The sequence below is a fragment of the Nelumbo lutea genome, chromosome 5 (assembly GCF_056320005.1).
Source record: "Nelumbo lutea isolate HS-2025 chromosome 5, American lotus-T2T, whole genome shotgun sequence".
Taxonomy (NCBI): Eukaryota; Viridiplantae; Streptophyta; class Magnoliopsida; order Proteales; family Nelumbonaceae; genus Nelumbo; species Nelumbo lutea.
The window spans coordinates 51,938,601-52,008,216 of NC_142688.1; the positions used below are offsets into that span (position 1 = coordinate 51,938,601).

The following is a 69,616-nucleotide window of genomic DNA, read 5'->3' on the forward strand; positions in this document are numbered from 1 at the left end:
TCCATCTTTGAATGTGCAATAGCTAATGGACTATTGATGGAGGTAAGGGAGGTTATAGGCTGATGTGGTATATTGTTATGGCTTTGGCATCAACCACATTTTTGGATGAGACAAACTACATTCTCCTTTATAGTAGACTAGAAATAATCCTAAGAGTCTTGTGGGTTAGGGACTTACCTCACAAATGATTGTCATAGAGGCCTATGTATTTTTTTTTGAGGATATAGTCTCCTTATTGGGTCTCAAGCATTTCACATATGACAAGGTGGAAGATCTTCTATATATCTTGTCTTCCAACAATGAATATCGACCTAACTAATGTATAACCTTTTGATCTTCAAAAAGTGGTTGTGGTATATGTACGTTAAGATTAGATCCATCTAGCTCGATCTAGACTAGATAAGATAAACTGACTTATTTATTTCTTCAAAACTAGGATGGAGTAGCTCTTTTATGAGTACCAACCTACTAGGATCTGATTTGATTAAGTTTTCTAACTTCCATAAGGCATCAAATTGGATTTTTTCGAATTGTAAGATCCATTAGAGATTGAAGTTTTGAAAATGTGAAACTAGTTCTGGGACCTTGTTGAAGTATTTAGACATTGTTGGTTTCTTATCACCATACTCCTCATTCTAGTAATTGACAACGAATTGTGAGTCATTGAAGGCTTTGACTCATTTTACCCCAACTCTTTAGCTAAGGAGAGACTGGTTAGTAAGGCCTCGTATTTGACTTCATTGTTAGAGGTTGGGAAGCTAAACCAAAATGTGTATTCCATGGTATTGGTGTCTAGGCTTAGGAGGATGAGGCCGATTCCATTCCCTTTTAAATTTGAGGACCTACCTACATGCAAAATCTAGGTAAGTCAAAGTTCTTCTAGTACTAGTGTTGTTGCTACTAAAGGTACACTCAATGGTGAAGCTTGCTAGTGCTTGAGCTGTAATGGCAAACCTTGACCTATATGTTATATCATTCTCCAAGCTCAACGACATACTTTATCAACCAACTTGAGGTCATGGGCTTTTACAAGATCTGCTTTAAGGGTTGGTTGGTCAAGACAACTTTAGTATGAGCTTAGAAGTAAGTCTCAACTTTAGGGCAAAGATCACTAATGCAAATGCTATATTCTCCGCATTAGTATACTTGGTTTTAGCATCATGGAGGACATTATTGGTATTATACATTGACTTCTGCCCCCCATGCATCTTTTTTTACCGGAATTGAGTTGACTGCTTTGCCACTTGCTGATAAGCATAGGTACATCACCTAGATTTAGTTTACTCAGCAACGGTGGGGAGGCCAAATATGTCTTCAACTCTTTGAAGGCCTTCTGATACTCTTCTATCCACTATAAATCCTTTAGCTTCTTAATTGCTCAAAAGAAAGGCAAGCATCGATTGACTGACTAAGACATGAATTTGCTAAGGGTTGCAATTTGGATCTTCTCAGGGTTTGTCTTAATGTCTCGTTGCATCACCATGAAGCCAATGAACTTACCCCATGTCACACCAAAGGTACATTTGGTTGGATTCAACTTCATTTGATACTTTTGTAGGATGCCAAAGACGTCGTCGAGCTTGGTCATGTGCTAGTCGGCTTGGAGGGTTTTCATGAGCATGTCATCAACATATAATTCGGCATTGTGATTGATTTGATCCTTGAAAATCTTGGACCAATTTTTGGTAAGTGGCTTCAACATTTTTCAACTCAAAAGTTATCACCTTGTACCAATACGTATCGGTCTCAGTGATGAAGGCGGTCTTCTCCTTATCATATAGGTGCATCTTGTCTAATTACAATTGGAGAATGCACCCAAAATGCTAAGGATTTTATACTCCAATGTGGCATCGACAAGGCAATCAATTCTTAGAAAGAGAAAGTTGTCTTTAGGGTAGCTTACCATAACCACATTAACTAGCTTATCAAGATCATATACATCATTAATGAAATGAACTTTAAGTAATTTGTCCACTTTCTCACTAGTCATTTCCCACTGCTCTAGTGTAAAGTTTTTCTTCTTATATCAAACTGGCTTAAAGCTTGGGTCCACACTTGGCCTGTGAGTCATAGTTGAGGGGCCAACTCTTGGTATGTCAATGACAAATCAAGCAAATACATTGGTGTTTGTCTAAGGGAACTTACTAGTTCGAAGCATGTATCCTCTAGAAGAAGGAACCCATTCAATATAGTTCTTTTAGGCTCGGCCTCATCTAATGGTACTATGACAATGTCCTCTACAAGTTGACCACGATCGGTCTATAATTCATCTTTGAGGTCAAGCCTTTCCATTGGAATTGCTTCTTTTACCTTTCCTTTGAGTGTTGCTACATAGCATTACCTAGATAGTTGTTGGTTACCCCTCATCACTCTAATGTCGTGGTCGATTGGAAATTTCATTACTATTAGACCTGTTCATAGGCCGGGTAGCTCGATGGCCCGACCCGCACCCCAATCGGGCTTGGTCATGTAATTTGGCCCAAGGGCCTGACCTCGGGCCTAACACAGTAAGCCCGACTATGTTTCAGGCTGAGCTCGGGATTTGTCAAAAAAGCCTGGCCTGAGTCTGGCCTGGCCTGGCCTGACTCAGCATTATATATTTTACAAAATATATAATATGTATTTTATATATTATTTTCTTTATAATTTTTCTCTCTCTCTCTCTTTCTATTCATCTGCTTCATCAGTAATAATAGTAACAGTATGGGCTAAATTTCGGTCTCGAGCCCAGGCCCAGGCTTCGGGCTTTTTGAGGGCCAAGCTCGGGCCCAAGTGGTGGGCCCGATGGTCGGGCCGAGCTCAAGCTCAGGCCTTAGAAAAGTGTTAATACAGAGTGAAATCCCAGCCCAAACCCGAGCCCAACCCAACCCGGCCCATGAACAGGTCTAATTAGTATATTAGTATGTGATATGAAGATACTATTCACCTTATATGGAGTGTAGTGTAGTGTAGGTATCACGTATAAGGCAAGCCAAACTTAACAACCAAGAACTTAATCATGAGGGTGGATTGTTGGAACTCTATTCCTATCATGACAGGTAGGGTGGTCTTTCCTTTAGGCTTGATGGTTGCCTTCAAGAAATAGATTAAACGGATGTCGATGGGTTGAAGTCAATTTGGGATCAGGTTTATCCTCTTGAATCCATCATAAAAAATGATGTCGACTGAAGAACCATTATCAACAAGTATTCTTTTGACATCACAATTGGCAATCGTGAAAGAGACCACCAACACATCACCATGGAGGGTGATAACCCTTGTAAGTCTTCATTAGAGAAAGTGATAACTTCCTTCGGTTTGACTTTTTTTATGGGCCCTATGTTTGATCTACAATTATTGGGGCATATACCTTCTTGGTGGACAAACTATCTTCACTTATTGCTTGGTTTCCTAAAAGAACGTCGATGACCATAAATAGGGTTTTGTTGGATCCAAGGCTGACCCAAATGATTAATTCTTTTGGTCAAAGTCTTTCAAATACCCTTTTCTTATAAGATTTTATGTCTTATTCTTCAATTCTTGGCATCCGTGATGTCGTGATAGCATTTGCAGTACTTGTCTCGATTACCTTTCTTGGCATTTTTCTTCTTTTTTGTCGGCTAGTGCTTGTACTCCTACTTCGCGACCTACACGAGAATGTGGGTTTGGGAGGCGTTGAGGGGAGTGCAGATGTCATATGATGGAAGAACCTATTTGGACAACTTGTCGTTCTTACTTTGTGATCTTTTAGGCCTTGTTTCATCTCTGTTCTTTCTCTTCCTATTAGCCCATTCATCTGTAAATGTGCACTTGCTAGCTTTAGATTCCTTTGCATTTATGTACTTATTGGTTTGTGATATAAATTCTATCATGTTCCAAGGCAGTTTCTTTGCAAGGAAGAAATTAAAGGTTGATGATGTCAAGCCATTGGTGGTAGCCATGAAAGCAATATCTTGGTCGAGGTCTTTGACCTCCAAGGCAGCAGCATTGAAGCTTTGGATATAGTCCTAGAGAGGCTCATCCTATTTCTATATGATCACTAATAGAGTAGTAGAGGTCTTATAGCAATGTTTGTTGCTCATAAAATGGGAGAGGAAGAGGTCTGCAAATTGGCCCCATGAGGTAATGGATCGAGAAGTGAGACTTAAGAACCACCACTAGGCAACTTTCTTGAGTGTGTCTAGGAAGGTTTGGCACATTAGGGCATCAGACAATCTATTGAATAGCATGATTGCATGAAACTCTTGATATGGTCCTTTGGGTTAGTGGTACCATCATAAGTCTACAAGTTGAGAGCCTTTAAGTTTGGGGTGAGAGGATCTAAAATGATCTCGTTGGTGAAGCCTTCCATCCTACTTGTTGAGTTGTAGTGACTAGAGAAGGCGTCTACCTTACCCTCTTTTACTTCCTTGACCTTAGCTCGACTAGCATCAAATTGTGCTACTAAGTCATCGATCCTTTTATCATGATACCCTAGGGGGACTTTGGCCATGGGTGTCTCCCTAACCCATGAAAGATCAAAGTCATTATGGGAGTATCCTGATGATGTAGAGTTGTGTCCTCTTTGTGCGTGATGGTTGTGAAGTGCTTACACATGTCCAACACCAAGATGGACGGGGTTGGATGACGACTAACACTTCTCTATTTTCTCATGGCCTGATGACCGATATGAAGACCAATGTACATGTTGCTTTCAGCCACTGAGTTGAATTGATCCTTGGTGTGGCTCAAAGGTAGAGAAGGTTGGCTGGCCTCCTATAGAAGTGGTCATTGACATCAAAGGGTCAGCCATTATGATGTTGGCCACCCGCCAATTGTCGCAAGTGGCATACGTCATTGTCAAGGAGAACTATTTTCTCCATTAGTTGCCAGAGAACTTTTCTTAGGTGGCATGAACTTGCAGTGCAAGAGGGGAACTGTGCCTTAAGGGGGTGAGCGATTTTCCGTTCTTGAATTGTCTTCTTGATGGGCCATGATTCATATGTCAGTTGTTCCACAGATGGCACCAGTTGATGCTACTGAAAATTGTAGTAGGAGTAATTTGGGAACTTTTGAGGTGATGTGGACAAGGTGTTGAGGTGAGATGAGAGCAAGAGCGAAAGAGGGTAAGAGAGTTACTTGTGGTTCTGGCCCTTATTTATAAGCGAGGTCCCATTATTAGCTATGTTATGGGCTCCTTGTAATGGCTTAACACATTGAAGTGTAATGAAGGCCAAGGCCATTAAGATGGTGACCACATGGCTGAGTGTTACTTTAGCATAAATGAACTTGAGAACTCAACAAAGGTCATAATGTCCCTAAAAGTAAATCACCATTAAGGCCAAGGAAGAAATACCAAGGATGGGGCCTTCAGAGTGATGGACAAAATGGAAGGGTCCATCTGGATCAATGTGACAGAAATGTGGATTTTAAGATGGGTGAGTGGAAAACTAGACAGAATATGATTAGGGATGAAGTGCGTAGAAACCTAGTAATAGCTCCAACAGGTGATAAAATTAGAGAAAACAGACTATAATGGTTTGGTCACATGTTTAGAAGACTACCAACTATGCCAGTTAGAAGAAATGATTTGTTACACATTAAAGAGTTTAGAAGAGCTTAGGATAGACAAAAAAGTACATGGGTAGAAGTAGTAAGAAATGATTTAAGCACAATTGGTATGGATTTAAATAGAACGGATTGGCATTGGCAAAACAGGATCCATATGGATGATTCCATGTTGGGATAAGGCACGGAAGATGATTTTATTTGATTAATTATTTATCCATTTGATTTGGACAATATGATTCTATAAGGATAAGTTTCATTCATAAGAACAAAAAAAGCATATAAAGGTACATTTTTTTATTTTTATTCTTGACTTAAAATATTAAAGTACCAAAATATGCTATTTAGGACTTATTGGATATAACTTTAATTTGGGAAATTTAATTTAGTTCCAACACTATCCTTGGTTGGCATAGAGAACTAAGGGTCCATTTGGTTTATGAAAATAGGGGTTTGGAATTGGAATCCTATTCCCATTTGGTATTTTCTCATTTGAGAGAATGGCCATTCACAAGCTTCAGCGTTTTCCATTTATATATATAAAGCTACTACTTTACCACAAGAATATGTTTACCTGAGTGCTTGCCGGCCGGGCAATCACAGAATTGCATTCTAAAGAAATGCCACCGCGCCACCGCCCTTCAGAACAACCAAAATGAATAGTTTGACGAATGGTTGATCATTTGATCTTCGTAACGCATCTGTGTGTTTAAACACAGTCGAGGGTAGAGTCTCTTCCTCCTCACCAGTCACCAGCGTCGTCGACAATTTCCTCTCTCCATGCCGCCTCTCCACCACCTTCGACGTCGAGCAATTAAAAATGCTAAAGCTTTACCGATAGAGAGGATCCATGGCCTGCCTCTCTCTTTCTTTCACGCATATAGATATAATGTTCCTCGTTATATGACTTAGCTTTGTAGGTCTTCTCCAAGTCAACGTTGTGGGATTTCATTAATTATCTATACGAAACAACCAGGCTACTTCGCCTCTTCAGTTTTCACCAGAAGACCCTATATCCATATCCATAGTTAATACTCCTCGGCAGTCCAATCCCCACGCTTACCTTGTCATGGGCTTCTATCGCTCCATGTATTTACCAAATTCTCCTAGCTAGTCTCAGTTTGTATGCACCTGTGTAAAGTGTAAATTGTGATTTACTTTGTTTCAAATTTGACTGTCTTATTTCTTTGTGGGAAGTAAAATGTAGTACCACTTTATATGCAAGTAGAATAGAGGCAGAATGAGTGTGTTATATATGTTTTTGACATTGAGGTAGGAAGCAATCAAAATGGCATGGTTGGCACTTTATGTATGAAAGATAAAGTATGAAAATGGTGGTACAATTTTGCATCAGTTTTCGAGATACAATTTTGCACTGCCAGGGAGTATAAATAAGAGTACAAATTTTATATCAGGAAAGAGTGCAAATCATATATGATTTCAAACAAACGAATGCAAAACTCAATTGGGTGCAAAATTTGTATCTAGTTCAGATTTTCACTACAAACATACAGAGCCTAAAGTATTCTCTATCAGTTGAATATGTCTTGCCAATTACATAGATTTATTGACCTTGTCAAGGGAAAAGAAAAAAAAACATAGAACAGACTTCATACATGGCTTACATTTCGAATTTCCAATCTGAGTTTTTCTATGGTTTGGGTTTAAATTTTTTGAGATTTGTGTTCGGCCTGCACATGAGAAGTGTAGCAAAATATTGGCCCAAACTTATCTTATAAAAAAAAAAAATATTGGACCAAACTTGGGTTAAGGCTACAGGTAGCCAAACTCGATTTAAGCATAGCCTGGTGTAGACTTTAGTTACCCAAATGCGGCTTGACTTCAATTTGATATCTAAACCTTATACATATAACTTTTAAACCATTTGAACAGTCCAATTCATTTTCAAAGACATAAAAGTAATCATATTTGAAGGCCAATAAACTCGCCCAAACAAGCTCAGTTAGACACAAACTTGAAAGTGTTTTGCATGGTTTAGGTCAGATTAGGCTTGGAACTATAAAGTCAGGTTTGACTTGAGCCAGGCCCAGGATCGGACTCAAGTTTTCACTTTAGAATTGGGTCTGGTGTGGCTCCAAGCCTAGCTTCCAAATTGCAGCCTTAGTATCTAATCCACCTTGTCCAAGAACTTAGATATTAATCTGAGACTAGCAGCTTAAACAGTCTAAGAATCTTACTCAAGGAAACCCAGTCATCAATTAGATACAAAAATAGTGTAGATAAAAATCCAGAAAAGATAATATTATTTGTCACGGCTGTTCTTCCTTTCTTTTCTTATTGCACCAATTAATAATAAAGATTAGATCTATCTGTCTGTGTGTGCGGTTGTGGGTTTTATTAATTTAGAGGGCATTATTGGCATACAATTTTTTTTGGTAAAAATAAGTCATCCATATTGCTATCTATTTGTAAATCTACCATGACTCAATGTTCAAGGTACACAATCTTGGTATATACAAAGACAGGTTACCTGGCTTTGTCAGTACCATGTTTGAGGAGGATTCAATTTCCCTTTTTTTTTTCCTTTATTTCTGCCCCTTACCCCAGCTTCCCCTTTCACTCTCTATACTTTTGACCATGAATGCTGAATCAAAGTGTTATCCTTCTCCTCTCTGTCATTTAATCCAAACCAAGGGACAATGAGCATTTTCACAATACAAGGAGCTAAAAACTGTCACCCAAGTAACTGTCATGCAAACAGAAATCTGAATCTGATCCAGGTCTGCATGATCTAAACCTAATCAGATATCCCTATATCTGATTGGATTCGAATTTCAATTTATGTGGTTGGATCCAATCTGAATCTGACTCGACTGCAGCCATAGACCCAAGTATAAGTCCAGGAAGAATAAACTGAAAAAGCTGAAAATTGTCATGCTGAAAACTAAAAAAACTGTCATGCTACTGAAAAAGCTCCCCACCATGCCACCTAAGAGATCCATATTTCATCTTTCTTATTTGATATGTAAACAAGCTATCCAAAACAGAATTTTCTTATTTAACCAAAATAGCCTACTTCTATATTTTTGAAGTCCTAGAGGTCATTTTACTCAAATGACCTCTATTTCCATGGCTGCCATACTACTGAAGATGATGATGATACAATGTATAACCAAATGGCTGCCATGCTCTGCCCGTAGGCTATACTAATTATAACAACTACACAGAAGAAGATACCTTCAAAGTAGACCTTTCACGGGCTGGGTTTTGGGCTCTACTTTACATGGTTTCAGGCTTGGGCTTGGAGTTGGGTCCTTTAAAATTTTGGCAAAAGTTAAGCCCAAGCCTGGCCCAGAAAAAGGTCTACTTCAGAGCATAAATGAAATATGATCAGTGTCAGTAAGATACCTTGAAAGAGAATTGTATTCATCCATCAATTAGTATTTCGAATCCATCATCACTTACAAATGAAGTACCTGATGAAGTAATAACAAAAGGAATTGTAGGAATTGGTAACACTGGAGATTTTGCTCGTGTAATAAATTTCTGACCTGAAAGAAGTAAAACAGAATTTGGAAAAATTGCAGTTGATCCAACTAATCTAATCTCCATAATTTTATGACTTCTATAAACTTCAAATGTAGTTTCTAATATAACATTAGACCATATAGAACCAAATTGCATACAGTTGACCTGATGTTTTAAAAATTACAAGTGCGAGGGGTTCCTAGAGCTTGAATTGCAAGATGAGGTGCATGATTGAATAAAGATGTCACCTTTGAAAAAAAGAAATTTAATATACAAGAATACATAAATCTAAATTCTGTAAGAAATAAAATATTTCAGAAAGTCTATTATCACAAATAGTTATAGTACTAACCTGAAAGTAGAGTTTTGATTTATGGAAACTAAAGCCAGTTAAAACTAATAGAGTCATTAAAAGTGCCTTTTCATTCAGATCTATAGTGACAGGTGAATAAAAACATAGATCTGCATGGAGGCAGAGATGCCATTGGATTGAGAGGCTTCCCTACATGCATAGGTTTTGAGACTTGAATAGGATTTATGTGTTCTGTTTTCCAATAAAGGTACAGAAATCAATGCTTTTTCTTACTTGATATGTAAACAAGCTGTCCAAAACAGAATTTTCTTGATTTGTAGCAGTCTACATTCAAGACAAAGTTTTGCTTCATTGCCTTATTGGTGTGCCATGAGTTATGCATATTTGATATGTTTTAATCTAAAGATCACCTGCATCTAGATCTGATACAACAGTTGGTTGAGATAGTTAATTTATTATTTACTTTTTTTTTCAGAAATTAGGCTATTCTAGAACCTCACCCAAATAATTTTAAGTTTCAGCACAAAGGTGGTACTTAATGGAATTTCTATTTAAGCTAGCATGCTTCTGTGGTATGTTTGACTCTTTTATGAAAATCATTTGGATATAACATTATTTAGAGAACCATATTTTTATGAGTAGTTAATCCATTGCCCAAATACCTCCATTCTAGGTTTGTGGTGGAACAACATAAGGTGATGTCTATAAAAGTGATGGTATATTAGAGACCGTGTCTCTCATATGATTAATGTTCTCTCTACAATTGGTGAGATAAGAATTCCAGGAGTTTTGATTGACACGTTCTCTTTTTGATAAGTTCAAGATGCCTTATTGTGGATCATGCAGCCTGATATATGCAAACCATATTTTACAAGGGTTAGGGTGCTCCAGAACCAAGGTCCATGAAACTAGAAGGAAACCAGCAAATGGATGAGTGCATATCCTTCTGGAGTAATATGGACATAGCTTGCTTAGGGATAGAGCGATAATGTATTAACCATGAAATGACTCCCCAAGATCTCGAAAGGTGGTTCACCTGTTATATTGAGTATTAATTGGATAACCAAGGAAGCATTCCCCTCTAGCTAGCAGATATCTGTAATTCCATATGAGAAAAGCCTTCAGCAGGTAGGGCTGTAAACATGAAAGTAACATGTACCCATTAGATATGTGTGTGGACTGTAGATAGATATGGATACATGAAAATAATATGTATCCATTAGCAAAGTTAGGTTTACTAAAGAGTCATAGGTTCAAATATCATAGAAGTTATTTTCAAGTCATTGTATACCTCATATACAATATCAAAATCCTTCTGAATTCATTTTATTAATAATATATAATATTCTGCTTATTTTTAATTTAACTTATCAATGATATTCAATATCCAAATCTGATCCAAACTCAATTTGAACTGACAAATAAATTTGATTTGAATTTCAATATTAACAGATGATGTTTGGATCTGGGTATATCCAATTTAATCCAATCTGTCTGCAATCTTACACGACTTCTTCTATAAGGCTATCAGAGATCTGAAGATTAAAAGAAAAGCATTCAAGGGTCCACCATATTGACCAGAAGTGGTCTGAAAGACATACCTATGTGCCTGTAGAGTTCCATCCAAGTTGAATTTGATCCATGTATAGGAAAAGATGTATCCAAGAGAATAATGGAGTGGTTTTGGGGGACAAAGGGAAAGGTTAGATGGAGAAATGGCAGTCTCAGTAAAATGATATTTGAACTCAACTCTCCAATGGCAGCATATGAATATGAAATAACAAAGGACATTAATTGGAATGCACTAGAATAGGGGAATCTCATATTTAATTTTGATGGATGCACCCTAGGGAATCCGGAAGCTTCAGGGATTAGGGGAATCTCAAATTCAATTTTTCTGACCCCATTGATGTTGAAATTCTCTAAGGCTGAATTACATGCCTTGATTCAGGGGTTAAATTTGATGAGCATGAAATGGTGGTGGAATGTGGAGTTGAGGAAGACTGCAAAACTATAATTCGTTCGATGAGGAAAGAAGATACGATTTCTTGGAGACAGTCATAGTCCTTAGGTACCTTATTGAATGGCCCATTCAACAAGTTCTGCTATGTATATTGCCCAATCCTTGTCTGAATTTCAATCAACCACCTCAACTCCTAGGATGAAATTATTGCCCCCCTCCTCTAATTGAGGAGCATTATATGGTGAATGGTGAAAGTATAATATCTAATTTAAGTAAGTGCCCTGATGAAGCGTATTTTGGCAGCACCCCGCTTGCTGGCTACTCAGATGCTGACTGGTGATGTGCGATCTGACTGCTCTCTGGTCATTTGGCTACTTCCTGATGGCTGATGATTCAGAAGTCGAGCTGTATGATTTCTGCTAGATGAAGGCTTGAATGCCGAGTTGACTTGGCAGACTAGGGGGTTTGATCGAGTACCGAGCTAGATTGATTGTCGAGCTGTGTAGCTTTTTCAGAGAAACCTGCAAGCAATCAATGTTAGAGGACACCAAACAATGTCGACGAGCACATCTCACAGGTCGCCACCTTCCGAGATTTCCGGGAGGTCATGCCTAACTGGTCCGAAATCCTCAAAGGTAACTGCCACGCACGTTGACCATTCTTTGGAACACTCGGTACGTGGGCCAACTTTCGAGAAACCTGGGAGTGTCGGGATATGCATACCGAATTTGTCGACGAGCACATCTCACAGGTCGCCACCTAGACCTTAGTTAGGCCGACAAACCCTTGAGGGAGGTCGCTCCTCGCGCCGAGGTCACTTCAGCAAGTGACGAGGTGCTACAGGTTGGCCCTGGATGAGGTGCTCCTAACCGACCTAAGTTGTGGCCGAGGTCAACAAGTCAGAGCGAAGACGAACCACGATCTGGGACTCCAAATCATCGCTTAAGTGGTGTCTATGTGTCATCCAACAATTCCAAGATGCCATGTGTCACGATGTTACTGGAGGGCCAAATTTTCCCTCATCAATTGCCCCCCACTCTTGAGCTGAGAGCAACTCGGCAAAGGGAGAGATTGCTCCTTTTGGCCCAGAATGATTGTTTGATGAGCTCATAGTTATTGGCGTCGACCCAATTTGCTTCTCAGGTCGGAAGAGTCCAAGTGTTTGTAGCCTTACGCAGGACCTCTCCGTCTTGATTTTCAGGGCACGAGAGCGAACTCATCCGCTCGAGGAGAGGTGAAAGAGGTACCCCAAGGACATCTACCTTATTAGGGATGCAACCATCAAGGGGTTCTGCAATCCGACCTATTACCTCAAGAGCGAAGCTCATCATGTCGCCCTCTCAAAAGAGTAGCTAGTGATTTCGACATGGAGCCTGAAACCAAGGTGAAGAGATCGGCCAAGTTTGCATCTGTCATGATGCTGAGAGTGAACTAGATTTTCCTTTGTTCTCTTTCTCGTGCTGAATGCGAACTGCTTTTTATTTCTCCCATGCTGAAGAGGCGATTGGGTCTTATTCGTGTTTAACGCCGAGGTCACTTTTCGTTTGGTGTCGTAGCCCTTGGCTCTAGGAGTGACTTGTGGTCCACTCTCCTTATCCTTGATCTTACCCATGCCAAAGGGGCGATTGGGTCTTATGTAGTGCCGAGGTCTTTTATTAGCTCGGCACCTTAGCCCTTAGGCTCTGGGAGCGACTCATAGTCCACTCTCCATTTATTTAGCTGATGTGCAGCCTGACCTGTTCGCTTAAGCAGGTGGTCATTCTGTTGTAAATTTAAATGTGGCAACTCCTACATCGTCACTTGAGATTGGCTTATTAGGGAAGGTGCTTGCAAGATCATGGCGTATTGCTCTTAGAACTGTTGACCGCCTGCTCCTATTGGAGTCATGGGAGGCTCACCCTGAGGGGTTAGCTCTGTTGTCTGCGGATCGCCTACTTTCACGAGAACCATAAGGGGCTCGACCTATGAGGGTGGTTCCACTTTCAGCTCGCTTCCAACTCTCAGGGGGGCCATAAAAGCTCGATCTATAGTGAGGCTTCGCAGTTCAGGTTGGAGGTAGTTTGGGTCAGATCGTTGAGCTCATTTGGGCTGGTTATTCATTTTTGTTCAGTTTGTAGGTTTTGTCATTACTTTCGACGTTAGATGATAAGTTGATGCTACGGTTGCACTGCATCAGCCCTCGGAGACACTGGTCATCAACTCCTACGAGAAGCCACAGGGAGCTCGACTTGCAGGGGCAACTCAAATTAGCTGTAGGTCGCCAACTTGAGCGGGAGACTTGAAAGGCTCGACCAGCAAGGGCGTCCGCACAGTCCGTAGGCCGCTAACTCCCACGGAAGCCACGAAGGGTTCAACCTGTAGGGGAGACCTCGCGAAAAAGGATAATGAGGCTCGTCCGGGCTGAAATGAGGTTGGTAGAGCTGCTTTACCGGTTGATCATCAACTCCCGTGGGAGCCACAAAGGGCTCAACCTGCTGGGGCGGCCTTACTCCAAGGTGCCTGTCGTCAAACTGTTGGTTGTTGAGGTCATTCAGCTGCTGATTGTTCTGTGAATGCGCCGAACTTCTCCCATGCTTACACCCGATTGTCACAGGGGGTTCTCAAGGTTTGTCGGATGTTCTTGCCCCCCAGTAATTGATTTCGTTCTTGATGTTGGTGTTGCTTAAAAATGCCATTGAGTTAGTAAAAAATGGAAATTAGAGAGTAAGAACTTAAATTTTTAAAAGGTGAGATCTTAGCTTTCTGGAAGATGAGAATTTAGCCTTTTAGAAGGTGAGAACTTAGCTTCTTGTAGCGCATTCCCACAAACAGCGCCAATTGATGGTGTGCAATCTAGATGCTCCTAGATGGAAGGCAGCTCGTACGCCTATCGCTGACTGGACGAGCAAACTGCAAGGAAGAGGGATCAGAGAACCCGGGGTGGCTAGCCCGGCGAGGTTGCTCCGATGCTTAAGTTAGTACTTGTATATTGGTTGCGAGCTTAAAGATTGAATGTAAGAGAGCTAGTAAGCACTTAAATCGCCCATACCTGGTACTTGGGGGCAGATGCCTTTATATAGTTGAGCTGCCGTGAGCCCTAAGAAACCTCTCCGTGATCTTCAAATCGAGTGGTAGGAGTCAGTTCCATTTCGGAAAGTGCTTATCCGATAAGGCTTATCGTGCCCACCTGATCCGGGCGGGCTAAGGATAAGGTTCACGGTCACTCATCGTAATCCCGAGATCTTCGGAAATGGTTGGCAAACTCATAAATGTCTGCCACGAACCACTTTGAAGCCTTTGGCTGCCCAGGGAGCTTGGACCTCAGTTCCACCGAGCTGACGAGGACCCCAAGGTGAAGAAAAGACCAAGGTGGTCAATGGCGCTGAGTCATCATTTAGTTGGCGGGCTGCGTCCACGTGTACTTCGTGCAATAGGTCGGACCAAGATACCCCTCATCATGCCCCATTCCTCTTAGCAAGCTATTCAATCCAACTAAGAAAAATGCCACCAAAACCCTACGATGGTTAGATCAATTGGTTACAGAAAAAATTCCACTCTTACATACAACTTTCCATTTGATAAACACGAAGAGAGGGTGCAGCTATTCAGTCCAGAAGCACCGACAATAAACAGAGAGAGAGAGTGTGTGTGTGAGAGTCTCACCTAAAGCCGAGAACGAGATCGAGATCGTTCTCTACTTGCCGTCTTGTTGTGGGAAAATCGAGACCGAGATCATTCTCCAGCTGTCATCAGGTCATGAGAAAGTCAAGATGTGGTTGCCAGTTGTGAGAAAATCCAGACAGATGTCATTCTCCGGTTGTGAGAAAGTAGAGAGAGAGGGAAAGACAGAGAGAGAGTGGGAAGAAAATGATTTACACGGGAGAGGAGAAAAGGAGACCTAACTTTTTTGGTGCCAGTTTTATAGCAGCAGTCGACAATGTTTTTAGATTTTATTCATCAGTAAAGAATGATTTTATTAAAATAATGAAAAGATTACAAGTACATCCAGAACCGGGACTGTATACCCAACTGCCCATATATTGTATTTAGTTTTTAGAATCCGCCATCCGATTAGAAGTTCTCTTAACCTAACTGAAAACTGCACCTACTTTATTCACTAGCTTCCCAATTTCCCTCAAAGTTTGCCTGTAGATCCAAGCTCCTGGGTTGTTTCTGCACATCCATAAGATTACCAGCTTTGACTCTCCCTCTATTTCAATATGCTGCAGTCCAATTTGCTTTAATGGAATCATAAAATCCAATTGATCCTGAATATAAAGCCACTACCTTGCCTTGCACATCTCTAAAAACACCTCCAATCCCTGAAGGTCCCGAATTTCCAATTGAGCTCCCATCAAAGTTCAGCTTCACCCTATTATTTCCTGAAGGCTTCCACTCCATTGTCTTGAGTTGCGTAGGAATTTACCACCTCTCCCCAAGCCCTCATAATATCATCCACAGTATATTCCTTAAAGGCATCTGTAGTTTTAGTCCAATGAGCAACTTTTATTTTAATGCTGTCTACAATATCCTACATAGATCTGCCTTTTTTCCTTAAATAATCTCTCATTCCTTTCTTCCCAAATCATCCATAATATTGCTGCCCTTGCTGCTCTCCACATGATTCTGCCCCTCTTTCTAGTCTGTCTTTGAAGTTTGAAAGCTAAGGCTGAAGAGGGTATCTATGCTCTGGGGTGGATATTTCTTTTAGATTTTTCTTTCTGATACTTAGAAGTTCCTATGGACTATTTGATAATGGTCCCCCAAATCCCTACATTCGTTCAGCCTTCCTCTACAAACCAATTTCCCTAGCTGGTGACCATCTATTTCCCTTTAAATCCTATGCTTCAACACTTAATTCCCAAATTTCTATCACTAGTTTAATTTTTAAGGAACCCTTATCTGTCCCACATCAAAGAATATTTCATGATTAAAACAATATTAAATAGAATAGCATGAATAGCAATATCCCTCTGGTTCCAATAACTATGATACAATATTATATTACTTTGATTGGTAGTGGAAAATGAAGGATAAGGTGTAAGTATTAGGAAAAGAACATATCATTAATGTATAAAAAAATTTCTTTTCTCTGCCTGGTGGGAAGTAAAAATAAGTTTATAGGCATAAGAAAAGAGGTCATCTCCTCTAAACTCTAAGCTAAGATAAATCAATTGCCAAACTTAGTAAAGCTAAGTCCACAAATATACACTTTTATAAAGTGAAGGCTTACATGACAGGTACAAACCTGCCCTGCAATTCTAGGCTCAGCATGAGACATTTTGGGACCAATAATTATCAACAGCTAAACCCTGTGACCTTCAAAATAGTAGCTACAAAACCAAATAATCTCACCCCAAAAATTCAAAATTCCATTTTCTTCTGTGCAACCTTCCCAAACAATATAGTTCCACTACTATCACAGTGCTACTCAGTTTTGTACTTAAAAATCCAAAAGCAATAGGTAGTGGTTCAATATGGGTGCAGTTATTGAAGACTGTTTCCAATCATTAGGTCAGGATTATTTAAGGAACAATTACTGCAGAATACATAAGGAAGTTGCATAAAAAACGAAGATAGTAAGTAGAGAATGTACACTAAGCAAATCTCAGAAGGATTCCAACAGGTTGAACTGATGCAGGAAGAGGGGAATAATGGAAGGGCCACTTCAATTGCTGTAACTTAGGTAAAGGATGTTCTGTAGCTTCCTTCATTGCCTTCCTTAATGAAATTCCTGACTAGTGCATTCCAAGTCACATGATTGGGTAATATTCCATTGTCCACTCCTCTACTTAGAAGTAGGGTGGCATCATCAAGCATGCCTGCTTTGCAATGCCAACTGATGAGGGTGTTATAAGTAATAGTGTCAGGAACAATTCCTTCAGATTGTAACCTGTCCAAGAGCTTCAAAGCTTCCCAAATGCGACCACTCTTGCAAAGACCATTAATGAGGCTATTATAGGTGACTATATCTGGTGTTAACCCACGGTGTGTCATATCCATTAGAAGCTCAAGTGCTGCTTGTACTCTCCCTGTTTTACAAAGAGCATTGATCAAAACGTTGCAAGAAATGTTATTAGGTCTAACACCCTTTCTCATCATTTCTTCAAACAACCCCAAAGCCTTCTCTATGTCTCCAACTCTGCAGAGTGCTTTTATTAGGCCATTATAGGTTATGACATCAAGTAAGAAACCCCGAAACACCATTTCACTCACAAGCTTCAGTGCTTCTTGCAATGCACCTTGCCTTAGAAAGGCATGAATCAAGATGTTGTAAGTTACATTGTTAGCAATCACCCCCTCCAACAACATATCCTGGTAGAATCTTAGTGCCTCTTCAATCTGGTTTGCCTTGCATAGTCCATTAATTAGAGAATTGAATGTGAATATGTCAGGCTTACATCCTTCATGTGGCATCTTAGCAAAAAGTTCCACAGCCTCATGAACTTTCCCATCCTTGCATAGAGCACATATAAGGCAATTATATACTGCAGTACTTATATCATGTCCCTTAGCTGATATCTCCTCTAGAATATCACTGGCTTCCTTCAGTCGGCCTTTCTTGCAGAATCCATCAATCAAAATAGTGTATGTTATCATGTTGGGCTCGCACTCCTTGGTTTCCATCTCATACATCATCTCCTGAGCCGAAACCAAACAACCCACCCTGCAGAGACCACGAATTAAAATGTTGTAAGTGAAAATATCAGGTTTGCACCCAACAGTTAACATCCTTTCATTGAACAAGGTTTTTGCTTCATCAATCCTTCCAACTGTCACATACCCATTGAGCAAGGTATTTAACAAAACCACATTAAGGTCTGGTAGTTTGTCCAGTAATGCCCTTGCTTTGTCAACATGCCCATTTCTACATAACCCATCCATCAACACCCCATAAGTTACAGAGTTGGGAGTGAAACCACGGAGAAGCATCCTATCAAACAATCTTCCTGCTTCATTTATCCGGTCAAGCCTGCAAAGACCATGAATGACATCATTGAATGTATCTACATCAGGTCTACAGCCCATCAAAAACATTTCTTCTAAGAGTTTCAATGCTTCAGACACCCTATTATCCTTGGAAAGGCGGTGTATCAGAGTCTGGTAAATTACTGAATTGGGCACACAACCATGTTTAGTCATTTCCTTGAGTAGTGAGCATGCAGAATCCACTTCATTTACTGAGCAAAGGGCTTTCATTACGATACTAAAACTATAAACAGTGGGACGCACTCCCTTACTCAACATTTCATAGAACACATTGGCTGCAATTTTAGCACAACCGCCAGCAACTAATATTTCCATAACAACATTATAAGATCTGAAAGTGGGTTCACAACTAAAACAATCATTCATCTCCATGAGCAGCCGGGTTGCTTGCCCAGGCAAACCAGCTCTCCCATACCACTTCATAATCACGATAAAAAGGGCTTCTCTAAAAACAATCCCTTCTTCCTTCATCTGAAGCAGTAGTCTATCTATAACCTTAAATTCCTGGGAAGCTCCAAGTTTATCAATCAGAATATAATATACATCAAAAGAATGGCAATAGGCCTTCTGCTTACTTGCCCAATTAAATATCTCCATCGAAGTTGGGGCATCGAGAGGTAGTGCAAGCAATTTACAAAGCTGTTTTGGTGTGACCCTACTGAGTGAGCTCCTGAGCTCTTCAAAATCGAAGGGTTTGAGCAATTTTTCCCACTCATTCTCACGATCCAATACACTGGTGTCCAAGTAAATACCACCACCACTCTCATTAGAGCCAACTGAGAAACAACGTTTTCTGCATAAAGCTGATAGATAGTTTCTGATACAAGTTGTAAAATTCAATCTTTTCAACATAATTCTACATGGGAAACTTGGAGATTCCAGAAACTACCAGAAAGATAGGAGCTTGGGAGAACCCAAGAAGCATAATGGCCAAGATCCCTATTCTTCTTTTCTGCACCTAGTAAGAATTCCAAATAGACTAATCAATCTGAACTCGGATTTTCAGAATAAGAGGTCAATGTAAAACAAAGAAGAATGTATAGAAAACAGTCGTAAGTACATATGAGACATTTGAGAAGAGCCATAAGGTGGGAATCCCCTCTTCTTACGTACACTTTCGTCTTTCGGTCCAGAAACCAGAACCTTGGGCTGATGGCAAAGGTGGACCCTGGGAATTCACATCTGCCGATCTGCGCCCCACACAACCAATGACAAATACGGTTGATGTTTTTACATCTGCGCCCCATAGTAAATACCGACCTTATATTAGGAATACCTATCGATGATAGTACGGGAGATGATAAACATTATTGGAAGATGTTCTCAAGGTCATGTGTTGTGGGGGCATTGTGGGGTGCAGATGTGTACTCGATTTTGAGGCACGCTTTATGGGACGCAGATGTTAACTCGAGGACTTGAGGACGTTGGGCTTAGGATTTATCAGGGTTAACGAAATGAGGGTGGGTTTGAGCGTGGATGGGGTTTGGGCTTACACAGGAGACCGACCTTAGAGACACATCCCACCCTATACGAGAGATATTCCGATACATGGTGAGATGTCCCTTGGTGTGAGGCGTAGATCCGGTCTCAAAGGAATTGGGTCGGGTTGGATGAAAGGTGCCGATGGGGTTTGGGCCAGGGGAAAGGGCTGGCTTAAGGTCTTGTACAAGGATTATGCCAAAACCTCCCTAATTAGAACTCGGAGAATATCCCGAGAAATACTTTTAGGTTATGTTTGCTTTGAAAGAAAAGGTAGGGAAAGAAGGGAAAAAGAAAGTAAACCTATACAAGTTTTGTTAGGCTTTGTTTGGTTTGTGGGATGGGGATTAGAAAAAATGAATATTTCTTTTTCTCTCATTTGTTTTGAGGGAAATAGAAGGATGGGATGAGAAAATGTGGAATGTCAGATCCTAAAATCATGAATTTGGAGTCGCACCAAAATCGTGCAACCCCAATGGAAAAATTTGAGAAATCACTGTTACAAGTACTAGCGACGCCGAACAGAAGAGGCGGCGGTGGCAAGAAAATCAGTGCGAGGGGCAATGGCGATCTGCTACCTCCCCTTCCCCATTTGAACCCAAAAGTAGAGCAACGGCGACGGCACCCCCCTCTCAGCCACTCCCTTCCATTCTTCTTCTTCCCCATTTGAACCAAAAGCAAAGCAGTGGCGACGGCACTCCCTCTCAGCCACTCCCTTTCATTCTTTGGTTTTACATACACGTTCAAGAACTTGAGACTGAGGAGCAGAGGAAAATCACATATGGGAAGTTACCATTCATGGCGTTGTTAGAGACTTCTAGGTACTATAACGAGCAAAGGTTAGTGATAGGTTTCACGCTCCCTGAAAAATTGCAACTTGAGAGGTCGAGGGACACGAGCTTCTCCAACCCAAAAGGAAAATTTCTGAGATTGTTATGGGATAGGTTGAGTACTTCCAGGCTCAAGAATCCTAAAAGATGCACTTTGGTGAACCTATTGTGTGAGAGATTGAGCTTCTGAATCGACGACAAAGAGGAACCTGAAGTGTTTCTCGACATGGGCTCAAAACCAATACTACCTTCGAGTCAATTCATCTCGAGATTGACTTCAACAAGGCTCAACATAGACCAAAACCCACTTGGAATAAACCCATTTAGTGAATTGACGGAGAGATCAATATATTGCAACTACGTCAGATTCCAAAGAGAGAGAGAGAGAGTAAGGTAGATGAAGGTGTGAAGTTTCTTCTCTTCCCGCAAGAGTTGTGCTTGTTGGTTGTTGCATATATTCCTTAAATATTTTTATACAACAATAATTGACTAGAGAACCCGTGCTTTCCACCGGCGAACTACTGTTCGTCTGGTGAAATAGTGTTTTTTTCATTATTTTCTCATATATAAAACCAAATAATGAAAGTGTAAATTTTTACACTTTCCCATCCCATCCTATCCCATCTTTTCTCATCCCACCCAAATCTTCCCACAAATCAAATGTGAGCCTAAAAGGTTTCCTTACATTTCCCAACCTTTCCATACTTTTTCCTTCAAACCAAAAGTGAAAAGTTGTATTATTTTACATATTTGCATTTGTACAAATACCCTATACTTTAAGGGGCAGTGTTAATACCCGAAATTCATATGTGTTATAATATAAAAAGACAAAAATACCCTTTACCTATTATTTAATTTTCTTTACCTACCGCATTCACATAAAACGCTTCCTCAACACCTTGCCGCATGGTACTGTCCTGGAACAACTTCGTGCAAGGGTGTGTTCCCATCTATATTCGGTTCTCTCACAAGAACATTCCCATGCTGAAGAATCGCACTTACATGTTGAAAGTCCCAGTGACTGTTGGATTTTAATCTCATAAGAGATTAAATCCAATGGGTTTGATTGGTCAATTACATGAGAAATTGCACTTGCGCACTTGGTTGAAAAATCAGTTTTTTCTCTTACAAAAACCCAGTTTTGAACTTGTCCCACATTGGAAAATTACAAGTTTTGTTTTCAGGTTGAAAAATCAGTTTTTTCTCTTACAAAAACCTAGTTTTGAACTTGTCCCACATTGGAAAATTACAATTTTTGTTTTCAGTATTTCAATAGGAGCTGATTTACACTCCTTAGAATTAGTAGAGGAGAGTATGGGGATTTGATACCACGCAATGCGCGCGCATGCGTGTGCGCACGTGTGTGCGGCTTAATGAGGCGCTTTAGAGGCGCACTTTGCTTGCACTTTGCACGCACCCGCGTGGCTCACGATGGGTAGTTGTGGTTTTGGTGCGTTGCTAACCGTTGATCACCGTTGATGAGATCAACGGTCACGATTCGATCGGGTGTGATCAAGAGGCACAATTCAAAGTTAATAGTCACTAACTCTTAACTACTTTTTAAACAGTCACAATGTTTGAAATTGTGACTGTTCAAGGTGTCTTCTCTAAACCAGCACCTACCTTTTCCTCATACCTCTTCACAAATTATTTAAGGAGCATGAATCAAACTCCAAATCACACAATTTCGAAATTCACTATCTCTCTCTCTCTCAGTCCGGTCTGCTATAGTCTCACAGAAAGTTTCTTTGGAGACTCTTCAACTTTGCTGGTTGCAGATTCTCGCCCAAGGCCCTGTTGTATCCTGGGAACGAATTTGCTTGTAACCCAATAGCAAACTCAGTGAAACTGAATGAGGGCAAATAACGTTCTAAAGACAGTGTATTCAGACGCGCCTCAGAGCTTCTCCTCCAAAGTTACAGTGACCCCATCTTCTCCAACAGTGACCTTATCGTTGGCGGTCTTGACTGCGGCTTAGTTAGGGATGCCTCATTTGGTAGATAATATCCTTCCTTCGTCGAATGTGTTCATCCAAAAGAAACAGGCCAGAATCAAGTATTATCACCATTGATGTCGGTGGGCAACTCTTCCAGACCACCAAACAAACCCTGGCCCATCCAGAAGAAACCAGAATCGAGTATCATCACCATTGATGTCGATAGGCAATTCTTCCAGACCACCAAACAAACTCTGGCCCAAGCTGGTTCCGGCTCACTCCTCTCGAAGCTTTCCAATCCCTTGTCTCTTTCTCGCTCGGGTGTTCCTTTCTAGTATGCTCGAATTCATTAACATTTTTAGAATCTTCTAATCGAACATTTTTAAATGTATCACCGATCCGAACAGTGTGGTAACCTCCGCGTCTGTAGTCTTGTTGAGAAAAATGATGAAAAGAAAAAACTAATGATGAAGTGGTTTCTTTAATGGATTTCAAGCACTCTTCAGTGCAGAGCGATCCAAGAGAGATTCTAGGTGACTGGAGGCTTGGCTCATCGAGGCAGTGCTCGTGGAGGGGCATCAGCTGATCCTTTGGGGAACAAGTAACATCTCTAGATCTCAGTAATGGCAGTCTTATCGGTCTACTCCAAATGGGTTCTCTCATAGCTTTGGTGATTGCTTGATCAGGTCCGTCGAGAATCTCAACGGCACGGGAGGTAGACGAAGGGTAGCCTAGATAATGCATGGCAAAATCCTTGGCTTATCTTTTATGGCTCCCATGCTCGTTCTTCTTCTCCTTCCTGTTGCTATAAGGTGGAAGGCTGTTTTATATGAGCCCAAAGATGCTATATTTGGTACGTTGAATTTAGGGCTGTTCATGGAATAAGAATAACCCACGTCTGTTCATCACTTGCAAACGATCTAATTCTATATTTTATTATATCAGCGATTGGACTGATATAGTTCTTCACGTACCTTGTCAACAGGTAAATTTGTCACCAGCAACCAGAACTTTTGGACGGCTCTCTCTTTATAGCAAGGGTAGAGCAGTCGTTTTCTTCATGTTTCTTCCATTTCCCAGCAAGACAAGTCAACCGGCTCATGGTAATGATATTGCTTACGCATTGATTCAAGTAGAGTGAGCAAATATGAGGATGAAAACAATGAATAGTATGGTTCAGTTTAAGGTAGAAGATAATAATTAAATAGTTTCTTCTTTTAATTTGAAGCGTGGTTATGACATTTTCAAGAATTTTAAGCCAGACATGTCATCACGTGATAAGTTAATAGGCTGTTAACATTAGGGACTAAATTGGCAGTTTTTGAAACATTAGGTACTGTAGTGACACGATTTGAAGTTGGGTATTAACTTGACACTAACTCTAAAGTACAAGGTATTAATTTGGATTTTTTCCTATAAAATAATATAAAATACAAAATTTTGCACTCTATATATTTGTATTTATATTCCTTCCAAACGAAGCTTTAAGGCACATCGTTTGCTTTGACATTGACACCTGCAAGTGCAATAATTACATTAAGAGGTGTATTGGTATTGGTAAACTTTTCTTTCCTCTAGAACTCTGAATGCAAAAAAAGTTGTTATGAATTTTGAAAATTGTTAAATGTCCATTTTAACCCCATATACGAGAATTTTTGTTTCTCTATGTAATTCAATAAAGAATAATATTAATAATTATTATTTTATTAATAAGTAATTAATAACAATTAATAATTACTATTAATTAATAATTAAAAATTATTAGTTATTAATTAATACTAATTAATATAATAGCCATTAAATAATTAACAACTAATAATTAATAGTTAATAAATATGAATTAATAATTAGTATTAATTAAATATCAATTATTAATATTTAATTAATAATTATTATTAATCAACTATTAATTATGATAATCATTAATAATTATAATAAGTCTTATTAGTTCAAAATTAATTGTAATTAATTATTAATAATTAATAATTGATAAAAAAATTATTACTAATTAATTATTATTTTTTTAATTCAATAAATAAATAATATTAAAAAATGTTATAAAGATTAGTAATTAATTAATATTTAATAAAAATGATTATAATAAGTAATAATTATTAAATACTATTAGTTATTGTTAATTAATAATTAATAACTATTTATTACTTATAATAATAATTATTTAATAACTAACAATAATTATTAATTCATAATTATGAATTATTAAATAATACTAATTAATATAATAGTTAATAATTAATTAACAACTAATACTAATTAATTAATTAATAATTAAAATTTAATTTGTAACTAATACTAATTATTATAATAACTAATTTAAAATTCAAAATTAATAATGATTATGAATTACTTATTATCCGTTTGTAATTCAATAAAGAAACATTATTAAAATTTGCCATAATTATTAATAATTCATAATTATGAATTATTAAATAATACTAATTAATATAATAGTTATTAATTAATTAACAGCTAATACTAATTAATTAATTAATTATTAAAATTTAATTTGTAACTAATACTAATTATTATAATAACTAATTCAAAATTCAAAATTAATAATGATTATGAATTACTTATTATCCGTTTGTAATTCAATAAAGAAACATTGTTAAAATTTGCTATAATTATTAATAATTAATTAGTATTTAATAATAACTATGAATTAATAATCATTAATTATTAGTTATTATTTAATAATAATAATAATAATAATAAATTAATAAAATAATAAGTTTTAATTAATTATTATTGCATATGAGGCCCTTGAGTTATAAGGAAGTAGAAGTGTTTTGTGTTTGGGGGGTATCATTAGAAAATAAAAAAAAATGTAAGTTTCATCTTTAAGGGATAAGAGATAAGAGGAAATAAACAATCATTTTCCTCTTAAAATTGTAAGATTCCTCTTAAGAGGTAAGAGTTAAGAGGAAACAAACAGGCCCTTATGATCAATTTGAAAGAACTCACATATGCACCCCATAGCATACCCCAACTGTGTATTAAGAACACCTCCCACTAATAACTTCGGAAGATGTTTCCAATGCACATTGAGATGTGCATGTGAACGTTTGTTGAGTGCCCTTTGTGGGGTGTAGATGTAATATCAATTTGAAAAGAATACAAATACAAATATGTACATACAAATGTATTCATGATACAAGATTTCTACACATTCCTATTTGTACACCTTCAAAACTTAACCTTTCAAAATTTGAATTGTTTGCCTCAACCTCCTCCATTCAGCTACCTGTCTTCTTGTGAATAGCTATCAAATAAAAGTGTTCTTCTTGCTCTTCCCGCCCACTTTGGTAAGGCACTTTTAGCTCTTAAGTCAGGTTTGGGTTCAAGTCTGATTTGATGTAGACCCAAACAAATGATTGATCACCTCCTTTGTCTGTGGGAACTCCATCTATGACTCTTCGACAACGTTCATCGACGATGTTTGGATCTCTGTATCTTCTCCACTCTTACCTATACTTCTATTGCTTCTAGCCTTCTATATCTCTTGAAGGGCTTCTCACCTAAGTCTTATAGGTTCACATAAAATCAAAACCTGTTTGAATCCATAGACCCTCATCACCACCACCAACCTTCGAGAGTTTCTTCCTAGTATTGGTAAAATATAGGGTAGGAATTCTGACCAGATAGCTACCACATAAAGAATACCTTTAGATAAAATATTTTTCACCATTGGAATCGATGACGTGCAATCTCAGCTAGCGTTGTTGTTTTCTTGCTCTCTTTCTCAATACAAGCTCGAGTAAGTTAAGCATTGGAGTGCTCACCCTAGGTCCAAACCCCCGAACACTTTATTCTCTCTCTTGTAGATCAGTTCGTCCACCTCAACACTCATCGTCTGAGTTGTCTACTTGAACAAAACTAGCACAAAGCTCCCCTACTGTTTCCATTGTACTGCTACTCCAAAGATGCATCGGAAGCCCATAGACTCTTATGCAACACAAAGAAACATTCCATTCATCTTCCATTACTCCAAGAGCATTCCTTGCAACCAAACTCTCAAGACATGCTTTGTTTCATGAATCAACAACAAAAAGACAGAGCATTCCTTGAGGTAGCTTTCGTACTCCAAGGAATAAAAGAAGACCCCATCTCTCTCTCTCTCTCTGTATATATATATATATATATATATATATATATATATATATATATATTAAAATTGTCTATCCATGTCAACATGTCTCTCCTTTAAGAGAAGTTATTTATTATTTTCTCCATTTTTATATTTTTTATTTTCTTTTGTTTTAAAAATATAAAATAATAATCATTGCTTATCTTGATTAGATTAATAAGGATGCACACTATTAGAGAGAGACCTTTGGATCAAGGTTCAAAATATCAATATGCTCGATACGTCAATAGGGGCATATCAGGTGTTTCGATACCTATTATTTTACTTTGTTATTATTTTTTCAAAACTGGTTTAGGGGAGCCGATTTAGGACTCTTCCACCTCCTGAACCGGTCAGACCTCCGATACACCCACTATAGGGGTGTATTGAAGGGGTTCTGGAATGATACGTATCGGCTGATACGTGTCAATACTTTGAACATTGCTTTGGATTTTCCAAGGCCTCTTATTTTAATGCATGTTATTATTACATTTAAGAGAGAGAGAAAGAGAGGGAGGGAGAGAATAGTAATAATATAAATCAAGGTTTTTAAAACCAAACCAAAGAACGAACTAGTTAGAGGTTTGGTTCATTGGTCGAATGGTCTAACCTTTTGAACTGAATGGATGGCCCATTCTAACAAAACACTAAAAAATAAAAAATGACCAAAACCGTTGGACAATTCAAATGGTTTGACCGCCCAGGTCAGAAATTTCTTGACCAAATCAATGGTTTTTAGTGAAATAACGGTTCTAGGGTAAAACAGAACCGCTCAACTGATTGGTTCCCAGTTTTTTCAGTCCGATCCAGTTTTGAAAACCATGATATAAATCAAATAATATAAATAGGTTGAGGTTCAACAATAAAAAATTAGGGCATTAATTTAAAAATCCACTAAACTTTTACTAAAAATAAATATTAGCAAACTTAGTAAATATTAAAAATGTGTGTTAATTCCACTTAAAAATCTAACTTAATAAACACTGATAAAAATAAGAAAAGTAAATGTAAAAATATTAATTAATAGTAGGGGTGAGCAAAAAAAAATCAAAAAACCAAATCGACCAAAACTGAACCAAAAAATCGGTTAACCGAATTAGTCGGTTCGGTTTTGGTTTAATGTTTTCGAAAAACCGACAATTTCGGTTCGGTTTCAGTTAACCATTTAAAAAAACCAGCAGTTAACCAAACCAAACAATATATATATATATATAGTAATATGTGTTTTATATAATATTACATATATATTATATTTTTTTTAAATCTAATGTTTAGACTATCGAACTGAGAGTCTAAGATTTTCAGAGCCAGATTGGTAGTTTGGCTGACTGGTGAACAGCAGTTTAAATCATCTAACACTTGCCACGCATCCCTTTCTTTCCCTCTCCCTCTCTCTCTCGGATTCTCACTCCCTCATACTCCCTCTTTCTCAATCTCTCTCACCTCTCAGCCTCTCTCTCTCTCTCTCTAAGCTCTCTAGCTTGCCTCTCGGACTCTCTCTCTCTCGCCTCTCAGTCTCTCTTTGAGCTCTCTCTCTCTCTCGCCTCTTTGACTCTCTCTTTGATCTCTCTAATCTCTCTCTCTCTCACTCTTTCAGACTCCCACTCTCCCAGTTCTAGGTTCTGGCCTTCGGTGCTCCGCCCTCCGACCAATTCACCGACAACCTCTAACACTGGCGATCCCTCCTGCTTTGGTGACACTGGAGGCTCGGTGCAGGTTAGAGGCTCTACTGCATCTCGACAACACTGGCAAAGTGGCGATCCCAATTCTTCTTTTTTAATTTTAAGGGCATAAAAAAACTGAAAAAAACGAACCGCGGTTGACCAGTCCAGTTGCATCGGTTAAATGTAAAAACCAAACATATTGGTTCGGTCTAGAAAATATTAATTGATAGTTTTAATAGTTTTAATAATATTATTAGATAACTTATGAGTTGAGACCTTAATAAACACTAATAAAAAATATTAATTGATAGTTTTAAAATGCAATTAATTAAAAATCTAAAAAATTCTAAAAAACCTAAACATAATTAAAATACTAAAAATAATTTAAAAATATTGAAAATTAACAATATTTTATATTAGTAAGGGTATTTACTAAAAATAAAAAAGTACAATTAATAGTATTTTATTATTAAAAATAACAAAAATTATTAAAAAATACCCAAGCAAATGGTATTTATTTAGTGAAAATAATTAGTGGTATTTTTATTATCTATGGTATTTATTTAGTTTTTTAATTTATTTTTCTGCAAGCAAATGCAAATTAATTTTGTAGTGACTAATATGCAAAAATAAATGATGAAAATACCGAAAATTGTTGAAAAATACTCATATGCAAAAATTATTGAATAATATGAAAAATACCAAAAGTTAATTAAAAATCCCAAAATTCTAAAAAACCTAAAGCTTAATTAAAATACTAAAAATAATTAACAAATTAAAGTAATTGTACTTTATTGAAAAAAATACTAAATAATAATGAAAAAAATAATGTATTTTAATTATTAATAGTAATATAATTAACAATAATTAATTTTAAACTGTAATTAATGGTAATTATAATTTAATCTATAAATAGTAGAAAATTACATTTAATCACCAAAAAGTTTTATTTAATAACTAGAAAATCACATTTAATTAGTTTTAGCTAAGAAATTAGTAATATTTCTGAAAATATGATAATTTCCTGAAATTATTGTATTTGAAATAAATACAATAATTAAATAAAAATAATAGTTTTATAATTAACATGGGCTTCTTTATCATTAGAAAATGTGCAAACCCGAGCCCAACCCTTATATATATATATATATTATAAACACTTAAATAACACTTAATTTTAACATAAACACTCTTAAACATGGCCGAAGACTTGGACCACTAGTTCTTGAATTGCCCAACAATTCGATTGAAGAGAATCCCTCAAAGAACTGGATTTGAATTTGGTTGAGTAAAATGGATACCACAGCATATTTGGCATTGTTGCAAAACCCGATATCAAATGATAATGGAAAAATATTGATATCAATCAAGCTTTCAATCATTGTGGCATTTCACTCTTAGATTGATGGTTTAGTTCTAACAACGAACTTTTGCTTGTACTTTTGGAAGAAAAAAAATTGAATAAATACTTATTACATAAGTACTTAGAAAAATGGAAATTTATAAGTTCTTATTTTTAAAATAAATATTTATTTTAGACTTATTTTCTAAACAACAATAAATACTTAATAATGACTCAAACAAATACTTATTTTGAATAATCACTTATTTTTAAACATTTTCAAACATGACCTTCATCACCCGCCTTGCAAAGCTCACAATTACTTTCATATATTTGACAGAGAAGCTCATTAGCTCACAATGGTCGAATGTGCATTAAACAGAACATGAAAACAAGAATTATGGATGGCAATTCGTGAAGGCACCAAAATTGCTTCCAAGTTTCAGGCAGAAGTGCAATATGATTATTTGAAGAAGATTGCTCACTCTGCAACAATTTCAAAGTTGATGTATATGTAAATCTTCCATGTGGAATTAACATGGTTTTAAAACCATTATTGACCCGGGCCATCGAATCGTTTGACCTGAGCTGTCCGGTTTCGTTTTATACTTGATCCAGGATTTCTCAAAATAGCATTAACTTGTCAACGAATCACTGACCTAAATGATTGAATTGTTAAACCGGCCATTCCCATGAATGATTTATGGGACACTACTATTTTAATTATTTTTTTTAATTTTTCAAAAATTTTATGAACTCATTAATTTGAATCATACGGCTGAAACATTAACCCAAAAATCATTGACCAAAACGGTTTATCAAATTAGAGGGAAGCTCCAAGCAAGAAATCCCAGTCATTTTGGTGAGGGGAGGTATAACTTGAATAAATGAAACTAAAAACAAAGGGATCATACAAGGACAACATTGGTATAACTTGAGTCTTTTACGTCTTTTTGGTCGAACAGTCAAACTCTACCCCCCATGGAAGAGTAGACGGGACACATGTTTATCAAATTAAAACAACTACCAGACGAGGCACGTGTTTATCAAACAAAAACAACCATCGGTTATATCTAGCTCGAAACACAACAGCAGTTCAACTTCATCACGTAAGGCCCCCCATGTGCAGCTGAAAATGATCAATCAGCCCAGATCAGAATTTTATAGTCTTAAAGTACGGGGGGAATGCATGACTTCATACCAAATTCACGAGTAGGATGTGGTTTATAGGGGAAGAGGGTTAATAGTAAGGGGACTGGAATTCAGAATTCTGCATCGACTATCGTCGTGGATATATGTACTTGTCCGTCAAATATATCCTATGTGAATGGTTCTTAATCAGTTCAGTCCAGGTCAGAATTTTTTAATTTCATCGTAAAGAAAATGAATCCTACTGTGGATGTGGAGTGATACCAAATTCATGTTATTATTTTATTATAAAATGAATCATTAAATCTTAATTACTCTCTTTTAATAAAATGAGAAAAAAAAGGTTTGGGGTTTTGGCATAATTATGTGAGTACCAAATTCAGTTTCTACTTTGTAGTATTTTTTAATGACTTTTTCTAGTTGGGACTCCACCAAAGTATCAATGCAGGCAATAGAAAATAATTAGGCAGACTAAACAGGTTTGTTAAATCAAATTATCCTTTTCTAGCTAGAGCCTATGACTATAAATTGGTGGGTACAGTCATCCTTCACTCATAATCAGAGGTAAAACCAGAATGGAGATAGCAACAAGAGTACAAACCTTGGCACTTGGAGGGTTGAGGGAGCTGCCGGCGGAGTTTATCCGGCCAGCTAATGAGAGGCCGGAAAACAGTAAGGCCATTGAAGGCACATCAGTGCCTGTAATTTCACTCTCTCAGCCAACGGATGTGTTAGTGAAGGAGATGTCGAGTGCATGCAGTGAGTGGGGGTTCTTTCTCATCACTGACCATGGCATCTCTCCTTCACTAATCCAACGTCTCCAAGATGTTGGCGAGCAATTCTTTCAGCTCCCACAAGAAGAGAAAGAGAAGTATGCAAACGATCCTTCTTCAGGAATGTTTGAAGGCTATGGCACGAAGATGACTCGCAACCTTGAGCAGAAGGTCGAGTGGGTAGATTATTTCTTCCATTTCATATGGCCTCTTTCAAAGATAAACTATGCAATATGGCCTCAGAACCCTCCTTCTTACAGGTATGAATGTTAAATCATGTTCATATAAAGTATCAACTGTTCCATAAATGTTGACAATATTCACTTAATGCAGGGAGGTGACGGACGAATACACACAGGAACTGTTGAAAGTAACCGATAAGCTGCTGGAGTTGCTCTCCCTGGGAATTGGTTTGGAAGGGGAGAAACTGAAGTCTTGCTTGGGTGGTGAAAAGTTGGAGCTTGAACTGAAGATAAACTTCTACCCACCATGTCCACAGCCTGAGCTTGCGTTAGGGGTGGAACCCCACACGGATATGTCTGCTCTCACCATACTTTTCTCTAACAATGTCTCTGGCCTTCAGGCGTGGAAAGATGGGAACTGGGTTGCTGTTGATAACATACCAAATGCACTCTTTGTTCATGTTGGTGATCAGCTTGAGGTTAGTTCAGCTCTCACTCGCTCATTCTCATTTAACATTTGGAAAAGTACAGTGCAATATATTGCATAATTCTGAATTTTACTACAACTTTACACAATTCAAAATGACAAATACCCATCTGCATATTGGCATCAATTCTGAGGTAGCACCTACCCCAACTGTATGGTAGGGTTAAGGATTCTTAGGATGTGCTGAACATTCATTCTCATATTTGCAAGTAGGGGTGGATTCGAGCTAAGCCAAGCCGAATAGTATGGGACTCAAGCTCGAGCTTAAGCTCGGCTTGGCTCAAGCTCGATTTGAGAAAAAATATTTCATAAAAATTAAAAATTATATATCGGAGGTTGGTTTAGGACTCCTTCACCCTCTGGATCGATCAAACTCTGATACACCCACTGTAGGAAAATATCAGAGAGGTTCCAGAATACATACAGGCCAATACGTGTAGATACTTTAAACCTTAATCACCAACATTTGAATGAAAAGACATCTAAGGCCTGTCATTAACTAGTCGTTTTACTCTTGTAATGGCCCTTCCTTTTTATTGCAGGTACTGAGCAATGGTAAGTACAAAAGTGCTCTCCACAGGAGCTTGGTGAACAAGGAGCACTTGCGTATGTCATGGCCTGTGTTTTGTGTTCCACCATTAGATGCTGTAATTGGGCCCCTTCCATCACTGATAAATGAAGAAAATCTACCGAAATACACGAGCAAAACCTATGAAGAGTATCGATACCGCAAGTTTAATAAGCTGCCACAGTAGAGAGGCCGCCATTTGGTTAATGTAGCTCACCCTCTCTGGCCAGGACTAAACTTTGCAATCATCTAAAATATTTTCTGCAAGTTTGTAGTATGAGTTTGAATAAATCCAATGATGTATGGATTGCATGATTAGAAAAACTCTGCTGGTTTCACTTTTTCTTTTTAGGGTGGATGAGCTTCAATTCTCCATCCATTAGATCACGAAAGAGAGTTACAACCACAGAAAAAACAAACAACAAGAAAGGACCAACAACAGAACAAATTAACTATCACTATTAAGAGATAGAAGATACATTTTTAAATAGGAACGACATTAAAAGCCTGAAAAACCTTCTACAAACTAAATCTTGCAGCCACGTGGGTTACCCTGTTAGTTTCTCTGGAACACCACAGGAACCTAGTTGATTTGCCACTACAGCAAACAAAACCTTAGTGTCCTTGCAAAAGAAAGATGTCTTGATGCCAAGAGTTTTCATTCGGATTCATTCCTCACAGAACCATATTCACACTGTGTTTACAATCATTTAGAATATCTCATGAATAAAAACATACGAATACAGAGATCTTCTTGATGCATGTATGGCTGCAAAAGACTATGAGCATGATGTGAGAACTATTTTGTGAGGACTGAACCCATCCTCATTTTCATCATTATTATAATAGATTAATTGATCACTATTGTTTGATTTAAACAAAATACTAACGGGGAAGCCCTTGTTCACAGAGGCAAAATAAAAAAATGTCAAAGTGCAATTTGGAGATTTAATAATAAAATGGGCAAATGACTTTAACTCTCTCACACTTCTGCCATTAAAACCCAGCCTCTGAGACCCAGCGGCTAATTAAAATGCCATATAAACCCCCCACTCGGCAGATGTGATATACGTCTAACACTTTCAATTTTTTTTTTTTTAAGAAAATACCATTCCGTACTCTTCAGTGCATTTCTAATATTAATTTGGGTATCGATGAAGGCGGCTTTTCACTTGTCCTTTGAAAAAACCATGAGCATAACTTCTCCATAATATCAAAACATCTTTTCTCTCTCAAGGATACAGAATTTCAACTAAATTGACTTTAGTTTTTATGAACAAATTAATCAAGTTGTCTTAAGCATAATTTCTCCATAATATCAAAACAACTTTTCTCTCTCAACGATACAGAATTTCAATAAAATTGACTTTTATTTCTATGAACAAATTAATGAAATTGCCTTAGTGATCTTAGTTATCTGAGACATAATGGGTTTCTATCCACACGTCATAAGCAAGAATAGCCATTTGACATCGGCTCTAAAATAAGAAAATTTAAATTTTCATAACACTGGTACCATAAGAAAGTATTGTCGAGCATTAAGAACCGACTACTACATGTAAGACTGTAATTGGATCGGATTCCGATCAGATTTAGAAATATTTGAATCCGATCCGATTATTGAAAATTTTCATCCAATTCTATCCAAAATTCTATTGGATTTGAAGACTTAGGATTTGAATACAAGTTAAAATGGACTCAGATCGGATTCGGATTGAATCCGACTCCGCTTTACTCCTATAGAATACATAAAAATTTAAAAAATTAATTACTTTTCACTTTTAATATATAATAAATTAATATAAATAAACAGATTGAATAATATAATTAGCATGAGAAAGGGGAAGTGAAACTAACTAGTTTTTCATAGGTAAGGTCTAAATATGATGCCTGGGTATCATCAAGAGACATGAATAAGAAGTCAATGGAGGTGGGGTGAGAAAGTTGAATAGCTAATCTACACATTATAGGAGATAAAGATACGAGAATTTTCTAGAATTGGTTGACATTCAAACAGAGACATTCAGATTAATGGGGTGTTCTACAATATGAATTGTTTTTCTTTTTGGTTTCAAAAAAAAATCAAGAACATCTTAGTTTGAAATCAAGAACATCTTAGTTTGAAATCAGATTATTTTTGAAAACAAAAACAGTTAAAAAAAACATCTAGATATGATGATGCGCGACACGATCACTCCTAGCTGGAAGGGGCTACACTCCTAGCTGGCGACGGACAAGACACCTATGAGGAAGAAGATGAAGAGATCCCGAGGAGCTCACCTAGCGGCAACACTCCAATGCTTAAGTTAGTAATTGGGAGAGAGTTGAGAGCCGAGAAAGAGAGTTGTAGAGAAAAGAGAGCTAAGAGTGAAGATGTGCAATTACCTTCTCTCGTTGGGGGTTGGAGTCCTTATAGATTGGTGTCCTGACAGATCAGGTACAACCGTCCCTGATTCTCTATAGCAGCCGTTATTTGCCATAGCTGAGGTGGTGGGCGCAGATAACTGCTGCAGGGTACGACCCTGCCAGATAGGAGACACCCTTCAGGGTTGGTAGTCACGACGCCGCCTGGTGAGAGACGTGGGTGTAGTCTGCAGATTTGGCGGGTACGGTTGTCAGGCAGGAAATCCTTTTGTGATATGCCAAGTTGCTTTTGTGTCGAGCTACATTGTGCCGAGCTACCTTGCACCGAACTACCTTGTACCGAGCTACTAATATTGTGCTGAAGGGCCTCTACCCGAGGTAGGCTTTCGAGGGGGCTCACCTAAGCTTGGACGGGCGAATTTATTCTTAGGAAGCTGGCAAGCTCAACCCGAAGTGCCTCTAACTCGGGACATTCTCCCCTCGGGAGGATCTTAGCTCCGGGTGCCTCCTTGAGAGAATCTTAGCTCGGGGTAACGAAATATCATCTTGCAACGAGCTGCCTCGCTGGATCTCAGCGGGCTGGTCACGCTAAGCTGTCACTTACACTAAGTCATATCCACGTGTCCCACTGTCATGAGGTTGGGCCGAATCACCCTTCATCAATTGACCCCCCACTCCCCGTGCCAGAGGTCCTGACCCAGTGCGGGGAGTTCATGACGTGACAGGTGAATTTTTCCCGAGGTTCAGGCCGTCTAGTCAGATAGTTCACCGGTCGGACCAGTTCGCTGCTCGGCTCAGTTGAAGATAACCTGGGTCGCGTACAGTTCACGCATAGATGTCATGCGATCTATAGACTCTGTGGACGCCAAAAAATGAGTTAAACTGATTTCACCTCGGGGGTCGCACATCTAGTTTTCTTGAGATCCGTTAGATCGTCTTGATCTCGATCGTTGATTTCCAGAAATAGAGGCTATAAATAGGGGGGGACTCCAATCATTTTCTCCGCCATAAGTTCACAAACTTTCGTCTTGAGGTCGCGACTAAGCTCTTCAGCTCGGATTTTCTAGTCCCCCATTCTTCCTAGTTCAGTCGTTTTCCCTTGGTAAGTCTCCTCAGCCTCTCCTCTTCAGTTCGTTTCCAGTCTTTTCAGTTTCGTAGTTAGCTTCTTTCCTTTAGTTCGTAGCTATGTCAGATCATAGCTTCGACAGTCTTTTAGATGAGCCCGAGGTGGGTACCTTGGCTCAAGTAGGTGCCTTCGAGGCACATTCCACTTATGAGGTGCGGGAGACCTCTAGTAACTGGATGTCTACCTCTAATCGAGGCCAGATACCAGATAAGTTCGGTCCTTCTACCATGATGGTAGACAGGCTTAGGAGCCTGATTGCTCAGTATAACCTTTCTAGGGAGTATACCTACCACCTTCCTATGGGCGACTTCCCTTGGGAACACGGTCGCAACGAGATCGTGATTTTCGGGGAACATCTCGTGGTCGGACTCCACCTTCCACTACACCCCCTAATTATTGAAGTGTTAAATCACTTCGACGTCACTGTAGACCAGCTCCACCCGAACTCTATTCGGAACGTGGTCGGTACCATCTCCCTTTGCTTCGACTACGCCCTTCCTCTTGACCTTGACATCTTCACCTCCATCCTTTCCATAAAGAATAATGCTTCTAGCGTTCTCCCTAAGCATGGGCGGACTTACTACCTATCCCCTTGCCCTGGCTACAAGCTGCTACATAACCTCCCCAATAAAATCCTGGCTTGAAAACGAGATTACTTTGTAGTTCAGAACCCTGCAAGGTGGCCCTTTCCTACTCACTGGAGGGTGGCCATTCAGGACTCCAACATTAGGCTGGACCGGGATACTAGGGAGACACTCCAGTCATGGGTGGAGCTCAGCTTCGACTACAAGGACTTCATCACCGAGAACAAGCTCATTGAGGCCGGTCTGAGTCTTGGTAGGTCGCCTTGTTTAGAGTTAGTATTTTTCTTCAGTAGCCAGTTTTTATTTTCTTGGTAGCATCACTGATGTCGAACTCTGTTGCAGGTCCTATGGAGTGACTTAGTGCAAAAAAGCTCTTCGGAAATATGAAGGGCAGAAAGAAGCGAGTTACTAAGAGAGCTCGCATTGAATCTCCATGGGCTCCTACCCCCGAGACCGAGTAGCCTGCTGACGCTCCTCCAATGATCAACTTGGAGGAGTCGGAGAACCCCCCTCCTCAGGAGCCCAAGACAACTATGGAGCCCGCTCCCACACCCAAGACAGCCGTGACTACCTCAAGGAGCGAAGGAACAGCTCAGAGCATCTTGAATCCAAAGTACAACCTTCAAAAAATCAAAGGGGTTGTATGTACCAAGGAGGTCTCTGAATGGGCCGAACTTTTCCTACTTAGCTCGGAGCTCGAGCAGCTACCCATTCCATGGTGGTAAGTCTCATTCTACTTCAACTTCTTTAATTGCAATTGTTGCTTTACTGGTGCTAACTGGCATTCTCTTGGTAGGTGAACTCCGTCGTGCACACCCTGACTCTCTAATCCAAGAGACACTTGAAACGAGCTCTTGCTGCCGAAGACTCAACTCATGTGACTCATACCGATCTGAAGCTAGCTCGCGGTCAGATCCACCGACTAGAGAGCGATGCTATCACTCAGAAGAATTATATTCAAGTGTTGATGTCAGAGGAGGAGTGGCTGCACGAGAAGGCGGGGTTACAACACAAGGTGGAAGACCTCGAAGCCGACATTAAGGGGCGAATTGATATCCTCCTTAACGCTATGGAGGAGCCAAGGTCAAGGTCATCCAAGACTACGTCAAGTCAGAGGAGTTCGATGCAGTGATAGTGGAGGCCTATTGCAAAGGCTTCAAGCTCAGTCGGTGGCTGATAAAGCGCGAGTTCCCACAGCTCGATGTAAGTGCCATACCACCTCACGAATCACCGGGGAGATAGCCCGTGAAGCCACTGAAGACCCGGACTTTGAGGAGGAGGGTGATGACATTGAAGAGGCTACTACCACCGATTAGGCCGACACTTCTACGGAGGCTTCGAGCAAGAAGGATAAGCCCCTTGTGTAGCTTAGGTAGTCTTTGTACTTTGAGCCTACGAGCTCAGCTTTTCTTCTCTCTTTTGTGATGATCTCTGTATACTCTTTGTAATAAGATATCTTTGTAATGAAAGTACGCTTTTTGCTAAGTGTTGTGCCATTTACCTTATTTTCCAAAGTGATTATTTTACCCCGAGCTGTTAATTTATCGAGCTAAATACCCAAAGTGGGGGTTTCTCAACTATCATCACCCCAAACTGTCTCCCGATACTTAGGGGTAATTTTATGATGTACACCGAGGTGAGTGACATAGTAGGGTATATGCCCGACCTGTCTGCACCTGGGTTACTTGAGTTGACGCCGGTTGTCCCTAGCTGGTTCAACCTATGTATGCCGGGGCGAGCTATGCATCGTAGGGTTCGTACCCAAGCTGCCTGCGCCTTGGGCATTAAAAGTATTTTGCCTATGCCAATGAGGTGACTAGGTCTTGTACGGTGCCGAGGTCTTGTTAGCTCGGCATTTTAGCCCTTAGGTTGGGGAGTGACTTATAGTCCACTCCTAGAGTTCGCCCATGCCAAAGAGGCGATTGGGTCTTATAGTGTCAAGGTCTTTCTTTAGCTAGGCATTTTAGCCATTAGGCTTGGAGAACGACTTGTGGTCCACTCAGCTCGGTAATTATAGATAATATTGCCTTAGGTTGACAATATTCCATGCTCGAGGTATCTGCTTCCCTTCTAGGGTTTTGAGCTCATACGTTCCTTCCCCGACCACCCGCTTCACTCGGTAGGGTCCTTCCTAATTTGGCCCAAGCTTACCAACACCGGGCTCAGGTACCATAACTTTACGAAGAACCAGGCCTCTGACGCGGAGGTTTCGCTTCTTGACTTAGGCGTTATAGTACCGAGCTACTCTCTACTGGTAAGTCGCGGTCTTAATGTATGTGAGGTCTCGTACCTCATCAAGTAGGTCAAGGTGGGTGCACAGCTCGTCCTTATTTGTTTTGTCATAGTATGCTTCTAGTCGTAGCGTGGGGACCTCGATCTCGGTGGGGATCACTGCATCGGTGCTGTAAGTGAGGTTGAAGGGGGTCTCGCCTGTTGCGGTCTTCACTGTGGTTCGGTAAGCCCATAGTATATTGGGCAGCTCGTCTGCTGACAATCCCTTATCTCGGTCCAGGCATGACTTCAGTCCAAGGAGAATGGCTCTGTTTGTGACTTCCGCTTGGCCGTTCGCTTGAGGGGGCGTCACCGAGGTAAAATTTTGTTGTATACCCATATCTTTGCACCATTTCTAGAATTTAATGTCCTCGAACTGCTTGCCATTGTTAGAGATGAGTACCCGGGGTAGCCCGAAATGGCACACTATATTCTTCCAGAAGAAGTTCTGCACGTTTCGCGTTGTGATCATTGCAAGAGGTTCAACCTCCACCCACTTAGTGAAATAATTAACTGCTACCACCAAGAACCTCCTCTGTCCTGAAATGGTCTGAGTATATCAATCCCCCATTGTGCGAAGGGCCATGGGCTGGTGAGGTACTTGAGGTCGACAGCAGGCTGGTGGTAGATGTTGGTGTGCTTCTGACATTTATCACACTTTCTAACGAACTCAATCGCATCTGCCTTCAGTGTTGGCCAATAATATCCCTATCATAGTGCTTTCTGGGCAAGGGCCCTAACCCTCAAGTGTCCGCCGCGCAGGCCCTCATGAGTGTTGCGGAGCACAAGCTCGGCTTCAGAAGGTCGCAAGCAGCGCAGGTAAGGGAGCGTGTAGGATCTTCGGTACAACCGTTCGTTTATTATGACATATTTGGCTGCCTGACTCTCTACCCTTCTGGCAGCATTACGATCAGCAGGGAGGGTCTCGTGTAGCAGGTAGCTCGCGAGTGGATCAATCCCACTCGGCTCTGCTTGTACGACAGGAGCGACCTCCTCTACCCCCTCGAGAATGCTAGGCCGAGGCTGGTTCTCTATGTACACGGTTCTCATGGTGTTATCGCTTGTGCTGGCTAGTTGGGACAAGGCATTGGCCTCAGCGTTCTCGAATCTCGGGATCTGCTTGATGAAGTATGATTGGAAGTTGAGCAGGGCCTCTCTAATTTTGGCTAAGTAGGTGACCATGGTTGGCTCACGAGCTTCATATTCGCTTGTAACCTGGTTGACCACAAGCTGGGAGTCATTGCAAATGACGATGTGCTTAGCTTTTACTTCATTCGCTAGGGTTAGACCGGCTATCAATGCCTCATACTCCGCTTCATTATTGGACACAACAAACTCAAAGCGTAGTGCGTACTCTAGTTTCACACCAATTGGCCCGTACAGAACGATTCCAGCCCCGCTACCTTGCCGATTTGATGAGCCATCTACATGGAGGATCCAGGGCTCCTCATCCCAGGTCGGGTTCTGTCTAACCACGAGAGAGGCCGCACTAGTTGGAGTTTCCTCACTATGCTTGGGCTTAGCTAATTCAAGGACCTCGGTGCTGAAAGTGCATTCTACGATGAAATCAGCTAAGGCTTGGGCCTTGATAGCAGTTTGTGCTTATACTGGATGTTGTACTCGCTAAGTTCGATGGCCCACTTTCTCAATCTACCGAAGACCTCGGGCTTGAGCAAGACTTGCCTCAGAGGGTTATTGGTGAGGATGACGATTGTATGAGCTTGGAAATATAGTCGAAGTTTCCGAGCTGCTATAACTAGCGCGTACGCTAACTTCTCGATCTCTGGGTACCTTGTCTTTGCTTCTTGCAACACTTGCTAACATAGTAGATGGGTCATTGCACCCGATCTACTTCTTTTATCAGTACCGAGCTGACTATCTCATCACTCGCAGAGAGGTACAACTCCAAAACATCACGCTCCTTGAGTCGGGTTAATACCGGGATGCAAGCAATGTACCTTTTGAGCTTGTCAAAGGCGAGCTGGCACTCTTCAGTCCATTCGAAGTCCTTGCTTCTTTTAATTGCCTTGAAGAAAGGCAGGTAGCGATCTGCCGATTTAGACATGAAGCGGCTCAAGGCAGCTATGCGGCCGTTCAACCTCTGAACCTCCTTCAACTTCTAGGGTGGTCTCGTGTCTAAGATGGCCTTAATTTTATCAGGGTTGGCTTCAATGCGGCGTTGGTTAACGATGTAACCTAAGAATTTACTCGATGTGACACCGAAGACACACTTGTTTGGGTTTAATTTCATATTAAATTTGCGCAAAATTTCAAAAACAGAGTGCAGATCTTTTACTAATTCATTTGAAAACTGGATTTTGACGACCATTTCATCTACATAACACTCTACTTTTTTGTCGACCAACGGCTCAAACAATCAGTTTACAAGTCTCTGAAATGTTGCCCCGACATTTTTCAGTCCGAAGGGCATGACCTTGTAGCAATACAGGTCGAGCTCAGTTATGAAGGTCGTTTTCTCCTCATCGGTGGGATCCATCCTGATCTGGTTGTAGCCTGAGTAGGCATCCAAGAAGCTTAGCAACTCATGCCATGAGGTGGCGTCCACCAAACGATCGATCTTGGGGAGTGGGAAGCAGTCCTTTGGGCAAGCTCGGTTCAAGTCGGCATAATCGACGCAAATGCACCATTTACCATTGGCCTTTTCTACTAGAACGGGGTTGGCTACCCAGCTCGGGTAATGGACTTCCTTGATGAAATTGGCTGCGAGGAGCTTCCCAACCTCCTCGTCAACTGCTCTCCAACAACACCCTGAGGCTAGGTTGCTTTTCTTCTGTCTAACGAGCCTAACTACAGGATCGGTGTTCAGTTTGTGAGTGATGATTTTAGAGTCTATGCCGGGCATCTCTATCGTAGACCATGCAAAAGTATCTAAATTTTGAAGGAAAAAACTTACCAGTTGAGATCGTAGAGGCTCCTTAATTGAAGTGCCAATTTGGAGAGTCCGGGCTGAATCCTCTGTCAAAGTGGGCATGGAGATCGTCTCTTCTATGGATGTAGCTCACTCTTCATGGTACTCAACAGGTCACTCCAGATCGAGGTCATTTGCTGCCTTGGCCTTCCTTTGAGGGTGGCGATGTAGCATTTGTGCGACTTGAGATGATCGCCTTGCGCTACCCCAACTCCGAAGTCCATGGGGAACTTCATAGGTCACTCCAGATCGAGGTCATTTGTTGCCTTGGCCTTCCTTTGAGGGCGGCGATGTAGCATTTGTGCGACTTGAGATGATCGCCTTGCGCTACCCCAACTCCGAAGTCCATGGGGAACTTCATGGCCAAATAATAGGTGGAAACCACCGCGCGAAGAGCAAGGATGATGAATTGACCTATTATGGCATTGTACGGGGAGGGAGTCGCAACCACCAAGAAGCTGTGCTCAAGCCTCATTATGCTAGGCCAGGTGCCGACCTCCACAGGTATGATGATTCTCCCCAGGGGCCAGACTTCCTCTCCGTTGAAGCCCACCAAGGGGGTAGTCGCGGGCTTGAGATCGCTCTCCTAAAGCTGAAGCTGGTCGAATGCGGGCTTGAAGAGTATGTTCGTCGAATTGCCGGAGTCGACGAGGACATGCTTTACCTCAAAATCATTGATCCTTATCTTTATAACAAGCGTGTTGTCGTGGGGGTACTAGACTCCACGCGCATCATCCTCGGAGAAGATTGGTTCCTCTGTCCTTGGCCGCTTCGGGGGATTCTGCTCTTCCCTTTCGATCTCACGAGCCGAGGTCCTTACCGCAGCTAAGGTGCAGCCCGCGACGATCGGTCCGTTGATGATCATTTGGATTGTCCCACGAACTAGCCTCTCTTCGGGTGGCTGCCTCTACGGTTTGTCACTTTGCCTATTGCTGGACTCGAGAGCATCTCTACCTTACTCCCCTTGTCGCCCTGTTTTTTTATCATTTTGTACCAAATTTCTTAAATATCCGCGATGGATGAGTTCTTCTATCTCATCGCGAAGGTTTTTACAATTTTCGGTATTATGACTGTGGTCTTTATGGAAATGACAATACAAATTCTTATTTCCAGTGTTCGGGTCTCCTCTCATCCAAGGTGGCCACTTCATATAGGTCACGTCCTTGATTACCATGAGAATCTCAGCTCGCTTGGCATTCAAGGGTGTATAGCTTATCTTCTCAGGAGGAGCTCGGAAAGACTGGTATGGCTTCCCTCCCCGAGCTGGGTCTTTCTTTCTCTTATTGTCCCCGATAGTTGGGGTCTCACCTTCCCTTCTCTTCTTTGATGGATTTTCATTTTTCTGGTTTATTTCTTCCTCCGTCCCAATGAACTAGTCCGCGAGCTTGAGGAACTCGGTTACATCCTTAGGTTTGTTGGCAACCACATGCCATTTGATCTCTTTGTGCATTATGCCTCTCTTGGTTGTTGTAAGCCTCACTATAGGATCCAGATCAGGTATCTATAGATAGGCATCGTTGAACTTCTTAATGTAGCTGCGGATAGACTTCCCTTCCCTCTGGACTATGCCGAGAAGGCTATCTCGGGACTTTGGGCACCTCTTGCTAGTGATAAAATGCGAAGTAAAAACTTGCATGAACTGCGCCCAACTTTTGATTGACCCGGGCGCGAGGTTCCTATACCATGTGCGAGCTACCCCTTTAAACGTGGTAGAGAAAGCTATGCACATGCAGGACTCACCTGCTCTGGCTAAGTGCATCTGTGATTGAAAGGCATCCACATGATCATTTGGATCAAGCAATCCATCATATTTGTCCAGGGGAAGTACCTTGAAATCCTTCGGCATTGAGACGGCGAGGAGTTCGGGAGCCAGGGGTGATGGCACAGAGAGGAGCGAAGTGGCTTTTACTGCTCCCGAGCTCTCTTCTTCCTTCAGTTCGGGCAGGTTCTGGGTTGTAGCTTGACGAGCTCGGCGGCGTCTCCATTGCTTCTTCATTGGCTCTGTGTTGGTGCTGCTGGCCTCGATGCTATCAGGCACAGTTTTCACGGGGAGTGGTTTGGATTGTTGGTGATGACTACGGATAGAGGGACCTTGGCTAGAGTCTGCAGCCGGGACCTCGAATTGGTTCTCCAGAAGCAGGATTTCAAACTCCGAGAGCTGAGGTGATGCGGGTCTGGTAGGATGGGACCCTCCCGACCTGACTACGCACGGCGAGGCGGGGTTAACTGGTCTGTCCTTCCTGCCGTGGGACAAGACTTGAGGATTCTGGGTTTGGGAGGTCTCTCCCCGGCGAGAAGGATGTTTGTTCTGATGGCGAGGCTTGGCTTGCTGTGCGGCCGAATGCCGAGGAGGAAGCGGCTGTTGGTTCTGAGGCAGCGGTGGAAACTTCTAGTGGTATTGATGCTGATAAACTTGGTCCAATACTTGTTGCTAATATAGTTGGAACTACTGGGCCTGTTGCATTTGAGCTTGCATAGCTCGCATGCATTGCACCAGGTCTTCAAGCTGGTTTTGGCTGGTCACTGGAGGAACAATGGAGGGTTCAGTGAAGGTTGTTCCAACCGTGGAGGGGAGTGGAGCGTTCACGGGTGCCATTGTCTAAGGCATATTCAGAATGGGAACTCCATCCGTAGAGAGGGGGATGGTGAACTGTCCAATGCACACCACTGGGACCTGAAGTTGTTCCCCGACGGTGTTCATTTCTACATTGCATCTGGCGTTGCTGGAGGAAGACATGGAAACTGAAGTCTGTAAAGTTTGGTGGAAGAAGGCTTTTTGAAGCATTTCGCACAGATGGCACCAATTGATGATGCGCGACCTGGTCACTCCTAGCTGGAAGGGGCTACACTCCTAGCTGGCGACAGACAAGACACATGTGAGGAAGAAGATGAAGAGATCCCGGGGAGCTCACCCGGTAGGAACACTCCAATGCTTAAGTTAGTAATTGGGAGAGAGTTGAGAGATGAGAAAGAGAGTTGTAGAGAAAAGAGAGCTAAGAGTGAAGATGCGCAATTACCTTCTCTCGTTGGGGGTTGGAGTCCTTATATATTAGTGTCCTGACAGATCAGGTACAACTGTCCCTGATTCTCTACGGCATCCGTTATTTGCGAAAGCTGAGGTGGTGGGCGTAGGTAACTTTTGCAGGGTATGGCCCTGCCAGACAAGAGACACCCTTCAGGGTTGGCGGTCACGACATCGCTTGGCGAGAGACGTGGGTGCAGTCTGTAGATTTGGCGGGTACGGTTGTCAGGCAAGAAATCCTTCTGTGATACGCCAAGTTGTTTTTGTGCCGAGCTACATTGTGTTGAGCTACCTTACACCGAACTACCTTGTACCGAGTTGCCTTGTACCGAGCTGCTGATATTGTGCTGAAGGGCCTCTGCCCGAGGTAGGCTTTCGAGAATTTAATCTTAGGAAGCTGGCGAGCTCAACCCAAAGTGCCTCCAGCTCGAGACATTCTCCCCTTGGGAGGATCTTAGCTCGGGGTAAGGGAATATCATCTTGCAGCGAGCTGCCCCGCTGGATCTCAACGGATTGGTCATGCTGAGCCGTCACTTATGCTGAATCATGTCCACATGTCCTCCTGTCATGAGGTCGGGCTGAATCACCCTCCATCAGGATAGAATTTTCTACCATACACACACACAATCATATATTCATACTTCACGGACATCTGCAGCTGTATTAGTTGCATCCATGTGCATAGTACCTCACTAACCTCCTAATGGATGATGTTGATGTGAGTGGTGCCACATATTGTCACCATTCTGACCCTAAACCTTGTGCTGAAGGATAGGAAGAAATTTCATCTATTTATTTCTTCTTTTTCTTTTTTATTCCTTGGTACGACTGACCATTTATGCATGCCAGAATTGATTCATGGTTTCTCCTTATGCTTGATGAATAATAAAGATAGATGAAACCCCATCAGTTATTTGAATTGTTTGTTGTTTTTCTTAGTTAGTTCGTCAGAAAACAAATCCTAGTTAATGACTTGGCCATTTACTAAAGTTTAAAGGTTGGTTTCTATCTAGATTTCAATAGGCCAACACTGTGTATGACAGGTCCAAACCAATGCAATAGTTAGAACAATTAAGAAAGTCTTCTAACAAGTACTAGTGGTACCAAATACTAACCAATACAGGAGATGGTCATTATACAAATAGAAGAGAACTATTGAGGATATTCAGTATACAAATTTATACAGCATAAATTTAACTACAATCAATGATGTCCATCTGTGGCTGCAAGAAGACAAACAAATAATAAAAAACAAAGGCAAATACTATTGGCAAATAAACTAAAGAAAATGATAAACTGATATATGCTGCTTATTAACATACTGATGGATTTTTTTTTTTTTATCAATAACATACTGATGGATTCAGCTTCCAAGAAATGTTACAAAATGGTTCCTTGGATTTGATGATCATCCTCCGGTGTTACAAAATGCTACAAAAGAAATGGTTTCTATTTCTTCTTGATTATGTTTTTCTTTCTACAAAGGATTTAATCAAATCATACCTTGTGTTGAAGGGATGAGAGCGTGAACTCGAAAATGGTTCCTTGGATGGTTTGGTTTACTACAGAAAAATAGGGGACAAATGAAAAAAGCAAAAGAAAAGTGTGAGAGAGAGAATGAGAGAAAATAAACGAAAGGGGGAGAGAGAAATCAATGACTTACCTCATCGGAGATGAGATCAGTTCTTCTCAGCTGTTGGAGGAAGGGCAAGAAATGAGGGGAGAGGGTTGGAAACCTAGAATATGCAAAGAGAAGAGTTTGATGGTCTGGTCTGTTGCAGAAAAAGGGACGAATGAAAAGAAAAAAGTGTGTGTGTGTGTGCGTGTGTGAGAGAGAGAGAGAGAGGGAATGAGAGGAAAAGAAGATAAAAAGGGGGAGAGATAAATCGTGACTTACCTCTTGATTCAGATCGGTTCTCTAACTGCCGAAGAAATTAAGGAAATGCGAATATGTGATAGACAAGGGAGAGAGGGTAAAAAACCTAGAATCAACAGAGAAGAATTTGAAAGGATTTTTGCTGGTGCAGTTGGAGGGAAGATGAGAAGGTATGGATTTCGTTTGCGCGGGGCTCTTTGGTTTTTTCGGTTTTCGATGTACAAAGCTTTCTCCAACGGCAAATATGCATCCGCCGCTATACGTAATCACATCTATGGCAACGGATTTCACTATTCGCCGCTTGAAAATGGCTTTATAGCGACGTTTTTCTTAGTACCTCTAAGAATATTCCGCTGCTGTATAGGATTATACAAATTTTGTTGTAGTGTATGTTTATTGCAAAAATTCTAACATTAAATGGTGAGGATTAAATTGTTTTCTAAAGCTAATCCTTTAAATAGTAAGGATTTATTATTTAACTTCTTTAATTAAATTATTTAACATAACTTAAAAAGTGCCCGATCCTTTTGAAATATGGTCCAATGTCTTAGACAGTGGGTTCATGTTAAGACTTTTCATCAAGGTATAAGTGTGTATAACCTATAAAAATTACAATCATGGGAGCTTGATAAAAGTTTTAGTATGAATTGCCAACCTGGCATAACCTATCCGCCTTTATCTTGCTTGGAATTGACAGCGTAAAAAAAGCTCACACTAGTGGAATTTATTAATAATTATAAACTTAATATATATCGAACTGCAAGGGATAGGGTATTATGTATTTATGGTGCATGGTAAGGTTTAAGGTATCGATAAGTAAAGGTGTAAATTGGGCCATGTCACCCGCGGTCTGTGGGTCGTATTATGCTTAGGATTTTAGGTCCATGGGTCGGCATGGCACGACACAACCCATATATATTATATATATATTTATACATATATATTGTAATTATATAATAATATATAGAATATAATATATTAATAAAATAAATATTTTTTTTATTTTATTATACTAATTTATTTAATTATTGCATATATATAAGCAATTTTATACACAAAATTCATATAAAATTAACATTTTAAGTTTTTTTGTCAAATTTTTAAATAAATAGCTTTGACCTGATACACGGACCGACTTGGCCCAAGGCTCGGCCCACAGGCCCACATGGGCCCGGGCCATGGGCCGTGCCGGGCCAACCCCCAAATTTTTTACTGGGGAGGGCAGCACGACCCGTGATGGCCCACAGGTCAGCATGGCATGGCACCACAAAGTACGGGCCGCCCATAGGTCGTGCTGTGTTGGCCCGACACGGTCCACTTTACACCTCTGTCAATAAGTATTAGCCTATATCGATGCTTTTTTATGTTTTATTTATTTTTTTAAAACCGGTTCAGAGAGGTTGGTTTAAGTCCCGTCTACCCTTTGAACCATGGTCTGACCTAATACAACCCCTATAGGGGTGTATTGGGAAGCTCCCAACATACCGTATCGATACTTTGAACCTTGGTGCATGGTACCATGAGTGAGAGCTAAACCATTGCCAATATAGGTCAACAAAATTCAATTTTATAAATCCATTTATTTCATCAAAAAATTTAAAAAATAATATAAAATAATAGTTATAAATAATATTATTATTTTGGAACCTAAAAACATACAACTTCTTATTCAGAGGAAACTGAATAGGTGAAGAGAAGACCACATACATATTGACAATGATACGAGAATAAAACCACACTTGGGCCTATAAGATATGACCCAAAAAATTAATTCTTGAGTAGGACTTAGACTGTCTTAACTCAATTGAAAATGTCATAAGATTCCTTCTTCAATTTCACTTAAGAAATCCCATACAACTTGGTACATATCAAACAATTCTTTGGTCACTTGAGCCAAGTCTAATTCATTTTTAATAACACCACTAATTACATATTTACAATTGTAGGTTGTGGCACAAACTGAAATAGGCATTAAGTTTTTGGGGAAGTGACTATGAACCCCTTTCGGAAAAAGAAAATCCCCCCACATCTATACCATTAAGGTCCTGTTTGAGAACACTTTTAATAGGTACTTCTTTTAAGACATGGGACTACACATTAAGTGGTTTTAAGTATTTATGGGTGTTTGGTAAAAAAGTGGGAAAAAAATATATTTTTTAAAGTATTTCTTTGAAAAAGTGAATACCCCCACGACAAAATATGAGGACGAACCTATCCCTAACAAATTTGAATAATGACTAAAATACCCCTACAAGGTTATACCTTCCCCTTCTCCACTCATTCCACCCTTAAACCCTAGCAGTAGCGGCGCACTAGTTGCAGGTCCACTGGTGACAATCGGTGATGAGGAACTGTGGCCGGCTAGCCTGTTGTTTGGCCTCTTTCCTTTATATTTTGAAGTCAGATCTCTGAAACATAGCTCGTAGCTCGATCTCTGAAATAGATGAATAGTGTCTTGTTCATGGAGAGGAACCAAACGATGAACAGTGTCTTTGAAACAAGAACTAGTCCCTGACAAATTGGGTGTCGAAGAACCAAAAGAGATACGTTCAGCTACCGTTGGTTCTCTTTTGAAGAGGAAGATGAACAGTGTCTTGTTCGTGGTTCAATGGTTATAGAAGAAGAAAAACAAAGGAGAAGAAGAAGAAAATGAAAGATAGAGAGAGAGGGGGGGGGGGAGAGAAAGACAACCTCCCCCTATTGTCGACGCTCTCTGTCGCTCGAAGGGAGAATAGGGAGTTGTAGCGGCGACAACCTCCCCCCTGTTCATTGTGTTATTATTATTATTATTATTGTTAATATTAGTTATTATTATTATTTATAATAATAATAATAATTATTATTATTATTATTATTGAAAAGTATTGTATATATGTATAAGAGAAATGAGGGCTAAAATTGTCATTTGTATAAATATGAGAACTTATGGGGAAAGTAGCTTACCAAACATTCCACCCCAATAAGCACTTAAAAACATAATAAGTGATTTGAAAAAGTGGATTACCAAACATCATAAAGGGTTGTACAAACAAGTACTTAGAAGTACTTCTAAGAAGTACGTTGAAATCAAGTGTTAAAATCAAAATAACACCGTACCCCCTACCCATTAAACATGACATATGTCATACTTGTTCAACTTTTTTTTGTACAAAAATACCTATAAAACCCATACTCCTCTACCGTACTCTATGTGTTTCATTGAACTGATGTAACTGTTCAAAAAAATATATAAAAGTTGTATATTAATTATGTCAAACAAAAATTAAGTGTGATAAGTAAAAATTATATATATAATGTAGGTGAAATATATAATTTAAAACTAATCTAGCAAAGCTATTTTCTTATTTAAATGGTGGGTCAATGATCTAACTTTTCAAAGAAATTAATGATGTTATAATTGAATAATAAATATTTAAAAAAAATATAGAAGACAAAAGATAAAGAAGTACAAAGTTTTGTCAAAGACATTTCGGAAAATTTCTAATGTTATATAATCATTATATTAAATAAACATAATTGTTATTATAATTTAAAATTTCTATGGTTGCACATTTAGTATAAGTATTTAAGTTTATTTTTAACCATATTGTAACTTTTATTAATTTTTAAATTCTATCCTAACTATGATATATCTAAAATTAAAGTAGTTAATATGAAAAAAATTCATGCGTGCAACAGACGTGCTTAATTAGTAGTAATGATAAAAACCAAAATAATCTATCATCTCTCATTGGTTCTTGTTCTATTTGGATTGTATTAACTCGAATCGATACTTTGTCGGCAATTATAAACACCACCATGTTATATAGAGACAACTCTATCACTTCTCATCTATGCTTTCATTTCATTCAAGGTCTGTTTGGTTTGCAGTTTGAATTAGAATTGAAATCAAAATCTTTCGGAATTGGAATTAGAATGGTCTATTTTCATAGTCTTTTTGGTTCAAATAGGAATGAAAATGGGAATTGAAATCAGTAAGAATAAGATTTCATTCGCAAGGGAGGGGCACAGAATGACCAATCCTTCAAATGGGGGAATGTCATTCCAGCATGAATGGGAATGAGATTCTGATTCTGTCTAACCAAACGGTTGGAATCACAATAACCCATTCTGATTTCGATTTCAAACCCCTATTTCCACAAATCAAATGAAGTATGAGTTTGGATCATGCTGTTGAATTGCCACTTATCCCTAAATAGAATACCCACTCCAATGATTGGACACTACCATTGAAAAGTTGTTCCGCAAATATCTTTGATAGTGCCTATTTCCTATCTACCTTGCAACCACTATAAGCTTGAATATCGATCTCAGGGTCAGTTTGGTTCACAGTTGGAATTGGAATTGGAATCCTTCAGAACTGAAATTGGAATGGTTTATTCCCGAGTCAGTTTGGTTCATATAGGAATGGGAATGGGAGTTGGAATTAGAAGGAATAGGATTTCATTCCCAAAGGATGAGCAGCTGACAGGGAATGGCCATTCTCTCAAATGAGGGAATACCATTCCTGCAGGAATAGGAATGGGTTCTAATTCCGTCCATCCAAACAGTTGAAATCGAAATAACCCATTCTGATTCCGATTCCAGACCCCTATTCCCATGAACCAAATGGGGCCTCAATAATGTCTCATGACACGTGGTGTTTGATGAGGCTTGTTGACTAGCCATCTCCCGTTGTTTCATTTCCGGGTTTTTTTTTAAACCATGGTCCACTAAGTACCCTATGTGGCTATGTCATTGTCCATAACTACTTCCACCTCTTGTGTGCTATCTGAACCGAAGCCAAAATAAACACCATGAATGGCGGTCTTCTGTGCAGTAGGAGTTCAATGCCCTCATGGACTTGGTGCCTTGTGCTACCTCCCCTGGATATTTAAGTATATGTTTGGCATCGATGTGGCTTGGATCATCGTTTTTGGAGAAAATTGTGCCTTTTTTTTGTTTGGGATTGTTGCTGCCAGGCAAGATGTTTCCTGGAGTAATAACATTTTTCTCTGTTTGGTACCAATGTTCCAGGAAACGTTTTCTGCACTTCTACCCATTATATACTTTCACATTACTGCTCTGTTGGCATCAACGAGCTGTTGCTCTAGGAAACGCCAAATTTGGCATTGCTCCAAGCCATGCCTTCCCAATTTGCAAGACCTGGCTTAGAACACTGTTTTCTATGAAAAAACAGTTTCAAACAAAATGTTGTTTTCCTGGAACACCGTTTTTTCCTATATAATGCTAATGTAGCACTATTTTCTGGAGCAACAGCAACGGTTTCAAACATAAGTGATGTTGCGAGCTGATGGGTCACTAGAATGCCACAAAGCTCGATCATTGGCAAGCTGCCAAATGGGCGCTTCACTTCTTAAGGCATCCCATTTCTCTTTATTTTGATTGGGTGGGATGCCCAGATGATAGGCAGTCTATAGGCAGCTATGCTGTATATCTTAGCCCAAATCTCATCAATTGGATTATTATTGGAAGGTTGAGCACTTAGTCTGAATATGAGCCTTAGCCAATGTTGCTACTAAAATTTTTGAACCCAACACCTCTTCCTGCATGTGGCTTGCCATTTTCTTCTTCATTGCTCATCTTCACCTTGATGTTTGAACAACCGCCACATGCAAAATAACCAAAAATTTGTCCTTGAACTCAGTTTTCATTGAAACAAGTTAATTTTGTTTCACAAAACAATAAATTTTTTTGGGACTATCAAAAAACAAAAACAGTTTTTTAGTATAAAATTTAAAAAAAATAATTACAGGTGAACTATCATGAAAGCTATGCTGATAGACATTGACCATCAGCTATTCATCAATAAACCTCTATGCTGACAACTTTGAGACCTAGCTGACGGTTTAAGATTGTCGACACAGATTTTCTAAAGAAGGAAAATGAGCAACATAGGGCATGATGTTATACGATGTTTTATTATATTTTATGACTTTCTTAGTATGGTATTTTTATTGAATATGCCAATTTGATGAAATTGTTAGACATTTTGTACTTGTTCATGTTATTATTTTATTTTTAATTCTACAATTTTTTAAATTCCATTTCTATTTAGGAGTTTCAAGCTCTTTTCTTCATTTGGACAATTGCCTACTCAACTTAGCAATTAGTTTTAAATAAGTGTTAATTGTTTCCTATTATGTCGACAGGGTGTCTACTAATGTACATTAAAAATATAATATATTAATATAATATAGTATGTTAATATAGATTATTCCATTAATAATTTCTATTTAATATTTCAAATAAAATAATTATAAAAATGATTAACAAAATATAAAAACAAAAGAATAAATTAATTACTTTATAATATAAAACATAAAATATTTTTCAAGTAATAAAATATTAACTAGTTAGTATTTTTAAAATATTTAGTAAAATCAGAAAATGTTTATTAAATTTTATAATAAATAATATTCTACATTTAATATAAAAATAGAATAAATTTAATAAATTTTATACTAAATCATAATTTATTATAAATTTAGTATTAAAAATCATAATAAATTCATTAAGTTTTATAAGAATCAGAATTTGTCATAATCTTAATACTACAAAAAGGAGAATCTGTTTATTAAGTTTTTAATAAAACATAATATAATATAACTTTAATATTTAAAAAAATCAGAACAAATGTATTTCTATTTACTAGTGTGAAATAAATATATTAGAATTTATAATAAACCAGAATTAAAAATAAGAAAAGAAAATATCAGATAACCTTATAAAAACATCAAAATGCATAATAAATTAGTAAATCGTCATTTACTAATTTGTTATTAATCTTAGTTTCTTAGCTTTATATAATGGTTGGGAATAAGATAATAGTCTAGAAATTTGTATTAATGCTTCTTTTATCATTTTACAAAATATCTTTGCATATTTCCACATATTTCATAATATTTCCACAATGTCTCTAATTTTTAAAATATTTCCCCTCAACATTTCCGATATATGTCCTATATTTTGGTAAGCAATATTTCCATCCACATCGACATTTTAAAGCTTGCTCGCAACACACCACAAACCCTACGATGAACTCACAACGCATTTTGCAAAACCGCGATAAACCCTTTGTTCACCAGGCTTACTTGGTACCCGAACCGAAGGAAACCATGACCAAACCATTCCAAGGACCCCAAGCCTACCCGAATGTGCGATGAACCTACACTTGCTAAAATGTGCAACAAACCCATAACTTATAAGCCCACTCATGACCCAGACCGAGAGAAACCTGTCTGAGCCCATGGCGAGGCCCTCATGTGCCTAGAGACATGGGGACCTACAGCAACAAAAGACATATCGAGATGTCACATGGAGTCAGCAAGGCGTCGTCCACCAAGCGGTGACGTCATCAATGCCACATTAATTAAGTTAAACCGCACAAGTGGTAGTAGCACATGTGAGTAATGAGGGATCTTGAGGAGAAGGAAAGCTGATCATCAGGAAAATCCTCATGAGACACATTGCGAAACCTCAGTGGTGCACTTAATGATTGACAGCAAATCCAATATTCCCTTTCCCAATAGGAGACAAACACCTTTTAGGATCTTGGGGTTTCCCCCATAAATAGGGATTCTCCTCATATTGAAATTCATTCAATACTAGGCATTTGGCATCCAGCAACTGAGTACTCTCTCACTTCAATCCCTTACCCTTGCATCCTTAACCTTGAAGACCTATCTCCCTACTTACTGACCTCTCTATCTTTCAAAGAGACCATTTCCACATAAGCCTTACCCCCTACCTACACCCCTTAAATGGGATACTTATGAGAATTGTGTTAGTTTAGAATGTTCTCAGTCATCAAATAGACTTGGGGAGTTCATCCTACCAAGGCTAACACTAATGTGTTGTCAAAGAAGTTGGGGCAGCTTGTCTCAGCTGTTAGTATTAGACCCGAAACACATGTCGTGTGTGTTTGTTTGAAACCCTGAACCCAGACCATTTTACAGTTATGATATGGATCATGGAGATTGATGTGCAAGACTAGAAAGTTACACATAACCCCTAGACTCAATTATGATACTACGTTGGGTGTCAGATCATGTTGTCTTTGTTATGCCAATCAATGAGATCCTTTGGGGGTCGAAACCTGGGTATGTTGGGGCAGTTTGAGAATTCACTCGAGTGGGTAATCATAGTGATAGGATCAGCCCCTTTATCGGACAAAGTGAATGATCGGGACAACACTCTCTCTAATGGAAACCAAAACTATTGGCAATCGATTTCAACCGTGTTTGAGATTTGTTTTGCAAAATATATTTATATGGTAATATATATATATAAGAAAAGTGTTTGCAAAAGGTTTTAATTCTCAGGACCCATCTAAGCAAAGAGTGCAACCTGCAATTTGTAGCTAGGGGAGAGGTCATTTCCTATCGGACAGTGTTTGATCATTATGGGCTGAGAGGTTGTGTAAGAGACCATTGAGGCTGTTTACTTGATGGGTTATATCTTACTTAAGTCCATTATCCTTGGGATGGATGGATTCAAGGATCATTTAATTGTAAATGTTGGGCCCATTAAGAGCCTATACTGATGGACTTAGGGGTTTACTACACTTGATAGTGAATTTAGCCAGGCCTTTTCACAGAGGTTGGGCCGAACCTATGTGGGGTTATGTAAGATCATTGTTGGGGTCCCACACAATACAAGTGAACCTAAATGGGCTAGCAACTACCTAGGGATGTGAGCCACTTACCTAGTGGGCCTAAAGCCCATGATTAATTGGATTAATTAAGTGGTTAGACCTCGAAGTGTCTCTCACCCTCCTCTCGACGGAGGAATCGAAGGTAGGGTAGTGGGCAGCCTTCCTTTGGTTAAGCTTCCCTTCAAGCAAAGTGTAGTGGGTGGCCTACCTTCGGATTCACCTAGCTTGGTTTTTGTCTTTAGGCAGCTGCTCGGTCAGGAGGAAGGCAATGAGGGGGTTCACCAAGGACGGCTCGACTTGCACTGAGAGTATCTGGGCTTCTTTAGTGGTAGGGTGAACTAATCTCTTCAGGCAGACAATGCAATTGAGGGTTGCTTTGAAGGTGCTTGCCAACTTTTATAAGGCATCAACTCTCATGTTCTTGGACCATGGGACTCATTGCAAGGAGAAGTGTTGGAAGTGGCGGGTGAAATCTTGCACCTTGGCTAGGTAATTGGCCATGTTCTATTCCTTGGCCTCATATTCACCGTTGACATGGTTCACCACCAAATGGGAGTCACTGAAGACCTCAATTTCTTTGGAGACGAGGTCTATCAAGAGCTATACCTAGATGAGGGAGGCTTCATACTTGGCTTTGTAGTTGGATGTTGAGAAGTCGAACCTCAATTCATACTCTACTTCGGTGTTATCTGGGGTAAGGTGTATGAACCCGGCTCCACTTCCCTTGGAGTTGGATGATCCATCAACAAACAACTTCTAGGTAGGCCGAGCTCCCTCTATTGACCAAGGCCTTTCTTCCTCTTTTGCTTTTGGGGTTTGGCTAGTGGCTCGGCTGAAGGTGCACTCTACCACGAAGTTATCTAGGGCTTGTGCTTTGATGGTAGGCCTCGACTGGTACTGCAATTTGAACTCAGACATCTCAACAGCCCACTTGACTAGTCATCCCGAGGCTTTAGGCTTGGCGAGGATGACTTTGAGGGGTTGATTGGTTAGGACCGTGATGGTGTGAGCTTGAAAATGTGCCTGAGCTTCCTAGCCAAGTCCACCAAGGTGAAGACCAACTTCTCCACCTTGGGATATTGGTTCTCGGGGTCATAGGGAACCTTGCTGACATAGTAGATTAGTCTCTGCACTTCATCTTCTCTAATCTGTACTGAGCTGATGGCCTCGTCCCAGACCAAGAGATATAAGTACAAGACATCTCCTGGGAGTGGTAGAGTGGGGAGGGGAGGCAAGGCGATGTAGGACTTAAACTCTTCAAAGGCATGTTGGCACTCCTTCGTCCATTGGAAGTCTTTGAATTTCTTGATGGCCCAGAAGAAGGGTAAACATCGGTTGGTTGACTTCAACATGAACCGGCTAAGGGCACCACTAGGTCGATAGGTCTTTGGGTCTCCTTAACCAATCAAGGTGGTGACATGTCCATGATAGTTTGGTTCTTTTTTGGGTTGGCCTCTATACCTCACTATGTGACAATGAATCCTAGGAACTTGCCCGAGATGCTGAAGGCACACTTGATGGGGTTGAGTTTCATGTTATATCTCTGCAAGGTGTTAAAGGTCTTGGCTAGGTCTGAGGTGTGTTGGTAGGCTCTTAGGCTTTTCACCACCATAGGTGGTCCCAGTGTTCTTGAGGCTGAAGGGCATGACCTTGTAACAATACGTGTTGTGCTCGATGATGAATGGGGTCTTCTCTTTTTCCTTAGGGTACATCTTGATTTGGTTGCATCCAGAGAAGGCATCCATGAAGCTAAGTAGCTCGTACCCTGCAGTAGTGTCGACAAGGTGTATATTAGGCAATTTTTACTGAAAGTATGGGAATCCTTAAATAAACTTGGCCAATAAAAACCACTTTGTAGTACTTTGGCCATTGTTTTCCTCCTCGAAAAGTGCCCCCTACAAGCAAGAGTGTGACAAAAATTAAGGATACTTTGGTGTTCAGACTCGGGGACGCATCTTCAGATTACTTGATTCGAAGAGATCCATAATAGATCAGGATCTTCCCAGAAATAATATTTGAGCTTTGAGAAGAATCTATCATTCTCATTCTTGGACCACCCCTTAGGAATTTTGCCCACCGCTAAATAGTTGACAATATGAGCAAACCACGGGGGTATTATGGGAAACCGCCAAGAGGTGTTCATCTGGAAAAGAGTAGTCATGCACAAGTTCACTCTTCTCAATTTGAATTCTAGACAGATGATCGGCTACTACATTTTTAGAGCCCTTTTTTATCCCGAATCACAAGGTCAAATTCCTACAAAAGAAGGATCCATCTGATGAGCCTAGGTTTGTCCTCTTTCTTAGACAACAAATGTCTTAAGGCCAAGTGATCAAAGTAGACAACAACTTTGATGCCAAATAGGTACAAGTTAAACTTTTCCAGAGCAAATACTACAACTAACAGTTCTTTCTTGGTAGTGGTGTAATTCAACTAAGCCTCAGATAGGGTACAACTAGCATAATATACTACCATAGGACATTTATTCACCCTTTGTCCCAAAAATTTTTCCAATGGCATAGTTAGAGGCATCAGACAATATTTCAAAGGGCAGCGACCAGTTGGGAGGTTGAAGGATTAGGGCTTTGGTTAGTGCCTCTTTCAGATAATTGAAAGCCTTAAGACAAGCCTCATCGAAATTAAAAGGGGCATCCTTTGCCAAAAGATTGCATAGAGGCCTAGAGATCTTGGAAAATTCCTTAATGAACCTACGATAGAAACCAACGTGTCCGAGAAATGAGCAGATTTGCTTGACAAAGGTGGGAGGTAGGAGTTTAGAGATTAGGTCAACTTTTGCCTTATCTACCTCGACCCCTCGTTTGGAAACTATGTGTCCTAAGACAATACCCTCTTGGACCATGAAGTGACTCTTCTCCCAACTAAGTACCAAGCTTGTCTTGACGCGTCATTGAAGAAATTTTTGTAAGTATTCGAGATAAGTTTTAAAGGAATCCCTGAAGATAGACAAATCATCCATAAATATTTCTACAGAGTCACCTACCATTTTTGAGAAAATTGCCATCATACTCCTCTAAAAGGTTGTTGGTGCATTACATAATCTAAATGACATTCTTCAGAAAGCAAATGTGCCATATGGACAGGTGAAAGTAGTTTTCTCTTGGTCTTCAGGGTAAATGGCTACTTGGTTATACCTAGAATACCCATCTAAGAAGTAGAAATATTTTTGACCTGTAAGTTTTTCTAGAATTTGGTCAATAAAGGGAAAAGGGAAGTGGTCCTTTTATGTGACGACATTGAGTTTCCTGAAGTCGATGCACACTCGCCATCCTGTGGTAAGCTGGGTGGGGATCACTTCACCTTGATCACTGGTGACCACGGTTTGTCCACCCTTCTTAGCACCCCTTGCATAGGACTTACCGAACTGTTATCTGAAATTGGGTAGATAATACCCGCATCCAACCACTTGACTACTTCTTACTTAACCACTTTTATCATATTTGGGTTCAACTGCCTTTGCATTTCCCTACTTGGTTTGGCAACCTCCTCCGTATAAATTTGGTGCATACAAATGGACAGACTAATCCCTTTCAAGTCAGCCACCGACCAACCAATGGAAACTCTATACTCTTTTAAGACATCAATAAGTTTCTCTTCTTGTATAGGGGTTAAATCGCCTGTTATAATTACTAGTAGTGTTTGGTCGGGTCCTAGTTTGTTAAAACATTAGCTTCCTTCATCGGGTCATCTGCTGTGACCAGACTGGTTTCTCCAAGGTTTCTATTTACAATCACAGTGAGTCTGGGCTTCAGATCATTGAGAGTGCACATCTAGCAAGGTGGTTTCTCGGGCTTGGGCCCAATAAGCGAAATTGGGCTGATTTTTCCACCCAGGGTTTTATGGACTAAAGGATGGGTTAGCATTGGGTTGAAAAAATCCGTTAGCTACATGTACTTGCTTTGCAATGACTGGTTGACATGGGCCCGCTATAGGGCACTGGTTAACATGATGAGTCGGGCTTGCACAGATGGAACATGTTGGGCAGGATGACAAGGTCGGGTATGGGCTAAATTGTTGACGGCGTGTAAGGACTTGGTCAAGTCTTTAGGCCATCCCATTTATCCAGTTGTTGAGACACATGGTTCTAATCTATTTGTGGCTTAGGTTGGAAGTAGTTTATCATTCCACAAACTTCAGCCATTGAATTCATTTTATTTTGTTTTAAATTTGTTTGAAATTTGAATTTGAATTTCAAATTTAGATTTTGAAATTTAAACTCAAGTTTGATTTTTTTTAAATTTTTTTATGAAATTTGAAATTTAAATTCCAATTTAGATTTTGAAATTTAAATTCAAATTTGAATTTTTTAAATAAAAAAATGCAAGAAATTCAAACATACGACCTAGGGGATGACCTAAGGTTTCCTAAACTAGTGGTTCAACCAATGTGAATCCTCTTAGGTTCACTTGGAATTATGCCACTTCCTTTTGTTAGCGAGGTAAGAGGTGGGGATGTGGCAGGCTCCCCTTGCTCTCGCAAGGGCCTAATTAAGTAACTACAAAACCCGCTTAGGCTTATCCATTTAACCTCTTTCCTTAGACACCAACCGCCGGTTATAGAAATTAATTACAAGCTTCTCTAAAATTCAATACACTTTTGAACCAATTGTGAGGCTCCCTAAAGGATCTTGCTATCCAAATTTTAAATTAGGGTTTAGGGTGAACCGCACATGAAAGGATGGTGGTTTTTGGGCCAAGGAAGGGTGATGAAATTAGGGGTGAGCAAATGGTTTGTTCGATTTAAAATCGAATCGAATAAACTGAACTGTGAATGGTGGAAATCGAACCAAAACCGAAGTTAGGTTAAACTGAACAAACCGAACCAAAAATTTTCTAGTTAATTTGGTTTTTCGATTAAACCAAAAATTGTAAAAACTGACAAAACATCACATGAGCTAGAGTGCTTAACTGTAATCTCCTTCCTTCCAAATTATCACATGTCCGTAGGAACAAGATGCAAGGATGGAACAAACTAGCCTACTTTTTACTGTTATCAGAATATCAAACTGGCATCAAGTAAGTCCATTCATTCTTGCTGATATAAGAATATCAAAATATCAGAATGTAAGGGTGCAAGGATGGTAATTTCCATTCATTCTTATCAAACTAGCATCAATCAAGTAAGTCCTTTTTTGCTATTATCAGAATATCAGTAGGATATTTGTCAAAAAAAAAAACCCTATTATTACTTATACAATCTTACTAACAATCAACCTATAAATAGCCTACAATCCTATATAATTTCAGCCTACATGGGTGGCATTTAAACTGTGATAAGCATTTTTTCTTGTACCCCATCGGCCCATCTTCTTTTTTTCTTTGTCCATGGTAGAGCTTAGTGTGTAGGGATTGATTGAGATGAGAGGTATTCATCGCCAAACCTGCATACTCCATTAAACCATTACATCATTCATAAAATCATTGCAAGAATTGAAACCATTAAACAGTCATCTTCTTGCCGCCACCTTCTTCTTGAAGCTTCTTGAATTCTTGATCACCTTCCCCCAAGTTTCCTGAATTGTTTCTCCTTTCTTGACTGATTGCTCCTTGCTTCTTGATTCAATCCAGAGATTGAGTGATTGAGTGATTGAGAAATTGAGTGATACCTAAAGCTGGTCCGCCCCCTCCTTTATATAGCTTAAAGGGGAGGGGGTGGTCTCCTACTTCCTCTTGAAGTTGATCTTTACAAGAATAGAAAGTCCTATCCTAATTCTAATCTTATCTCTTTATCTAATGAACTCAATCCCTTTATCTCTAAGATTACATCAAGAATTTAGATCTGAAAGGACTCTTCTCATTTTCTTGTTCTTGGATTCGTATTAGACCTCTGCAAATTGGGCTTCAGCTAGGCTTTTCTGCAAGTTGGACTTCAGCTACGGATTGGGCATTCCTATGAATTTTCCCTGTCTTCGGGCCTGGATTTGGCTTCGATGCAGGCCGAATCAGCAAAAGCCCAAAATATGAAAATTGTGGATTTTTCTCTTATCTTTCTAGTGGGTCTTGAATCAGCCCATTCGGAGTTTGGAAACGCGAGTTACGCCCAGTTCACTGAACAATGTCGAAACTGTGAAAAATCATCCGATTTGTCATTCTTTGCTCCTGATGCCTTCTTTCATGCACTTAACAGAAATATGAGTCCAATTAGGTGCTAATTCAGTATAAAAGACAGAATAATTGAGGATAAAAATATGATAAATTTTACTCTCATCAAATCCCCCACACTTAAACTCTTGCCCGTCCTCAAGCAAGACAAAACTCAAAACAAAATTAAAACAAGAACAAGCTAACTAAAAGATTGTTTTGGATTTTTCTCAACAGGGTATTTGTTCTCCTGCATGCCTTGATCCAGTATTAATGGTCCTTCCATTCGTTCACTTCTTTTTCTCTTTAACTTGTCAAAGAATAATCTTAAATCGCCAATCCTCATATCCCCAAGTGAGATCGACAGTCAAGGGAAACAGACATCTCTTCGCATGAATAATTTAGGGCTAGAGTAAGCCCTCTTTGTTTTTATAATCACATGTAGCAAGATTCAAAAAATACCCTCTCATGATTCTTCAAAGCGAAACATGGAATGTTTTTACCATAAGCTTGCTTATATATCACATCTCCACCACTTATCATGAGTCAAATGCATCAAAAGGTGAATTAGGGTTTGGGATCTAAGGATGAGTGCATTTTATGCTCCATCTCATCATTTTCTTATTCTTTTAGTGTGAGTGCATTTTATGCTCCATCTCACACGAGTATTTATTTTAATTTTTTTTTGGATAACACGTTTCAATACCTAAACTCATTATCGTGGTCTCAACATGCCTAACAAAACAAGTTCTAGAATAATCAAACCATGTTTGTCCGTTAGAAACCAAATGCTCACAAGGGTCAAATCTGTATTGCATCTTGCCCGTTGATCATTCAAACTATTGAGATACCTTCCATAGCCAAAAAATTTCAGCTAGATTTGCCTGCATCCTTTCTTGTCTATCCTACCTAAGCACATGATTCAAGGTGGTTTGCAATTATTCAAAAACAAGTCTCTAAGGAGTAGAAATTTCAAAAGGAAAGGTTAAAAAGTAATGATCAAAGCATGCTAGAGTTAACCAAAGAAATATCAAATCCCTTAATCAAAATTCCCCCCACACTTAAGGTATACATTGTCCTCAATGTATATGACTTTATGTAAAAGAGAGAGAAAGATTTGAGAGTACTTCCCTGAATGCCTTATTGAGATCCTGCAGATGTGAAATACGAAAAAAAAACACTCATAAGAGATAAAAAATTGAACAAACAAATAACTAAACGTAATGGATTGCCTCCCACAAGTGCTCTTTTTAAGTCGTGAGCTTGACCTTCACCTTTCTTTCATGATGGTTTCAAGGAGAGAATGGACCCATGGTGGATGGGTTGCTCTCCTTCAATATAATGTTTCAACCGCTGTCCATTTACCTTAGATGTGTTGCCCTTACCATCATGTAGTTCAATCGCTCCATGAGGGAATACCCTAGCTACTTCAAAGGGTCCACCCCACTTAGATTTTAACTTCCGATGTTTCCCCCTTTCATCCTTCATAGGTGGGTATAAACCTGGAATAGGGACTCACAATAGATGGGAGGGGTTTTGTGTGAGATGGAGGTAAAGATGCATTATGAGTTGTAGTTTCAAAAGAATCTAGTTCAGAAGTCAAATTTGCAATTTTGATTTTAGTACAAACTTCTACTCTGCTTGTTGCAATTGATTATTGTTACGTTCAACTTTCAGCATGTCTTCTGATTTAGATGTATCAATGCCTTCAATTGCATAGATTTCATGTTCAATTGTGTTGGGATATTTCATGTTTTTAAATACATTACACTATTTCCTCACCATTGATTCTAAGAGTAAGTAGACCTTCTTTCACGTCAATTAAAGCATTACCCGGAGCAAGAAAGGGTCTCCCTAGAATCAACGACATTGTCTTATCTTCCTTCATATCCAACACAATGAAATCAACAAGAATGATGAAATTATCCACTTTGACTAAAACATCTTCTACTATTCCCCTAGGATATTTAATGCTTCAATCAGCTAATTGCAGGATAACAGTTATAGATATTAGTTCAGGCAGTCCAAGTTTTTCAAAAATAGAATAAGGCATTAAATTTATACTAGCACCTAAATCACATAAAGCTTTTTCAATTTTAGTATTCCCTATGGTGCAAGGTATGGAAAAACTCCCTAGATTCTTAAGCTTTGGGGGCAATTTCTTTTGAAGGATGGTTGAGCATTCTTCGTTCAAATTTACCATCTCACCTTCCTCCCACTTTCTTTTATTAGAGATCACCTCCTTCGGGAATTTGGCATACTACGATATCTGTGACAGTACATCAAGAAGAGGAAGGTTAGTATGAATCTTTTTAAACACTTCCAAAAATTTTTCAGCCTTCAAGACTCTTCCAGGGTGGGGAATAGGAAGTTTAATTTCATGTAAATTCAGTTTAGGGGTGCTTCCCTCTTTCTCCTTATGTAAATTGGCCATTTCAGCTTTCTTGTCATATTCAGGGGCTTCGCCAACTATCTTCCCATTTCTTAAAGTTATGGCGTTCACATGATCTCTAGGATTCTTCTCCGTGTTGCTGGGTAGCCATCCCTCTTTTCTTTCCGATAATAGATTTACAATCTGCCCCTTTGAACTTCTAAGTTCTTAATCAACGCTTCATGGCTTTGGAATCTTGCTTCAGTAGCATTGATGAATTTAGAAATCATCTCCTCTAAATTACTCTTTTTTTTCTTGTGGGGGCGACTGTGGTTGGAATCCCATGGGTGCCTTTTGTTGATTATTACTACATGAAAAGTTCAGATGACTCCTCCACCCTGGGTTGTATGTATTTGAGTATGGGTTGAAGTTTGACCTGCCAGCATGAGAGATAAAATTGTCATTCTCATGGAAAATAAAAGGACTATTTAATTGACAATCAGAATTGGCATGTTCTATTTGACCACATAAATCGCATGAGATGCTAGATAGTGTATTAATGGCTACAATACTAAAATTATCCAGTCTCTTATTCAGATTGGCAATTTGCATAAATAGAGATGTAAAGTAATCAATGTGGTGTGCTCCCCTCTGATTGGTTCAATCATTGCTCCACTGGTAGCTGTTTGATACCATCTCCTCCACTAGGTCATATGCTTCCTCTGGAGTTTTCCTCATGATCGTACCACCTACGGCTGCATCAATAATGGATCGGTTAGAGGGGGTAATACCATTATAAAAGGTCTGAATTTGTTGCCAAGTTGGTATCCCATGGTGAGGACACTTCCTAAGCATCATTAATTAACTTTGTTGTTTTGGAGGGTGGGAAATATTTAGCCAAAAATTTTTGGGTTAGATCATTCCAAGTGGTGATACTTCCTGCAGAGAGTGAGTTAAGCAAATCTTTAGCTCTATCACGTAATGAAAAAGGAAATAATCTAAGCCTAATTGCATCATCACTAACTCCATTGTGTTTAAATGTATCACATATTTCAAGGAAGTTAACAATGTGTGCATTAGGGTCATCACTTGGTAACTCACTAAACTGAATACTAGTTTGGATCATTTGAATTATTGCAGGCTTGATTTTGAAATTATTGGCATGAATGGTGGGCTTGCAAATACTGGATGTTGGCCCATCAATGTTTGGACAAGCATAGTCCAAGAGGGTGGGATTTCCTTATGCCATCTCTCCTTCAATCTCTATTGCTGGTTCGCCAATAACAACCTCTTCTCTTGCTTTACCCTTGTTGGCCCTTTGCAACAAGCGAATGGTCCTTTCAATCTCAGGATCGAATTCAGCTAATCCTTCCTGTCTAGTGTGTGTCATGCACTAGTAAATCTGAATCAACAAGAATTTGAACAACCAAATAAAAATAATAACAGAAATAAAAAATAGAATAAAAATAAAAACAAAAATAAAAGGTCCAAATAATCAAGGTTAACAAATTCTAATATTATTTTAGGATTAAATCCCCGGCAACAGTGCCAAAAACTTGATAGCTATAAATATATAACCCTAGCAAGTGCACTAGTTATCAAGTAGTATAAAAATATCGTTCCCACGAGGATTTAACAAAATAAGTATTAGAACCATAGTCTTCCCTAATTATTTCGATAATTGAAATTCAAATTTGAGCAAGAACTACTGAAAATAAAAACTAGAAAAAGAAAATAGAAACAAAAGTGATCACTAACTGAATATGCAATGGATGAAATCGCTAGGGCTTTTGGTCCACCTAACCAATGAATATTGATGGGTTCGATTAACCAAGATTATTTGTCATTCCCATAAGCTGAGGTCTTTCCTATTTTATTTAATATTCTCTCTCGAGATATACTAAACCTACACCCATCAAGTAACCCTTTGATCTCTTGAATAGAGCTCTCAAGATAAAAGTGCATTAAGTCCAAGAAAAACCATTAAATTCAGATGAATCATGTATATATATCTCTATATACCATTCAATTCATGCTATGAACTATTTAGTCGATTATGAGAATTCCTCTCTCGGTTCATTCACATAAACCAAATCAATTAAGAGGTGGCCAAGCTCTTAATTGCATTAATCACATTAATTCATAGATTATATGGAAATCACAATCTTGATAAATCATAAAGATAAAAATATATTCATTAACATGGTTAGGCATTCCACAGCCCTAGCTAAAAGCAAATCAGTTCATGATAGAAGAATTAAAGTAAACAAAGGGAAATAAAGAACTCTTGAATTCGCCCATGGTGCTGTGATCTCCTTCTTGCCGCCACCTTCTTCTTGAAGCTTCTTGAATTCTTAATCACCTTCCCCCAAGTATCTTGAATTGTTTCTCCTTTCTTGACTGATTGCTCCTTGCTTCTTGATTCAATCCAGAGATTGAGTGATTGAGTGATTGAGTGATACCTAAAGCCGGTCCGCCCCCTCCTTTATATAGCTTAAAGGGGAGGGGGTGGTCTCCTACTTCCTCTTGAAGTTGATCTTTACAAGAATAGAAAGTCCTATCCTAATTCTAATCTTATCTTTTTATCTAATGAACTCAATCCCTTTATCTCTAAGATTACATCAAGAATTTAGATCTGAAAGGACTCTTCTCATTTTCTTGTTCTTGGATTTGTATTAGACCTCCTCTGCGAATTGGGCTTCAGCCAGGCTTTTCTGCAAGTTGGGCTTCAGCTGCGGATTGGGCCTTCCTATGAATTTATCTGTCTTTGGTCCCAGATTTGACTTCAATGCAGGTCGAATCAGCGAAAGTCCAAAACATGAAAGTTGTGGATTTTTCTCTTACCTTTCTAATGGGTCTTGAATCAGCCCATTCAGAGTTCGGAGACGCGAGTTGGGCCCAGTTCACTGAATGATGTCAAAATTGTGAAAAATCATCCAATTTGTCTTTTTTTGCTCCTGATGCCTTGTTTCATGCCCTGAACAGAAATATGAGTCCAATTAGGTGTTAATTCAGTATAAAAGACAGAATAGTTGGGGATAAAAATATGATAAATTTTACTCTCATCACCTACAAGGCTACAAGAAAGAATAATCAAAATATACTTGTATTCATATGACTATAATGAAAGAAAAAAGCACTTGGTTTGTGTTAATTTTCCTTACCACTTCATAATGATCAAAACTCTTAAACTCCATATTGCAATATCAAGTCTTGGATCATATTATTCTCCACGTTTTTCATGTTCTCCATCACTCGATGTTCTTTGTGTTTAACCTACAAGATAATACATGAAATTTAAAAATTATAGTACAAATCTAATATATTATGTAATGCGGTATGAAATTTAAAAACCTACCAAGTACAAGCACTAAAAGGGATGATAATCAAATATCAATAAGCAAACACTGATTCACTATTGGTTCTAAATTCTGATATGACCGTAACCTTTCATAAATCTGAAAATCAAAGAAGAAAATTAAAAAAAAAAACTTTGATCTACAAATCATAAAGTTAAACAATTATGATTTATGAAGAGAAAAATGACAAATGATATGAAACTTAAATTGAAAAGATTGTTACCATTTTCAAGTTTATCAAGCTCCTCTATGTCTTTTTCAACATTAATGGCATATTGTGACAATCGGATCCAATCTTGAGCACATAGAAGTGCTTCTACTATTTTAGGAGTCAAAGAACTCCTATATGCATCAAACACTCATCCTCTAGTGCTAAAAGCAGACTCTGAAGCAATTGTAGAGATAGAAACTGACAACACATCCCAAGCCATTTGTGAAAGGATGGGAAATCTGTGACAATTAACTTTCCACCATTCTAGGATATCAAAGTCATCATTTCCCTCTTCAGTATTTTTGTTCAAGTATCTATCCAACTCTGATTTGCTATCTACCCCTCCATTCTTTGACTTATACTTTTTAAACCGAGACATTGCCAACATCTTCCTTACTTGTGGTTGCTCACCCTCTGTCTCACTTGAAGTTGAAAATTGGGTTTTATCACTAGTATGCCTACTTCGAGGTGCAATCATGTTCTTGTATTCATTGCACAAATCATACACAACTTCCATAACTTTTTTACAAGCTCTTTACCCTTGACACCTTCATACATACCAGTAAGGGCAAACTCCGCATACGCTAATTTCTGACGAGGGTCAAGAATAGCTGCAATATAAATCAACTTATTTATTTTTTCAATGTTTCCCTAGTATTTATCATACTTTCCCTGCCATCTCTTTCAATTCTTTGTCCTCAATACCTCCCCACTCTCGTAAAAAGCAATCAACCGAATAAATTTCTTGAAAAAAAATGTTAGATGTGCAATACAAGGAGCCCGAAACCCGCAATGTGAGATCATAGAAGTGTTGTAGAAATATGTTGAATACCATCCCCCATCTCAAGTTCACTTCTAAAATAAGGATCATGATCATCAAATCTCTCAAAGGATCTTTCAAACTTTTGAGCCGCCTCCAACATTAAATAGGTTGAATTCCAACTAGTACTCACATCTAAACACAACAAACTCTTACTCTGAATTTTTTCAATCTCAACAAACTCCTTAAACTTTTGCAGCCTTGTTGGGGACTGCCTCACAAACCTTACTGCTCCCAGAACACGATTAACAGATTCATCCATCTCTTTTAGACCATCATTGACAACCAAATTTATAATATGTGCAATACATCTCATGTGAAGGAATTTCCCATCTAAAATGCTAGTTCCCTAATTAGCAATTTTTTTTTTCTTTAAAAATGCAACTGCAACATCATTTGAACTAGCATTATCAACTATAATTGAAAAAATATTATCAATCCTTCATTCAAGTACACTTTTCTATTGCCTTACCAATAGCCTCCCCTTTGTGACTAGAAATTGGTGAAAGTTCAGAATTTTTTTATTCAATTTTCAGTCATTGTCAATAAAGTGGGCTGTTAAACATATGTAATTAATCCTTTGCAAGGAAGACCATGTGTCAGTTGTAAGATAAACCCTTTGACATGAATTTTTTAATATATTCTTCAACTTCAACTTTTCATCCAAGTACAAGTGATAGCAATCCCGAGCAACAGTCCATCTAGATGGAATATGAAACCTTGGACAAGAAAGTGCCATAAGTTTCTTAAAGCCCTCAACATCCACAAACTTGAATGGGAGCTCATCAATAATGATCATATGGGTTAAAACCCATTCCTAATAGCCTCTTGATCAAATTTCCAACAACTAAGGCCAAAGGGACTCATATTCTCACTATCTCCTTCCTTTGAGTTTGGGTGCAAATAAAATTCTGTTTGATTTGTATCCAAGTTATAAGGGCTCTTCTTGCATATATTCATGTGATTTCTTAGTGAGCTAGTCCCATTTTTTTTAGGGTCACAACAAAACTCCCTATCACATTAGTTACATCTAGCTTTTGGCTCACCATTATCTAAAACAAACTTAGAAAAATGTTCCCATACTTTTGACCTTGGTTGTGTGGCTTTTCTCT

At 39.2% G+C, this 69,616-nt stretch overlaps 2 protein-coding genes and 1 long non-coding RNA gene across 18 annotated transcripts; 1 reads left to right on the forward strand and 2 right to left on the reverse strand.

The window, feature by feature from the left end:
* Window positions 1-5,762: 5,762 nt before the first annotated feature.
* Window positions 5,763-19,544, reverse strand: LOC148852385 (Pentatricopeptide repeat (PPR) superfamily protein). Of its 15 annotated transcripts, none has more exons than XM_088943000.1 (5): window positions 16,867-19,543; window positions 10,365-10,462; window positions 8,896-8,963; window positions 8,018-8,159; window positions 5,763-6,657 (listed from the first exon to the last, which is right to left on the reverse strand). In XM_088943000.1, exon 1 carries the CDS (start codon window positions 19,110-19,112, stop codon window positions 16,953-16,955), a length of 2,160 nt encoding a protein of 719 aa, XP_088799126.1. In that variant the 5' UTR covers window positions 19,113-19,543; the 3' UTR covers window positions 5,763-6,657; window positions 8,018-8,159; window positions 8,896-8,963; window positions 10,365-10,462; window positions 16,867-16,952. The 15 variants fall into 15 exon arrangements, with proteins under 15 accessions (XP_088799126.1, XP_088799123.1, XP_088799127.1 ...); XM_088942997.1 differs by having other exon boundaries at window positions 8,018-8,360; XM_088943001.1 differs by lacking the exon at window positions 8,896-8,963 and adding an exon at window positions 8,964-9,038.
* Window positions 19,545-31,361: 11,817 nt separating this feature from the next.
* On the forward strand, window positions 31,362-33,141 carry LOC148852386 (flavonol synthase/flavanone 3-hydroxylase-like). The gene is made up of 3 exons (XM_088944878.1): window positions 31,362-31,840; window positions 31,914-32,241; window positions 32,792-33,141. The coding sequence occupies exons 1-3, from the start codon at window positions 31,383-31,385 to the stop codon at window positions 33,002-33,004; spliced, it is 999 nt and encodes a 332-aa protein (XP_088801004.1). The 5' UTR covers window positions 31,362-31,382; the 3' UTR covers window positions 33,005-33,141.
* On the reverse strand, window positions 33,130-47,418 carry LOC148852387 (uncharacterized). 2 transcript variants are annotated; one of them, XR_016099291.1, is made up of 4 exons: window positions 47,011-47,278; window positions 46,777-46,849; window positions 46,617-46,675; window positions 33,130-33,511 (listed from the first exon to the last, which is right to left on the reverse strand). It is a non-coding gene; the product is annotated as an uncharacterized LOC148852387 (long non-coding RNA). The 2 variants fall into 2 exon arrangements; XR_016099290.1 differs by lacking the exon at window positions 33,130-33,511 and adding an exon at window positions 46,173-46,336 and having other exon boundaries at window positions 47,011-47,418.
* Between the last annotated feature and the right edge of the window lie 22,198 nt (window positions 47,419-69,616).

What these genes read in the sequence shown, in the direction of transcription:
- LOC148852385 (XM_088943007.1), bottom strand. Translation starts at nt 19,112, where the DNA reads ATGTTGAAAAGATTGAATTTTACAACTTGTATCAGAAACTATCTATCA.
- LOC148852386 (XM_088944878.1), top strand. Translation starts at nt 31,383, where the DNA reads ATGGAGATAGCAACAAGAGTACAAACCTTGGCACTTGGAGGGTTGAGG. An exon ending in CAGAACCCTCCTTCTTACAG is followed by an intron (nt 31,841 to 31,913) that starts GTATGAATGTTA and finishes CACTTAATGCAG; the next exon opens with GGAGGTGACGGACGAATACA. An exon ending in ATGTTGGTGATCAGCTTGAG is followed by an intron (nt 32,242 to 32,791) that starts GTTAGTTCAGCT and finishes TTTTTATTGCAG; the next exon opens with GTACTGAGCAATGGTAAGTA.